Source organism: Lathyrus oleraceus, chromosome 7, assembly GCF_024323335.1.
Source record: "Lathyrus oleraceus cultivar Zhongwan6 chromosome 7, CAAS_Psat_ZW6_1.0, whole genome shotgun sequence".
NCBI lineage: Eukaryota > Viridiplantae > Streptophyta > Magnoliopsida > Fabales > Fabaceae > Lathyrus > Lathyrus oleraceus.
The window spans coordinates 424,912,200-424,984,288 of NC_066585.1; the positions used below are offsets into that span (position 1 = coordinate 424,912,200).

General features: G+C 37.7%; 3 protein-coding genes and 2 long non-coding RNA genes across 5 annotated transcripts; 4 read left to right on the plus strand and 1 right to left on the minus strand.

Moving 5' to 3' along the window:
* The first annotated feature begins 25,168 nt into the window (after nt 1-25,168).
* Nucleotides 25,169-37,551, plus strand: LOC127105484 (uncharacterized). The gene is made up of 9 exons (XM_051042677.1): nt 25,169-25,762; nt 26,255-26,302; nt 26,437-26,496; nt 33,586-33,669; nt 33,803-33,907; nt 34,754-34,867; nt 34,974-35,074; nt 36,932-37,043; nt 37,289-37,551. Exons 1-9 carry the CDS (start codon nt 25,307-25,309, stop codon nt 37,415-37,417), a joined length of 1,209 nt encoding a protein of 402 aa, XP_050898634.1. The 5' UTR covers nt 25,169-25,306; the 3' UTR covers nt 37,418-37,551.
* On the plus strand, nt 26,507-32,235 carry LOC127105485 (uncharacterized). The gene is made up of 2 exons (XR_007795013.1): nt 26,507-27,495; nt 27,553-32,235. It is a non-coding gene; the product is annotated as an uncharacterized LOC127105485 (long non-coding RNA).
* A 2,614-nt stretch (nt 37,552-40,165) lies between the features above and the next one.
* LOC127104174 (uncharacterized) lies at nt 40,166-41,250 on the plus strand. Its single transcript, XM_051041375.1, has 2 exons — nt 40,166-40,942; nt 41,023-41,250. Exons 1-2 carry the CDS (start codon nt 40,166-40,168, stop codon nt 41,248-41,250), a joined length of 1,005 nt encoding a protein of 334 aa, XP_050897332.1.
* A 10,497-nt stretch (nt 41,251-51,747) lies between these two features.
* LOC127105486 (uncharacterized) lies at nt 51,748-53,610 on the minus strand. Its single transcript, XR_007795014.1, has 2 exons — nt 53,246-53,610; nt 51,748-52,496 (listed from the first exon to the last, which is right to left on the minus strand). It is a non-coding gene; the product is annotated as an uncharacterized LOC127105486 (long non-coding RNA).
* A 13,298-nt stretch (nt 53,611-66,908) lies between these two features.
* Nucleotides 66,909-67,667, plus strand: LOC127104175 (extensin-like). Its single transcript, XM_051041376.1, has 2 exons — nt 66,909-67,343; nt 67,461-67,667. Exons 1-2 carry the CDS (start codon nt 66,909-66,911, stop codon nt 67,665-67,667), a joined length of 642 nt encoding a protein of 213 aa, XP_050897333.1.
* The last annotated feature ends 4,422 nt before the right edge of the window (nt 67,668-72,089 follow it).

A 72,089-nucleotide genomic window follows, 5' to 3' on the forward strand; every position in this document is an offset into this window, starting at 1 on the left:
TGTGCAAGTAGGTAGAAACCATAACATAGGGCAATGATGCATGATAACACTAGGCTCGAGTACAGCTCCCTGGTAGTGTGTCTCCCCTGGTTTCTGGCTAGAATTTCTTTCCCTTTTAGGGGAACTACATCGCCCTGATCCTTGTTCCAGACGAGGTATGTAGGCAGGAGACCGTGCGAGGTCTCTCCGGGCACTTTTTTTTCCTTTTTTGTGTGTGTGCTTGACGGTTATAGGCTCGAGTTCCCGACTCCCTATTAACTTGTTTGGTTGTTGTGTGCTTGGAAGCTGATGTAAGTCCATCGAGTGGCATTCGGGTTCCAGTGTGCGTGTGTTTGGTTCGGATGCCGATGTAAGTCCAGTGATTGGCGGTCGGGCTCCACGTTTGCCTTCTTGTGTGTGTTTTGGTTCGGATGCTGATGTAAGTCCAGTGATTGGCATTCAGGCTCCCTGTTTGCCGGGGTTTGTGTTTGCTTGTTTGGCGTGCGTGAGCCGAACTACGGCAGCTCTGATTCTCGTTCCAGACGAGATACGTAGGCATAGGATGCGACGTCCTATCGAGCTCTCTTCCTCTTAACCCTACCTGCGTTCCTTGTGTGTGTGTGTGATGTTTAGCAACCTTTTCTTTCTTTTAGAACGTGGATCCCGTCGAGTACGACGGACGTGAGGGGTGCTAATACCTTCCCCTTGCGTAACCGACTCCCTTACCCTTTCTCTTTGGTCGCGAGACCATGCTTTTTCCAGGTTTCTCTAAGCGTTTCCTTTCCCTATCTTGGGATAAATAACGCGCAGTGGCGGCTCTGTGTTGTTTTTTGTTTCAGCCCGCCGGTTGTTTTTTCGCGGATGCGACAGCTGGCGAAGAATTGTAGAGGGGATTGTGATCCCGCAGAAGTTTAAAGCGCCAGCGTTTGACCGGTATAATGGGAGTTCCTGCCCCGAGACTCACCTGCAAGCTTTCGTCCGTAAGATCTCTGCATACACTATGGACCAAAAGCTGTGGATGTACTTCTTCCAGGACAGCCTGTCCGGAGGCTCACTGGAGTGGTACACCAAGCTCAAGTCCTCAGATATCAAGAACTGGCAAGATCTTGGGGACGCATTCTTTAAACAGTATCAGTTCAATGCTGATATGGCCCTGAGTCGTACCCAACTGCAGGGTATGTCTCAGAAGAATAACGAGGGGTTTAAAGAATATGCCCAGAGATGGAGGGAGCTGGCTGCCAGAGTGCAACCTCCACTTGTTGATAGAGAGATATCGGATCTTTTCATGGGGACCCTGCAGGGGGCTTATGCTGAGAGGATGGTTGGTTGTCCGGTGACCAACTTTTCTGATATTGTGGTGGCTGGTGAAAGGATTGAGAGCTGGTTGAAGCTTGGTAAGATACAGGGTAGCGCCTCTTCTTCAGGATCGAAGAAACCCTTCAGTAATGGTGGTCAGAGGAAGAAGGAAGGAGATACCAGTGCTGTTTACGCACAGAGAGGACCCAGTAGGGATCGTTACTTTCAGCACACTGCTGCAGTAACTATTCCTGCTGAGCAATCGCAACAGCAACAACAACCACCTCAACAGCAGAGACAACCCTTTCAGCAGAGGCCTCAAAGGGCTGGTTATCAGATGAAGGGAAGAGCTATGGACAGGCAGTTTGACAGGCCACCAGTGACATACTCCTTCTTGTTCAAAAAGTTGATGGATTTGGGGCTGGTACAGACCAGAACGCTGGCACCTTTGAGACCTGATCAAAGGCCAGCCAATTATGATGAGAATGCTAAATGCGAATTCCATTCGGGTGCTCCCGGACACAATATAGAGAACTGTAAAGCTTTTAAGCACACGGTTCAAGACCTGGTGGATTCGAAAGCTATCAACTTTGCACCATCTCCCAACGTGAATGTTAACCCCATGCCCGCGCATGGTCAGAGGGGGGTGAATGCTATTTCTGAAGAGAGTAGGGTTGGGTTGTCCACCGTTGATCAGTTGAGGACTCCTCTGGCTGAGGTGAAGAGGCAGTTGATGATAAATGGGGTCTACCCGGGTTGTGGTTATGGTTGTGCTGAATGCACTGTTGCTCCTGAGGGATGCATACTTCTGAGGAGGACTGTCCAGGGTTTGATGGACAATGGGGATATTATGATTGAGAAGGCGGATTCTGGGAAAGAAGAAGTCTCCACCATAACAATATATTTTGATCCGGTGGATTTGTCTAATCTTGCTGAAGCGGCTCCAGTTACTATCACGGTACCTGGGCCGATTCCATATGACAAAGACGATGTCGTGCCGTGGCATTATGGTGGGGAGATATACTGCAATGGGGAGAAGATAGATGACCAGACTGCAAGTGAAACCACTATTTCAAAGGTGGATAATGCCGGTACCAGCGGTTTCACTCGTAGTGGAAGATTGTTTGCCCCGGAAGTGTTGAGGGGAGGAGAATGAGAGAAAGAGAAAAAAGAAAAGGCCGAGGCTTTAGCCAGGGCAAAGGGAAAAGCTGTGGTGGATAATAGTACTCCTGTAGTGACACCGGCGCCGGTTGGGTCGGAAGAAAAACTTGATGATGATGCTGAAGAATTTTTTAGGATCATCAAGAAGTCAGAGTACAAGCTGGTTGATCATCTGCAGCAGACTCCGTCCAAAATATCAATTCTGTCATTGTTGTTAAGCTCTGAGGAGCATAGGGAGGCTCTGTTGAAAATCTTGAAGAAAGCCTATGTTCCTCAAGAGATTACGATAAATCAGTTGGAGACGGTCGTGTCTAATGTGCATGCCAGCCATGGGTTGGGTTTTACAGACATGGACCTGACTGTGGATGGGAGGAATCACAATCGGGCACTACACATTGCTATGGAATGTAAAGGAGCTGTGCTTTCACATGTGCTGGTTGATACCGGCTCCTCTTTGAATGTGTTGCCGAAGAAGGCTCTGGCGAAGCTAAACTGTGATGGGCTGATTTTGACTCTGACTGATTTGATAGTGCGGGCTTTTGATGGGTCAAAGCGGGCCGTGTTTGGAGAGGTTGAGCTGCCAGTGAAGATTGGCCCAGAAGTGTTCAAGTCGACATTCTATGTCATGGATATTCAGCCGGCATACAGTTGCTTGTTGGGTAGGCCATGGATTCATGCTGCTGGGGCAGTGACCTCGACTTTGCACCAGAAGTTGAAGTACATCTGGGAGGGCCAAGTCGTCACTGTGTGCGGAGAGGAGGACATCTTTGTCAGCCACTTGTCCTCGTTCAAATATGTTGAAATGGACGGCGAAATCTGGGAAACGCCAAGTCAAGCGTTTGAAACCGTTAAGGTGGAGAATGCTCTTTTTGCTAGGGAGGAAGAGAAACCGTCCATTGCTTCATACAAGCAGGCCGCTGAGGTGGTAAAGAATGGAGAGGCTCCTGGTTGGGGCAGGATGATGGATATCTCTGCTAAGAAAGACCGCTTCGGAGTGGGGTACCAGCCGGGCCGAGGCTCAGGGCAAGGCAGAGGACGTCGTACGCCAGTCACATTCACAAGTGCCGGAATGCTGGATCCGGATCACATCTGCATGATGGGTGAAGATGCTGATAGCGACTGTGACATGGACCGGTGGATAAAGCCGTGCGCACCAGGGATGGAAATCCAGAACTGGAAGGCTGAAAAGATCATCCGGGTCACTCTGCTGGAAGAGTAATATTTTTCCTGTTTTTCAGTTTATATGCATGAAAGCCATATGTGTTTCCCGACACGTAATGGTTCATTGTAAGGGACACTTCATGTTTAAATTTGCAAATTTGCATCATTAATAAAGGATGTTTTTCAGTAAAAAGCGGTGTTCCCTGTTTTTCATTTATTTTTGCAGTTTAAAAATAAAAACAAATAAAAATGGCAATGTTTTCATGTTTCTTTTTTATTTGTCACACCGGTTCTAAAGCAATGCATGAATCAACATTCATGCAGATGCGATTCTTTTCCGGATCTCATTGATAACAATCCTGTTACACCCTTGTATGACTTCGACAATCCAATCTATCTTGCTGAAGAAGAAGACGAAGAAGATTGTGAACTGCCAGGGGAATTAGCCAGGTTGTTGAAACAAGAGGAGAAGGTGATTCAGCCGCACGAAGAGCCAATTGAGGTTGTGAATCTGGGTACCGACGAGGTCAAGAAAGAGGTGAAAATCGGGGCTGCTTTGGAGGAAAGTGTCAAGAGCAGAATGGTGGCACTGTTGAGAGGGTATGTCGACATCTTTGCCTGGTCTTATCAAGATATGCCAGGGTTGGATACCGATATCGTTGTGCACAAGCTACCGTTGAGAACTGATTGTCCTCCAGTGAAGCAGAAATTGCGCAGAACTCGACCTGATATGGCAATGAAAATTAAAGAGGAAGTGCAGAAGCAGTGGGATGCTGGTTTCCTAGCTGTCACTAATTATCCGCCATGGGTTGCGAACATTGTACCAGTCCCGAAGAAAGATGGGAAAGTGAGAATGTGTGTGAACTACCGAGATCTGAATAGAGCTAGTCCGAAGGATGATTTTCCACTACCTCACATTGACGTGTTGGTAGATAATACAACTCAATTCTCGGTGTTTTCCTTCATGGATGGCTTTTCTGACTATAATCAAATCAAAATGTCGCCAGATGATATGGAGAAAACAACGTTCATTACACCGTGGGGTACCTTTTGTTATAAGGTGATGCCATTCGGTCTCAAGAACGCTGGTGCTACTTATCAGAGGGCCATGGTGACTTTGTTTCATGATATGATTCATCATGAAATTGAATGCTATGTGGATGACATGATAGCAAAGTCCCAGACAGAAGAGGGGCATTTGGTAGATTTGGCCAAGTTGTTCGACCGGTTGAGACTGTTCAGACTGAGGTTGAATCCGAACAAGTGCACGTTCGGAGTGTGGTCCGGTAAATTGCTGGGGTTCATTGTAAGCGAGAAAGGAATTGAGGTTGATCCTGCAAAAGTAAAAGCGATAAGAGAAATGCCTGAACCGAGAACAGAGAAAGAGGTTCGTGGTTTCTTAGGTAGATTGAACTACATTTCACGGTTCATATCTCATCTAACAGCCACGTGCGAACCGATATTCAAGTTGTTGAGAAAAGATCAAACGGTCAGGTGGAATGATGATTGCCAAGTGGCATTTGAAAAAATAAAAGAATATTTGCAGGAGCCTCCGTCTGATGCCTCCTGTGGAGGGAAGACCGTTAATTTTGTACCTGACAGTCCTCGAGGGGTCTATGGGGTGTGTATTGGGGCAGCATGACGAGTCTGGTCGAAAAGAGCATGCCATATACTACCTTAGCAAAAAGTTTACCGACTGTGAAACAAGATATTCACTGCTCGAGAAAACTTGTTGTGCTTTGGTCTGGGCTGCTCGCCGACTAAGGCAGTATATGCTGGTTCATACCACTTTATTGATTTCCAAGATGGATCCAATCAAGTACATTTTTGAAAAGCCAGCATTGACCGGACGGGTTGCGAGGTGGCAAATGATTTTGACGGAATATGATATTCAGTATACCTCTCAGAAGGCGATCAAGGGGAGTGTATTGTCTGATTACCTCGCTCAGCAACCTATTGATGATTATCAACCGATGAAGTTTGAATTCCCTGATGAGGACATCATGTTTCTCAAATCGAAAGATTGCGAGGAACCGATCCCGGAGGAGGGGCCTGACCCTGAATCCGAATGGATTATGATGTTTGATGGGGCCGTTAACGTGAATGGGAGCGGTGTTGGTGCTGTTTTGGTTACGCCGAAAGGATCCCACATTCCTTTTGCTGCCCGGCTAACATTTGAGTGCACCAACAACGTGGCTGAATATGAAGCTTGTATATTGAGGATTGAAGAGGCGATTGATTTGAGGATCAAGAACCTTGTCATATATGGAGATTCAGCTCTGGTGATAAATCAGGTTAACGGGAAATGGTATACGCATCAATCTCATTTGGTTCCGTATCGAGATTATACGAGGAGATTGTTGACGTTTTTCACCAAGGTAAAGATGCATCATGTGCCCAGAGAAGAAAATCCTTTGGCAGATGCTTTGGCTACTCTGGCTGCCTTGATCAAGGTGCAGAGGTGGAATCAGTTCCCCAGTGTTGAAGTAGGTCGTCTGGATAGACCGGCTTATGTGTTTGTTGTTGATACAGCGTCTGATGATGAGAAGCTGTGGTATTATGATATCAAGCGCTATCTTGAGACTCAAGAGTATCCTGAGGGAGCATCGAAGAAGGACCGAAAGACTCTGCGGAGGTTGGCCATGGTGTTCTACTTGAATAAGGATGGGGTTTTGTATAAAAGGAATTTTGATTGGGTCTTGCTCAGATGTGTTGATGATAGAGAAGCAAGCCCATTGATGAAAGAGGTTCATGAAGGATTGTTCGGTACCCATGCCAGTGGGAATGCGATGGTAAAGAAGCTGCTGAGGGCAGGTTATTACTGGATGACAATGGAGGCCCAATGTTTCAATTTCGTGCGGAAGTGTCATAAATGCCAGATTTATGCTGACAAGGTGCATGTGCCTCCGAATCCGTTGAGTTTAATGTCGTCTCCATGGCCGTTTGCTATGTGGGGCATTGATATGATCGGAAAGATTGAGCCTACGGCTTCGAATGGGCACAGATTCATATTAGTGGCTATTGACTACTTCACCAAGTGGGTGGAAGCAGCCTCTTATACGAACGTGACAAAGCAGGTCGTTGCCAGGTTTCTCAAGAGAGACATCATTTGCAGATATGGGGTTCCCGAGAGAATCATTACTGATAATGGTTCTAATTTGAACAATAAGATGATGGCAGAGCTGTGCCGGGAATTCAAGATTGAGCATCACAATTCTTCTCCCTATCGTCCGAAGATGAATGGGGCGGTTGAGGCAGCCAACAAGAATATAAAGAAGATTGTGCAGAAAATGGTGGTAACCTATAAAGACTGGCATGAGATGTTGCCGTTTGCGTTGCATGGGTATCGAACGTCGGTGCGTACATCTACTGGGGCAACTCCTTTCTCATTGGTATATGGAATGGAGGTTGTATTACCTGTTGAAGTTCAGATTCCCTCTTTGAGAGTCTTGATGGACGTGAAATTGCAAGAGGCTGAATGGGTAAAGACCCGGTATGAAGAGTTGAGCCTGATAGAGGAAAAGAGGCTAGCAGCCATCTGTCATGGGCAGTTATACCAGAAAAGGATGAAGCGTGCTTTTGACAAGAAGGTACGACCTCGGGTGTATCACGTGGGTGATATGGTGTTGAAAAGGATCCTTCCTCCTCAAAACGATCGAAGGGGCAAATGGACACCGAATTATGAAGGTCCATTCGTGGTCAAGAAGGTTTTCTCTGGCGGAGCCTTATTGTTAACGACCATGGATGGCGAAGATTTTCCATCCCCTGTGAATGCGGACGCAGTTAAAAAATACTTCGTGTAAAGAGACCCGCTGGACAAAAAGAATAAAATAGTCCAGGAAAAAATGGGCATCCCGGCGAACCAAAAAAACAGAAAGAAAGGTTCGGGCAAAAATTAGGGATAAAAAGAAAAATGTACACCCGGCAAGTCGAAAACCTGAAAAGGCGACTTGGGCAAAAATGGGTATCCCGGTGGACTGAAAACCCGAAAGGGCGGTCCAGGCAAAAGAGGGATTGAAACGAACAACTGCGTCTAGCATGATCGTTTGCGCTTTGGTTAAAGCATCATGGATAATACCCGGTAGGGATCGATCAGAAGCGTCTTATTCAGAAGGCAGAAAGCATGGAGAGTCTGAGGACATATGGGGTATAACCAAGTTGGAATTCGATGAGATTACGGGTTTCACATTGCCATTAGGATAGATTTTTCCTTTTGTGCGCGATTACCTCTTTTCAGGAATTGCTTCCTTTGTATTGCTCATTTGAGCCACACTTTTTTTCAATCAATAAAATGCATATTCAGTCAAATAATTTTGTTTTTGTTTTTCATTACCGCTTTGATTGCAAAAACATCCAGATATTTTTGATAAAGAATCTTGCATTTTAAGACATACAGGTCCCTTCCAATGCATGTTTATAAGATTGAAAGCTTGAAATCTTGTTCGGAAGGTTGGGTGACCCAAGTGTTGAAATCTTGACACGCCTGGGGCACGGTTTTATCTAACGATCTGTTTTGCAGGAACTGTTGGATATTTTCACTCACTTGCAGGTTGTGATGTGGAAGCTGTTGACAAAACAAATCCCCATGGAGTCCAATCAGGGACGAATGAATGTGAAGGGATGACGAAGAGACGTTGAGACGTACGACGATCCTTGAATGATATCAAGAAGACTCTTCAAAATCGGAAGATTGGAAAGTCTGTAGAAATCCCCGCAGGGTCCAATCAGGGACAGGCAAGTGGGAGAATAGTGCAGAGACGTTGAGACGTACGACAACCCTTGGAATTAATCAAGAAGACTCTTCAAAGTCGGAAAATAGAAAAGTCTGTATAATCCCAGGAGTTCGCTCTCCGTCGAGCGCGGAGTGATTGGGAATACAAGATGATGGAGCAGAAAAGGTTCAGACGAGTCTGGGAGTTCTCAAAAGTGGAAAGCTGATGCGAGATTGGGAGGCGGATACCGTGGTTCGATGATTCGACGGGTGTTCTGTACCAACTTTTCTCATTTCCCCAGCTATATCCCCAAGCAGAGTTGTGAGGACCAAATCCCCAGCAGATCTAAGGTTTGTGGATCCCCTAGCTGAGTCAGGATGGTTATCCTCGGCGGGTTTAAAACGGTGTTTCCTCAGCAGCCAGGCCTGAAGGTTGCTATTCCCCGAGTGGAGCGGGTTTCAATGAAATATATCTCCAGCAGTGTTCATCCTACCAGTGGATTGGATGAGTTTCCGTAGCGGACTGATATTTGCATCCCCAGCTGAGTTGATTCTACCTATAGATTGCATGGGTTGTCCCCAGCGGAGTGGCATTTGCTTCCCTAGCAGGGTCAGGATGGTTATCCCCAACAGGTGTCAGACCGATGCTTCCCCAGTCGCCAGGCCTGAAGGTGGCTGTTTCCCGGCAGAGTATCTGTGAGCATTTTCCTAGTGAAGTCGACAGGTATCTGTGAGGGTTCTCCAAGCAGAGTCGGGATTGATATCCCCAGCAAGTCGAAGACTGTTGTGTCCCCACAGAGTGTTGGTGGTTCTTATCCCCAGCAGTTTCCCGAGCGGATTGGGTGCAAAGGAAGTTCTTCCCCATCAAGGGTTACCTTTTCCCAACAACAGTGTTATTCCCCAGCAGGGTGGAGAGCGGAGTATTGACGAGTTCCTCAGCAGAGTGTCTCGTGCTCCTCAGCAGAATCCCTTGAGGGGGATGCCTTTTATGCATTCATCATGTAGAGTAAGCATGGCATATTGCATAATAAATCGCGTAGCATTTCCATAATTATGGAGCATTACGCAGAAAAAGTCATGCATCATTGCAAGCATAGGCTAGTCTCAAGCTGTGGTTATTGTTTGAGAGGTGGTTTCGACAGAAGTTGGAAGATGCTACTCTGATGGGTTTAGCATCATGATGTCAGATCAGCAATATTCCCCAGTAGTGCGATGCTGGAGGAAACTTTTCCGTCAGACAGAGATAGAAATGTTACGCGATCAGCGCGACTCGAGTCGTGGTTATTGTTTGAGAAGTGGTTTTGCCCAAAAGTGAAGAGGTGTTACTCCGAGGAGTTTAGCCTCATGATTTGATCAGCAATATTCCCCAGTAGTGCGATGCTGGAGGAAACTTTTCCGTCAGACAGAGATAGAAATGTTACGCGATCAGCGCGACTCGAGTCGTGGTTACCGCTTGAGATTTGGTTTTGCCGGACAGTGAAGACGATACTCCGAGGAGTTCAGCATTGCGAGTCTGGAGCAACAGTATTTCCCAGTCATCAGTAAATGTTTGGTCGAGCTTTCTTTGGTGTCAGTAAACATCATCATTCGATGTCCTGTCAACATCATTCTTTGGTGTCAGTAAACATCATCATTCGATGTCCAGTAAACGTCGAGTTATTTCCCAGTCATTGTTCGATGTCCTGTCAACATCATTGTTCGATGTCCTGTCAATATCATTGTTTGATGCCTGTAAACATCATCGTTCGATGTCCTGTCAACATCATTGTTTGATGCCTGTAAACATCATCGTTCGATGTCCTGTCAACATCATTGTTTGATGCCTGTAAACATCATCGTTCGATGTCTAGTAAACGTCGAGTTTTCTCCCGGTCATCAGTTAGTGTCTGGTCGAGTTTTCTTTGGTGCCTGTAAACATCATTGTTCGATGTCCAGTAAACGTCGAGTTTTTTCCCAGTCATCAGTCAGTGTCTGGTTGAGAGTGTTACTCTGAGGAGTTCAGCATTACGACGTCAGATCAGCAATGATCCCCAGTAGTGCGATATTGGAGGAAATTTTTCCGTCGAACAGAGATGGAAATAAAATCAGAGGACGTTACGCGACCAGCGCGATTTCGGGGTTCAAATGGAGAAAAGGAAATGTGGAGACATTTTCTGGATTTCGGGGTTCAAATGGAGAAAGGGAAATGTTGAGGCATTTTCTGGAGAGCGGGGTTCATATGGAGATTGGAGTTGGAGATTATATCCAGGATGAGGTCCTCAGGATTATCTTCTGTTCATGTGTCACCTTAGACTTTGGCGGATGCCAATGGAGGTCGTTATAGGTGTCTTCGGATGAAGAGATGCACATATTACCTTCCTTTTGTGAAGGTTTACCCTCTGATATGTCGCCCTCAGAGTGGTATTTTGGTGTTATTTCCGACATTGCCAGCGGAATTATCACAAGAAACTGGAGATTGGGGTTCAAACGGAGAAAGGGAAATGTTGAGGCATTTTCTGGAGAGCGGGGTCCAAATGGAGAAAGGGAAATGTTGCGACATTTTCTGGAGATCGGGGTTCACAATGGCGATCGCAAGTTATCGTCAGGCGACTGGGGTTCAAACCGGAGAATGGGGTTCATTATTTTGGCAAATAGGAGAACGGGGTTCAAATGCAGTGATCGGGGATCATTGGCGCGAAAGAAGATTTCGGGGTTCAAGAAAATGAAAAAAGAGCGATCATCGGAAATTTCGGGGTTCAAGAAAAGAAAAAAGAAGGAAATAATAATCCCCAGTGGATGTGGTGTTCAGGCCATGGCTATCCCTGCGTTACCATTTATTTTGGTATCCAGGTTGACGTTGCTGTTTCGGTGATCAGGCCGACTTTCTCCGTACCAGACGAATTTTTGTTTCGAGATTGTGTTCTTCGCCGATTCTGACAGGCGTTGTTAATTATTTTCCCATCAGAGTGCAAATTGTTCGTCTGTTCTTGGTATTCAATCACTCTTCATCCTGATCATCTGAAAGCCGAGGCTATTCATATCGACAGGTTCATAGTGGATTGAATAGGGGCAGCTGTAACACCTCAAAATTTGCCCTCTTCTCTTGGGACTAGCTTAACATATTTGCATATCATTTTAGGACATTAGGCATTGCATGTTGCATATCATGTGGTCACATTGTGCAAGTTATCCTCCTAAGTCTTGGTCAGAAGATAAGAGGTGGAGATGCAAGCCTAGGGTTTTATTGACTGATCATTAGCCATCTGAGGATTGGGCTATAAATTAGGGTTTTTGATTTCTCAAGGAGATGGAGCTTGGTCTTGGTTGCAATGATACATCATCATCATCATGGTTTTGATATCATCCAGAGATTCCAGAAGATTGATCATATACCTTGAGATTAGGGTTTTGACCACTAGTCAACCCTAATCAGTTGCATTGGGCCAATCAGGGCATAGCAAGGAGATGGGGTCTACAATGGATATGAGGATCATTTCATGATTATATTGAGCTTATGGAGGCTAGGGTTTCACCCTTGAGCCATTTCATCAGAAGATTGGGGCTCAGATTGATCAGTGCATGGCCAAATTCATCTATCAGTTAAAAAGTCAACTATGGTCAACTGTGATTGATTTTATGGATTTGGAGGTAGGAGAGAGTTGGATATACTTCATTCATGTTGAAACAAGTGTCATGTGACATGTCAAAGCTCAAGAATGAAGAAAATAAAGCCAGGACAAAAATTGCCAAAAATAGAAAGTGACTTGTAATGAAAGTTTCCAAAAATGGAAAGTTTTTCATCACAAAATTACATGTCCAAAGAAGCTTCAAATGAAAATTTGTTCAACATGAAAGTTGTAGATCTTGGTCTCACTTTTCCAAAAAGTCCAAGAACTTGAAATTCCCATGTATGGTTGACAAGTTATGGTCCATTCATTTTCCAAAAATGCCTATAATCAGAGTGGCATAACTTTCACGTGGAGTGTCCAAAATGAGTGATCTTTTTATGAGCAAACTCCATTTCACATGTACTTTCATGGTGCATAATCAAAATTCATCAAAATTGGTCAATGCAAAAGGTCAATTTTCAAGTGCACTAATTAAATCCAAGGGCAAAATGGTCCAAGTTGAGAAATATATGGAATTTTGGAATGAGGATTTTTGCAACACATCACAAATGCCAAATAGAAGATGTTTGAGCTGTCATGAGCTGTCATGGTTCAATATTTGGCAAGGGCATTTTGGAACTTGCACTTAAGTTTCACATTATGCTAATCACATGAGTTTTTGCTAATTGGTGATTAAGAGAGTGATTAAGCTGGAGTATAAAAGTCTAATCATAACTGAATTGCAAATCATAATCACAATTCTCAAGATCTCTAACTAACTTTCCCTCCATTTTTCCAAATTCTCTCAAAAAACTTCATCAACATTTTTCAACAATTCTTCACCAATTCTCAACCAAATTGGATAATTCTTTTTGATTCGTGCTCCATGAACCAAGATCTCCATCTGTTTTGCCAAGCCATTGCCAAAAAACTCAAGAATCACAACTGTTCAAAGTAAGGTCAACAATGGCATTTTGAGATTTCTTCCAATTGAAGCATCTTTGAGCTAAGGCACGAGTTGCATTCAACTTCCTCATCATCAATCTCAATCTGTTTTGGAGTTTGGCACGAGGAAACACAAGATTTCGTCACTGCTTCATTCAAGGTACATTTAGTCGCTTCAGTTCTTTAAGAACTTGCTTGCTGCTGCTTGGTTTTTTAAACCAGTTGAGGTAGACTCTCTTGTCTCCATGTAGTCTGGAAGACCTGGCCTGTTACTTGGCCAGGCAACTGTCTGAAGTCCTCCTTAAGAGGCGATGTTTGTGTTTGTTTACTTTTGTGCCAAGCAGGTAAAGACCTCTATGAGGCAATTGGCGGAACCCAAAGGATATGCAATCTATCCCCCGCTATTCTGTTGAGTCGTCCCTCTGCTCACACCACTGTGTTGATGCATTGGGACACAAACCCAAGATCTTGTGCTGTTGCACAATTGAGTCAGAGTCTTGAGCGTAGAAGGGTCCCTCCATTCTGGACCCACGCTCCTTTGTCTGAAGCTCTCCCTGGCCAGGGATAAGAGCTGTGAAGTCTAACCTTCACTCACCGTTCATCTGCTTCACCTTAGCCCCTCAATGGCAAGGATAAGAGCGAATACTACCCCTGTACAGATGACTTGCCTAGGCAGTCAAACCCATTGTTTGAGCCCACTTGACTGGATATAGTGTGTGCTATGTGAATACTTGCTTGAAATGCTTGTTTTGATCTGTTGATGCTTGCATGCTTGTTTTCCTGGATAGGATTAGCTTGCAGTTGTGCAAGTAGGTAGAAACCATAACATAGGGCAATGATGCATGATAACACTAGGCTCGAGTACAGCTCCCTGGTAGTGTGTCTCCCCTTGGTTTCTGGCTAGAATTTCTTTCCCTTTTAGGGGAACTACATCGCCCTGATCCTTGTTCCAGACGAGGTATGTAGGCAGGAGACCGTGCGAGGTCTCTCCGGGCACTTTTTTTTCCTTTTTTGTGTGTGTGCTTGACGGTTATAGGCTCGAGTTCCCGACTCCCTATTAACTTGTTTGGTTGTTGTGTGCTTGGAAGCTGATGTAAGTCCATCGAGTGGCATTCGGGTTCCAGTGTGCGTGTGTTTGGTTCGGATGCCGATGTAAGTCCAGTGATTGGCGGTCGGGCTCCACGTTTGCCTTCTTGTGTGTGTTTTGGTTCGGATGCTGATGTAAGTCCAGTGATTGGCATTCAGGCTCCCTGTTTGCCGGGGTTTGTGTTTGCTTGTTTGGCGTGCGTGAGCCGAACTACGGCAGCTCTGATTCTCGTTCCAGACGAGATACGTAGGCATAGGATGCGACGTCCTATCGAGCTCTCTTCCTCTTAACCCTACCTGCGTTCCTTGTGTGTGTGTGTGATGTTTAGCAACCTTTTCTTTCTTTTAGAACGTGGATCCCGTCGAGTACGACGGACGTGAGGGGTGCTAATACCTTCCCCTTGCGTAACCGACTCCCTTACCCTTTCTCTTTGGTCGCGAGACCATGCTTTTTCCAGGTTTCTCTGAGCGTTTCCTTTCCCTATCTTGGGATAAATAACGCGCAGTGGCGGCTCTGTGTTGTTTTTTGTTTCAGCCCGCCGGTTGTTTTTTCGCGGATGCGACAATGACCTATATTTCCTCTTGGCAGATGCATTTGCAAGTTGAATTTGAACTTACTTAAAACATAAAAGTTGAATAGTACATATTTAATTTGATAATTAAACTTGAATGGCTTTCATTTTATAAAAATTGAGCAAGTTATGGTCTTGGAAAATTGACCTCCTAACTAGGGTTCACACAAAATGACCTATAATCTTTCACCATAAAAAATGACTTTCCAAGCAAAACTAGATCTTGACTTCAACATGAAAGTTGTTTGAAATGTAATTATGAGTAACTTTGATCTTATAAGAAATTTCGTATGACAAAAATTGTAGGAGATAGGGTCTAGGGAACCTCAGTTTTGATCAATTGACTTTCTCTGGTCAACCGCCATGAACCATCTTGCTAGCTTGACATTATCTTGATTTTTGGGACTCATGGAGGATAATATATGCATAAGGTGATATAATATGAAGTATCCCTTGATATATTTGATCAATTGATGAGGAAACTTGCTGAAGAAGTCACACAAGATACCCAGATGAATTAGGGCTTCCAAGGCAAACAAGCTTCAAACTCTTGATGAATTCTTGATCAAAATGATATGTGAAGATCATAGGGACCCATATATGATGTCTAGATTCAATGCGAACCATCTCTTGAGTAATCTCCTTGCATTAAGGGTCTTAAACCCTAGATATGAGCTTGATGGAGCATGGATGAACACACACACTACCTACAAAAGCAACAAACTAGACATTGACATATTTTTTGGTATTTTAGTTAGTAAATAATGAAAAACAAAGTATGATACAATCAAATGTGCTTGGTGATCTCTCCTAATGCAAACCCAATGAGTGAGAGGTAAGGAGGATGCCAAGGTGTGATCCCAAAGCCAATGCATATGATGAGGTAGCTTGAGGGATCTTAGGGTCAAAATTGGGGTCTTATAGTCGCCATCAAAGAGAGACGCCTTCAGTTGCTGAAGAATGAAAACAACCTCAGCATGTAGCTCTGATGGAGAAACGATAGTAAAAGAGGGGAGCGACGCATTAGTCGATAAACGACAGATTTGTTGTAACTTACTAAGGGCCTAAGCGGGGTTCCTTTGCTTGATAATCCTGATTTCTCTCGAAGTTAAAATGTTGGTCGATGCACTTTCGTCAACCACGTTCGGCGGATTGAGAGTTGGTGGAGAAACATGACTTTGAGGAACCTCTGGTGAGGCACTTTGAAACTCAGCTTACCGCTGCAAACTCAAGACAACATCGGCTGAAGGATGCTCGGTCTTATCTCTGACCACAATTTCGACCTCAATCGGAGATCCCACAGGTCCCTGAAAAATAGAAGTATTATACAACACCATGAAAATAAACCCATAGTTAGGGGAGATAAATATCGATGAATACCTGAAGATCTACAGGGGGTGGAGAAGCAGTGGGGGTCCTCTCTGAATCACGAGGAGTAAAAGCCTCCTCGAGGCCACCTTGGATTGTCAGGGTCGAAGCCATTGGAGCCACCTTCGACGGAGTTTTCTTGGCCTGAGCCTTTTTCCGCTGTATATGAATGGGAGGAGTTTTGGGGGTGCTTTCGACGTAGAAAAAATGTGCGAGTGCACACTCCCATCAGAATCCTCATCGTCCACTACAAGCACTTCTTCAGGTACCTGAATATCAAAATGGGTGAAGAGGTAATACTAAGGTAAAAAACTTGTTAGTGAAGTGGATAGGTAATACCTGCGAAGGGGGGGTCGAAGGCGATCGTTGCTTCTTTGAGGGTTTCGCTAGAGTCTGCTCAGCAGAGGGGACGACCCTTTTTCGACCCTGATAGCAGAAACTGTTAGTGTTGTACAACCTCAAGAAAAGAGGAAACTAAGTCAGTGACATGTACCTTTTTTGGGGCTTCGTCGACTTGAGAAGTTTGGATTGTTGGGTCAGGAGCATTAACGGATGGAGGCGGAGGCGGTAGTTCGCCGGCGATGGTGGAAAGAGCGTCGACCATGTTTTAGAGAAATTGGTCATTTGGGAAAGAATGACTCTGGTGGGAATTCCACCATTCGTCAAAGTCAATTGTTGTTATAAAAGATTGTTGAAACCTGAAGACTGGGAGTTTGTAACAGTTAGTGGATTTATAAAAATGGAGACATGCTTTGTGATCATCAGCTGCTAATGATCGACCAGACCATATAATATTGGTGTCATGAGATACCGGAGGTTTCAGAACCATCTGGCTTAAGCCAAACTGACGAGCCACCAGATTCGGTTGGTAGCTCATGAAACCGAACCCCTTCGACCATGGCTCAATCCTATAGGATAACAAGGTAAGGGTCAAGAAAGCTCTCCATATCGCGTTCAATTGGGCTACAGTATATGGAAAGCCACCTGGAAAAGGATCTTTGAACCACTTAGGGCCGAAGGTTCGATCAGCAAATGGCGCCATACCATGAGCAAATTTATCTGCTTCGATGAACATGTTTAAGTATTTCATGAAGAGATGTGTGTTGGGAGTCTCTTGGCAGGTCGTCAAAGCCAACCTGCCTCCTTTGATCGGTCAATCTTCAGTCAGTCTCACAGTACGGTCCGACACGGGGTAACCTAGCTGATACTCAAAAGTAGCATTTAACCAATTTTGCAAAAGCTAGAGTGGACCCGAAAGATTCAAGGATTTAGGAGTGTTGGAGAGAAACTTCAGCTTCAGGGTTGCCAGCCCCAGAGCCTGATATAAGGAGGCTAGTAGCAGTTTTCCCAATGACACATGTCGACCCTCATGAATCTGGATCGCCAAGGCAATATAGCTTTTCGCTATCTGCAAGGAACCAGGATAGAACACGTAGTATGAAATCCATAAAGTAAGGAATTTTATATGCTCCTCGTCGGACACCTCGACAAAATCCTTGTTGTGGTGGTCTTCGATATAGTTCAGAAGGCTGGCTCGACCAAACGAGAAGGTGTTCTCCGTTGAAAGGGTGGGATCAAAGACATCCCCCAAAGGCGAAAGGTCGGTGATTGTCGGCATGTCGAAAAGGGTGGGTGTTAACATCCCACAAGGCAACTAGAATGTGTTGGTCGAGCCTTCCTAGAAGTATAGGGACGCTAGTAACATGCATGGATTTACATGATGAGCGTACCTTGATATCTGAATAAGGTCGTAGATCCCTGCACTCCTCCATTGGTCTTGACGCTTTCGTTGGACTTTATTAATCCACGCCAGGTATTCTTTGTTGCCAGGAGCAGGCGTGGACCTAAAGACCCTGGCTTTCACCTCTATGAATCTAACATCGAGTACGACAGATTTGTTGAAGGCAAGAGGAGCAGCGGGTTTGTATCCAGGAAAAAAGGCTGCAATAACCTTTGGGGAAGATTTCTGGTCTGCGAGAGGCCCATGGAACGCTAACAGTTTCCTATCAACCACTGAAGGAATTAACATCTGGCGATGCCAGTTCTTCATCACTGATTCATCAGAAGATGTGGGTTGAGGAATGTGGTTTATAGCCTCTTTAGCAGTGAGTTTGAAGGCAATGGGATTGTTGCCAATACCATAGGTAGTGATTTATTTGACATGAGAAGAAGAAGCCATTGTGAGATGAAGTAAATGGTTTGAGTTTTGAGATTTTGGGTGACAAGTTACAATGCAGAGGCTGTTTGAAGATATGAGCCAGAAAAATACTTGGGTATGGAAGCAGAAAAGCGTTTGAGGAGGAAGAGAGAACTATTTATAGGCTGGCAAGGTTAACAATCGAGCACTAAGTGACTGAAAAATGGCTGGCTAGGAAGTAGTAAGAAGAAGTTAGTGGGTTCGGTTGGAATCCCACGACCTAGGGATAACTATTAATGATGGTGGAGTGTCTAGGGAATTGTACGGCCGGAAAAAATCATCATCACGTGTTAGGTCATGAGTAGTGATAAGAAGGTTAGCCGAAGTTTGGGGGAATCAAAAGGCAAGTTCCTCGATCGACGAGCTCATGTCAAAACCAGCCTTTTCAGGGGGCAATTTGTTAGCTGACCAATTTCGGCCAAAGAAGAAAATCAGTTCGACTGAGTAACCCGTCGGAGAAACATCGACAGGAAGGTGAACACATCCATGGGTCGACATTTATAGGTTTGGTCGAAGTCGAAGTACTTGAATGGTGAAGGCATTCGTGGGGAATCAAAGAATGTGGGTAGTTATTTACAAACATGGGGGAAGTGAACCGACACGTGTCATCACAAGATGGTTTTATAACCCCCCGACGGTTACTTTTGATTAATATTTAAACAAGTGTTAGAGGATATTCTAGGGGTTACATTTTGAACATTTACAGTAGGAGTAAAACTTGAAGTACCAAAGCATTTACGAGAAAAGAGCCAATCTCCCTACAAAAATGTACTTTGCCTCCATTTTACATTTATAAGTAATTTAATCTTACCAAATTTACCTTTGATTTCTTACTTTACTTTCAATGCATTCCCTTTTGTCTTACTTTTTACCACATCCCTAACTCACCACGAGTTACATTTATGCTTTATAAACCCTTCAAAGACATTGCTTACCAAAACACCATACACTCAAACACTAAGTCTAGGACTTTGTAGTCGGTCTTGCAAGTAACCCTCTCATAGGAAGGCTAAAGATTATTGATGAAACAAAACATATAATAAGGGGAAATGAAGTTTGGAACTTTGTGGAATGATTTTAGGTCAAATTGGTGGGTGAATCAAGTCATGGAAAGTTGAAAAATCATGTATGAACCAACTACCCGCAACAAGGATTAGATGGATGTTTAAATGGTTGATTATGATTCTAATGGATATGAAATGATGTTGAATGAATGGTAGGGTGATTGGATGGCCAAAAATGATCAAGCTCAATGGTCAAGAGATACCTAAGTTAGGGTTTCTTGAGACACAAGTTTCATCAAGAACCATGGTCAGATGAATTAGGGTTTGAGATGTAAGGGTCAAATTGAGATGTTTAAGGGTCATGGGGCATGAAAAAACTTTGGATTTGAGGGGTCCTTAATGGCATGGTCAAGATCCATGGTGAATCATGACTTGTACAAGCCAAAAGAAGGGTCAAGAGCTAGGGTTTGGTCCTTGGGTGACCAGATGGATCTTGAGACTTCTTCAAGGGGGACCCACCATCCAAATTGAACTTGGGGAGTGCGTGAGATATCTTGAGTGATCAGAGGATCTTGGAGCTTTGCAGATGAATCCCATGCCTTGGACTTGTGGATTATTGTGGTTATTAAACACAAATGCATATGAGATGATATGTATAGGATGTATGCTTGGGTTTTAAAGCTTAAGAAGATGATATGAGGTAGGAAAAAGTTGAGGGTATGACACTCCTTCCTAAAGCTCTCCTTAGGGTTTCCTAGTCGCTTCTTTGTTTCTCCCAATTTTCTATGTATTAGCCTTTCTCAAATTCCAACTTTTCTAAATAACCTAATTAGGTTTTGGCAATTCCCTACTTTCCCCTCATCATTTCATTAAAAACTCTAATAAATATTTAATTTAATCAAAATTTCCCCTCATCATTTAATAAAAACTTCTTAATTTTCTATAATTTAATTATTCATAATAACCTCAATAATTCTATTTTATTTCTCTGCTCTCCAATTCTATTAGCTCGATAATTATTAAATTACCAAAATACCCATACACAATGTAAAACATAAAAATTCAATTATAATAAATAAAATACACTAATAATTAAATAAAATACTCGATTAAAAATTAAGGTGTTAAAGGATGCCTAAGAGTGTTCATAACTCTGCAGTTATCTAGATGGAACTTCTTAGAAGCTCTTTTATGTACTTTGTCAGATGCACATAGACTCCATCCTTGCATTGATTGATTTGAATACCAAGGAAGAACTTCAACTCTCCTATCATATTCATCTCAAACTCAGCCTGCATTGTCTTTGAAAATTCTTGGCAAATGAGAGCATTACTTGAACTATATATAATATCATCAACATAGACTTGGACAATTAAGATACCATTATTGAGTGTCTTTTTGAAGAGTGTAGTGTCCACTTTCCCTTTCTAAAACCATTTTCTAAAAGAAAATTACTCAACCTCTCATACTAAGCTCTGGGAGCTTATTTGAGTCCATAAAGTGATTTCTTAAGTTTAAAAATCTACTCTGGATGGATTGAATCCTCAAACCCAGGTGGTTGTTTGACATACACTTCTTCAGAAATGACTCCATTTAAAAATGAACTCTTAATATTCATTTGATATAAAATAATGTCATGATTAATAACATAAGAGAGAAGTAACTTGATTGCCTCTAACTTTGCAATTGATGCAAATGTTTTAGAGAAATTTATACATTCTTCTGACTGTAGCCTTGAGCTACAAGTCTAGACTCATTTCTTTCCACTCCTCCTTCCTCATTAAACTTGCTTATGAATACCCATTTTGTTCCAATAATGTTCTTCTACAAAGGTTTGGGTACCAGATCCTAGACATCATTTCTTTGAAACTGATTTAACTCTTCTTGCATTGCCATAATCCAACCATCATAAAAGTGTTTCATCAACAGAAATGGGTTAAATCATGGAGATTATTCCTAACATTAAATGCTCTTTTCTGAAGGCAGAAGTTGTCTTCATGAGACTATCTATGTTTCCAAGAATGAACTCTTATGGATGAGAAGACTTGTACTTGAAGGTCTTCTTGGATTGTGATGCATCTGAGGAGCCATCGTAAGCTTCTTCAGAATCTTCAACATTTGGATGACCTTCTAAGGCTGAATCAACTTTTGGAGCACCAACTTTTGAAGTTCTGATAGCTTATGAATATACAGCTTCTGATGGATTGTTAGCTTCTGAACTTATAACTTCTGGACCTCTAGCTCCTGAGATGTCTTCATATACACATATTTCTGAAAAACTTTGAACTAGCTCTAACATTTTATGTCATGCTATTTGTCATCAAATTTGATGTGTATTGACTCTTCAACCATATTGGTTTCAGAGTTATACACCATGTATGCCTTTGAACGTTCATAGTATCTTAAAAAGACACCCTTATGAGCTTTGGCATCAAATTTCTTCATATAGACTTTATTGTTTAAGATATAACATGTACATCCAAATTGATGAAAATTAGAGCTTGACTTTCTTCCCTTGAATAACTCATATGAAGTCTTGTCAGAATAGGTCTAATATAGATTATATTCTGAACAAAACATGTTGTGTTTACAACTTCTGTCCACAAGTACTTAGGTAAATTATTTTCATGGATCATGGTTTTGGCCATTTCATGTAAATATTTATTCTCTCTCTCTCTCTCTCTCCACAAATTCATTTTGTTGTGGAGTTCTAGGAGAAGAGAACTCAAGAAGAATGCCATATTCTTCACAAAAAAGTTCAAATGGCTCATTTTCAAATTCACCACCATGATCACTTAATACCTTCAAAAAAATTTATTTCTTTTCAGTTTGTACGTTTATGCAGAAGATTCTAAACACAACCTATGGTTCATCATTGGTTTTAAGAAATTTAACCCAAGTTCATCTGCTATAGTCATCAACAATGAATAATCCATATTTATTCCCATTGATTGATGCAATACTAACAGGACCAAACAAATCAATGTGAATCAATTCTAAGGGTCTGGAGGTAGAGACAATGTTTTTAGTTTTGAAAGAAGTTTTACTAATTTTCCCTACTTGGCATGCTCCACAAAGAGCATATGAGTGATAATTGAGGTATATAAATCCTTTAATAAGTTTTAACTTGCTAAGTTTAGAGATTAATCTCCAGTTATAATGAACTAACCTTCTATGTTAGAGCCACTTCTCATCACTCAATAATAGAAGGCAAAATACCTTCTGATCAAACAATTCAGAAAAATTAATTTTATAAATATACCTTTTGCTCTTACCTTTGAATATTATGGAGTTGTCAGATTCATTTATGACTATGCAGTTGTTCTTATCAAACATGACTTCATGACCACTGTCACAAAATTGACTAATGCTCAGTAGGTTATGTTTAAATCCACCTACAAGCCAAACATTATTTATTGAGATAAAGGAGTTACCAACAATACCCATACCAATGATATTTCCTTTCTGGTTTCCTCCAAATCCCACAGTTCCTCCCTCTTTTAGAGTTAGGGTTTGGAACATATGCTTTTCTTCTGTCATATGTCGTGAGCAGCCATTGTCTAGGTACCACGACTACTACTTTTCTTCTCCCAAAACCAATCCAAATCAATCTATATATTTTTGATCGATTTGTGTATCAAATTCTCTCAAAACCGAACCAAAGCGGTCCACGAACATCTCTACCTAAAAGAACCAACAAAACATATATATATATATATATATATATATATATATATATATATATATATATATATATATAAGGTCAAGAATTCATATATTCAAGCATTAAAAAATTCCAAATAAAAAAATATTATTTTTGTTCAAGATCTAGTAATAGAAAAAGTGTCAAGTTCTTGGAGGGCTCAAATATTCTGGGAAACTCGATTGACCTAAAATCATTCTTCATCTTCTCCTTTAACTTGCACTCCATTATGAACCCCGTGCACATTCACTTTCCTCTTCCCTGAAACAAATGCTCTTGTAAACGGGAAAATAGAAAAGGCAACACCCAAGCAAAATGAAAAAATCCAAAGAGTAAACTAAACAAAAAACTTTTGCAAACATAATGGTTAATGTTTGTAGCATTTCTCAAATTCAACTTCCTATCTCATGTCTCAAAGGAGACCATTTAGCCATTACAATATTAAACAAATAATACCGACTAGGGCTTCGAGATTCCAAACATAACCTTCATGAAAGGATATTATAGCCTAAAGGTACAACACCATTGGTTGTAGCTAATGTTAGAACAAAGCTTGCTTCTCAGTAGTCATCCATTGGAAATCGGGGAATAACTTTTCTAGGAAAAGGCTTCTACGAGTTCACATTCTCTTGTCTCAAAGATGTGCACGTAGTAAAATCCACAAGTTCTTCGAACTTAAATTCAGGTGTTCTCAAACTCTTCCCTGACTTATGAACTTTGTTACCTCCATTGTCAACCAAACCTCCTCTCAGGTCTGGGTCAGGATCCATGACCCCTCACAAGAATAGTAGAGACCTAAAATTAGTTTCACAATATACGCTAAGCAAATTAGATTTTGATAGATCAATTGGGAATTTTGTTAGAGTTTTGGTGGATATTGACCTACACAAAGACTTAACTTACAAAATCCGTGTTGAAAATGGTTGGTTTTGCTTTCTTTGTTGAAATAGAATATGAAAAGCTTGTAGAATTCTGCTATGTTGGTTTTTGTAGAAGAAGAAATATGATTACTGATGAAGGCAATAAGACTAAAAACATGGTAGATGGACAAAAATCCTATGTCCATATTAAGCACAAAAACAAGGAACAAACACCTCAAAACATCATGCAGGAACCTCCAACTGTGGAACCTTGTTTTGCAAGTTACTAATCAATGAAGTTCCATTAAAGAATGCTTTTGATGATGACAACTAATCCTTGATAATAACAACTAAAGTCAAACATAAAACGGTTCAACATGCAACCATATCAATAGAGTTTGATAAATTGGATTCTCGGATGGTGACACCTAAAAGGAATTTAACTCAAGCCTTGTCTCAAAGTAAAGATCAACCAAATCAAGTCTTGAAGTATGTGAAAGTCTGTCTAAATGCGTCTGAGTGATTATATATATTTTATAAAAATATATATTTTTAGTGACAAATACTTGTCCCGTGTATGATAATTATCATAACTTATAATTATTTAAATATTATTAAAGATGTTAAAAAACACAAAATTAAGCTAATTAATTAATGATAGATATTTGTCTTTTATATGAATTGTATGATCACACAAATTCTTTAGTAATATTTTTTATTTCTCTTACACTCATTTTTTTGTAAAAGTAACATAACAAAATTAAAGTGTGAAAAACTATATAATTAATGAATTATAAAATTATTTAATTATAATTGTTCTCCACTTATTTCCAATGATATTACAAAATAATATTAATTTCAACTAATTAATTAATAACACATATTTGTCATGAGTTAATATTTATATGCTCCCTAGTTATTTCATTTCCAAAAGAATAATATGAAAAATTTATAATTAGTTTATTTTATAAAAATTATGAGTTGTATAGTTTAAACATTCTCATTTTCATTTTAAAAATATAAAAATTCAACTAATTGATTTGTGACAAAATACTTATCATGTGTATAAATTGTACCTTCTAAAATATATTTAAGGGAATTATTACTAAAATAAAACAACATCATAAGAATTCAAAATAGTTATAGTTATTATAGCATATTTGTTCTCATTTTTATGTTGATAATATTAAAAAATATTAATTTTAATTCAGTATTAATTTTGACTTAATTAAAGAATATATAATTTAATTAATTAATAACCAACATTTATAGAACATTTATTAGATAATTAAAAATAAATACAAATTAAAAGAATAATTTTTTGTATTTATCGTAAAACATATCTGTCTGATTTTTATAACTAAATAAGAAAAAAAATATTTTTAATTAATTAATAAGAAATACTTTTTATTATAACTAAATTAAATTATTTTACTGTGTGAGTGAGAAAAAAAATCTATAAACACCTTTAGGGAACATGGGAATGTTAGACAAACAAATTAAATAGATAGAATTGTACTTTGTTGGTAATTGATTTTCTCAAATCTAAAGAAAGAAGATTACTTTAGATTAGAATTCTAAAAAAAATACACTATTATAGAATAACTCCCATTCGTACACACTTTAGTTTTATCACTTTGAGTGAGAAAGAAACCATATTCAGTTTTCGTTTGCTTATGACTCACCTGGTCACTCGTACTCAACTCGCTCGACTCGTTCCTTTCATTCATCGTCCCAAATCATCACTCAGAACAACCACCTCCCTTCCCCAAACCGTCACCTTACCCCAATTCTCAACCACAACCGATCTCAATCTCCGCCGAAAACACTCGCCGGCAATGGATGCACAACCACCGGAATCCCACACTCCCGCTGTTGAGGGAGAAGAATTCGTCCACATCCACGATCTGAAAATGGAGAGCTTGTCTGATAGCATGGTTCGAATTGATCATTCCTCTGATGCCGTCGATGCAGCTTCGGCTGCCCCTGAAGAAGCCTCGGTGGATGTAGATCGCACCCCGGTTGCGCTTCCGGAGGAACTCTCGAGAAATGTGATCGTGTTGACGTGTGAGTCCTCCGCTGAGGGCGGTGTTTGCGATGTTTACTTGGTCGGTACCGCTCATGTCTCGGAGGTAATTTGGTGTTTTAGTTTTGGTGCGACTTTTTTTTTTTGTTTTTTTGTTTTAGTTGCATTGTGCATTTTCACTGTATATTCATAACAAAGAATTAGGGGTTTTTCTTTTCTTTTTTTCATCAGGCATTTTGTTTCTATTCATTCATTTCAATTTTGATTGGTATGGTGTTTTTATTAGTTCATTTCAATTTGAATTGCCCTTTGTTTTGTAAAATGCATGACTCTAAAATGCGGTGTTAGCTGCTGTTAAGTTGCAAACTATGAAACACACACCGGAAAGACGACACCGGCATTGACACGGTTTCGGACACCTTACACATACACACATTTCTTTTTGAGGTGCCGGTGCTAGAGGTTTGACCTTGATATTGCAGCAAAATGTAGACATAAGTTGGTGGTCGCGGTTGTGGTCTCAATTGAATTCGTCACAGTTGAATTGGGGTGGACTGAATGAGTTAAAGCTTAACATTTATATTGAACTATGTTGCAGGAATCAAGCAGAGAAGTTCAAGCTATTGTCAGTTTACTGAAACCAGAGGTGTTGTTTTCCCTTTGAACTCCATTATTAAACTATAGGCTGAGCTGCCTGATTTTTGTTTCATGCTGTTTCCCTTTCTTTTCTTTGTACATTTTTAATGATGAAACCATATGGTTGATCTATGTTTTCTGCAGGCTGTCTTCCTCGAATTGTGCTCGAGTCGCGTGTCAATTCTTACCCTTCAAAATCTTAAGGTCTCTACTTTTTAACTTGGTGTTTTACCATGAGCAAGGTTGGCAATGCACCGTATGATACACTCTTTCTAATGTGAATTTTTGTGGGTCCTGCAAAAAAAAAATTGGGACTTTCTATGTGTGGGTTTGGTTGTGGGGTGACCAAATTGATTTTTGTTAAAACTAGCTTGAATGACAAGTGATTTATGATATCACCCAAATATGACAAGCAAATTTTTGCTTTTTGAATCATTTTTGTTTCACGAAAGTGAATACCAACTAGTAATATATTCGGGGCGCATAAATTTTCTAGTAATAGAGAATATTTGGAAAAAACATGTCAAATAGTTTATAGCTAGAATGTTAGGTACTTGGTTTAGTTTATAGCTAGAATGTTAGGTACTTGGTTTGGGCCTAAGCCGAACAAATGTGTTATATTTGTTGATGTGGCTAGTTGGTTAGAGGGGAGTGATTGTTATATAAAAGATAGGGATAGCAAGAGAGAAGGATTGAGAATTATTCAGTTAGGAACCATATTGGTTTGGGCAGAGAGAGAATTGTCTCTTCTACGAGGAGTTTAGCTATGGGGTAGTTTGGAACTCTTTTCCTTCTACAATTTTATTTTCTTCGTCAATCAAATACATTTACATTTACCATTGTTTTTCCTCCTGGTTACTTAATTTCTGATTTTGAATTTCGGATTCCCATCATTGGTCTGAACTACCGGATAACTTCTAGATAATTGCTGGAAACTTCTGGAGTCTGCCAGATAACTTCTAGATAATTGTCAGAAGTCGCCGAAAACTACCGGATAGCTACACGGAGAGCCAGCGATGGATGACCTATGGACTATGAAGAGGGAATTACCAGATTTTATGGGGACAAATCCTGATGGGTGGATCTCCATGGCTGAAAAGTTCTTTGAGAAGAACAAAATTCATTATGAGGATAAGTTGCAATCCGCGTTCATGAGCATGGAAGATGAAGGAGCGATGCTATGATTTTATTATTGGGGTGAAGGTGACATGAGCATGGAAGATGAAGGAGCGATGCTATGGTTTTATTATTGGGGTGAAGGTGACAGAAACATACAATGAGCCAAAGTTAGAGGAGTTGAACTTCAGTGTTGACAGAAACATACAATGGGCCAAAGTTAGAGGAGATGAACTTCAGTGTTGAACGAGGAGCAAAATGTTATACAAAAGTAGAATTTGACTCCAAAGAGATTGTTGATCCAGTGATAGAAACGGATTACCAAAAACGAGGAACAAAAGCAATGTTTAACGGAAGAATGAATGAGATGCAAAGAAGAAAGGAGCAGGTGTTTGTTTTTCAGCCACCTCTGTCGCCGGAGCCACCAGACGCTGACCTTTATGTGGTGGCAAATGAGATTCAAATAATCCAAGCGGTTGTCGTCAAACTCCGACCCCCACCGGAACCGCCAAACGTGGATTCACATACACAGATCTCTTCAAGTTTTGATCTGCAAGGAAGGAATGAGAATGCACTTATTCTCAAACCACCGCCTGAGCCAACAGACGCCACTCTCTTTGTGGTGGTCCTGGAAATCAAGTACATCGACTATGTGACAAATAGAGAGAATCGAATTGCTCAGATTCCGGTTGCTCCCTCACCACCTATAAAACCGCCGGGCACGGGTGTATGTGTTGTGGTAATAGATCGGAACTCGCATGTGTCCACATCAGAAAGCAAGTTCTGGGAGGTCCGACCATGATCCCACCACCACCAGAACCACCATACATACACAGGTTCAGGAGGTGTGAATCCTCCACAGTCTCAGACAACCAACTTCTTTGCGGCAAGGAAGAATTCCGTACCAGTTGAGCACGTGCATGCCGATCAGGTAAGTCTCGTGGTTGTTGTTTCTGTTTGGAACCTTCTGGAAGATGAAGGGGCAGAATGGAGCAACCAACTATTACCCACTTTCCAAATTTCTAGACAATCAATTAATGACCCAGCTGTCCCTCACTTATCACAAAAGGAGTCCTCTCACCCTATAGAGATGATCCTAAAATGTGAGATGCAAGTTAAGCCTTATTATATAATAAGTGCAATATGTGGGCTTCAGTTTAATTGGTTTACCCCTTCCCACATATTGTCTACATCATATGATGAGAGCATCAAAGTTTGGTCAGAGTTCTACCTCAACTAACGTGGCAGTGGTTTTTTCATGCATGTCCCAAGCACTTTTATTTTCTAATCCATTTATTCCATACCCTTGGTTCCATGGCCCAACTAAATACTTCCTTCAAAATGGAACATTTATGTACCACAATAAAAACACCAAAAGGAACATTTATGTACCACATTTAAAACACCAAACTTCAGCGCTACTAAACAAAAGAAGCCAGATCAAAACTATTGGATGATGAGTTTGCATCCAAACAAGTTTGTGTGTGTAGTTGTTAACACAGAAAAAATGGTTCTGTTATGCGTTCCTTATTAGAAACTCAAAGGGTCAAGTTTATAGACTTAGCAGTACAACTGACTACCTAAAAAATAGGAAACTACCTCACACACTAACAGCATATCTTAAGTGTGTGCAAGACTTAGCAATACAACTTACTACCTAGAAAATAGGAAACTACCTCACACACTAACAGCATATCCTAAGTGTGAGAGAAAGTAGGAATTGAAAGCAACAAACAATTAATTAAAAACAAACAATAGAAATAATTCTAAAAATCAAATTGACTTATTCAACAATTCCTCCCTTAAACTGTATGCTCCTTGCAACAGTTTATCTCAGACTCATCAAGCATTCCTAGAGCACTCAACATATGTTGGAATTCTTCAACTTTAAGTGGCTTTGTCATGATGTGTGCTAACTGATCTCTTGTATTGCAATAATTCAGCTCAATAACACCATCATTACATAAATTTCTCAAAAAATGAAATCGAACATCAATATGTTTACTTCTTCCATGCAAAACTGGATTTTTGGATAATTTAATTGTTGAGACATTATCACAAAACACCACAGTAGCTCCTTCTTGACAATGACTTAGATGTTCCAAAATTCTTCTCAACTAAACACATTGACAAACACATAACGCGGCTGCTATAAACTCTGCTTCTGTTGTGGATAAGCTAACAACCGACTGCTTCTTCGACACCCAAGAAATAACACCTCCTCCCAGCAAGAAAGCATAGCCCGAAGTGCTCTTCCTGTCATCAAGGTCTCCTGCATAATCACTGTCGGTATAAGCAATTAATTCTTCATTTCCTCCAGCCTTATAGAAAATTCCCAGATTTTCTTCTTGATTGGATCATAAAGTTTGTAGGCCTTAGACTCCTCACTTACACCAAACAACACACATTTGATACTTTTATCATCAAGTTTGCTCCTTTTCTGATCAGGTACATGAACGTATCCAATGCTGCCAAAGATTCTAAAATATGAAACAGACGGCTTAATTCCGCTCCATGCTTCCTCTGGTGTGACGTTCTTGACAGCAAGAGTCGGGCTTCTGTTTAAAATATGAATCACCCATTTTACAGCTTCTGGCCAAAAAGATCTTGGAACTCCCTTTTCCACCAAAACACTGCGAACCATATTTATAATCGTTTGATTTTTTCTCTCAGCCACACCATTTTGTTGTGGCGTGTATGAAGCAGTGAGTTGCCTTTCAATACCATGTTTACTGCAAAATTCAGCAAACTCTTTAGAAAGATACTCTCCCCCTCTATCGGTACGTAATATTTGAATGGGAGCGCCAACTTGTTTTTCAACTAATGCTTTAAACTCTTTAAATGCACCAAAAGTTTCACTTTTCTCCGTAAGAAAATATACCCATACTTTCCTACTTAAATCATCAATGAAAGTGAGTATGTACCTTTTATTTCCATTGGATGTAGGATTGATAGGACCACAAATATCTGAGTGAATTAACTGCAACAACTGAGATGCCCGCCAATTACTTTGTCGTGGAAAAGGGTCTCGTTGATGATTCCCTTTGAGGCAATGTTCACAAAGTTGAGATGTTGGTTTAAAGGAGGGCAACCCTTTCACCATGTCATGCTCCATTAAAGTTTTCAGTCCACTGTAGCTCAAGTGACCATAACGAGAGTGCCATACTTGAGCTGGTGGCACAGAACTAACCTGAAAGCAGGATTGGGAGACTCCGGATTTTACATGAATAGCAAACATACGATTAGTAGTCATGTAGGTTTCAAAAATAAGGCCATTTTCTTTAAACACTCTACATTTGTTTTGCTTCATTTCAACTGTTAACCCTCTTTCCAGAAGTTGCCCCACACTAAATAAATTATTTTTCAGCTCAGGCACATAAAATACATCATTTAGAAAATGCACAACTCCGTTTATCAAAAGTTTAACCATACCTTTTCCACAGACCTTTAGAGCATAATTATTCCCTAATTTCACTTCATCTGAAAAACTTTCATCAATGAAGGAGAACCAATCCTTTCTTCCTGTCATGTGGTTGCTGCAGCCTGAATCGATGAACCACATGTCTTGTGTGTTTGATTTTCCCTCTGATGAAAGTTGTGCCATGAGTAACACTGCTTCCTCATTGGTCTCAACATAATTTGCAATGCTGTCCTGTGGTTTCTTTGGGCATTCATATTGAAAATGTCCAAACTCATGACAGTAATAACATTCCACTGCTGCCTTGTCTACTCGTTGTCTGCCTCCTCTGCCTCTTCCTCGAGCAAATCCACTCCGAAAGTCACCTCTTCCACGGCCACGGTATTTGTCTCATCTCGAGTTACTTTCAACACTTGCTCTTCATGTGAATTGTGCCCATTCATTCGTTGTTCGTGTACCAACAAACTACTTTGGAGTTCATCTACAGTCATGGAATCCAAAACATGAGATTCTTCGATAGCACACACTACATAATCATACCTGGAGGTCATTGAGCGAAGAATCTTTTCGACAACAGTAAGATCCGACATTTGTTCACCGTACATTCGCATCTTATTTGCAATAGTGAGAGTTCGAGCAAAATAGTCATTAACTGATTCTCCATTCTTCATCTGCAAAATCTCCCACTCACGTCGTAGGGCTTGAAGCTGTGCTCGCTTCCCTCTAGCAGTGCCTTGGTATTTCTGTTTTAAGGAATCCTAGATCTCTTTTGATGTCTCCTTCTTTAAAATTGTTTCAAGCACAGATCGATCGATTGCTTGAAAGAGGTAATTCTTTACCTTCAAATCTTTTAGCTTAAGCTCGTTCACCGTTTTTTTCTCGTTCTCCGTTAATACAGTACCATCAGCATGTTGAGGAATCCCTGGATCTATAAGATTCCAATACTCCTTTGACCTTAAAAAATTCTCCATGAGCATTACCCAATGATCATAATGCTCACTCAATTTTGGAATTGCAGGTTGCACGAAGTTGCCATCCGTGGTTGTAGCCATGATTGAAGTCTGCTGCTTCTCTTTACTTGCTATACACCTAGCTCTGATGTCAGATGTTAACACAGAAAAAATGGTTCTGTTCTGCGTTCCTTATTAGAAACTCAAAGGGCCAAGTTTATAGACTTAGCAGTACAACTGACTACCTAAAAAATAGGAAACTATCTCACACACTAACAACATATCTTAAGTGTGTGCAAGACTTAGCAATACAACTTACTACCTAGAAAATAGGAAACTACCTCACACACTAACAACATATCCTAAGTGTGAGAGAAAATAGGAATTGAAAGCAACAAACAATTAATTAAAAACAAACAATAGAAATAATTCTAAAAACCAAATTGACTTATTCAACAAGTATGTAAAAATTCAGAAGTCTTCCCATTGGTTTACAGAATTTTGTCATGTATGAGACCTATTTAAAATAAATCTGTAGAGAAAACTGATAAAACTGATGGTTTGGCACTGGGGCCATTAGAGTCGGCAACTAAGTCACTCAAGAAGGCGGTGAATGTAATATATGATGTCTGTTTTAATCTTTTCACCAGAAAAATCCCTCAAGAGTTTCTATGTGTGGAGATACATGCTCAAACAGGAAAACCATGGAAGGTGGTGTGATTTTAGTTGTTGAAGTGAGTCCAAGTAGTGTGACAAGCCAAGGGGATCACCAGGTCATGAGAAGATAATGTCATTGCATTACTCAATGTTGATCAGGCAATGGGACCCAGGAGAACTCAATTTTCCCATGGCTGCTACAACTTGTGACTACTGCTGGAGTGGTTTACCCTTTTTATATGGGTTGCTCAACTTTGTATTTGACAGATGCAAGTGTTTGTGCCGAGGAAAGATTTGGCAGCAAGGGATGGATATCTCAGCCTTGGGGTCAAGGCTGTTTTTCAAGGGGCGGGGTATTGTTACGTACTTGGTTTGGGCCTAAGCCCACCAAATGTGTCAAATAGAGGAATGAGTTATATTTGTTGATGTGGCTAGTTGGTTTGAGGGGAATGATAGTTATATAAAGGATAGGGATAGCAAGAGAGAAGGCTTGAGAATTATTCCGTTAGGAACCGTATTGGTTTGGGCAGAGAGAGAATTGTTTCTTCTCTGAGAAGCTTATCTCTTGGGTAGTTTGGAATACTTTTCCTTCTACAATTTTATTTTCTTTGATAATCAAATATTTTCCATTGTTATTCCCCCTGCTTACTTAATTTCTGATTTTGAATTTCTGATTCCCATCATTATCTTTGTTCTTATTATTTTATCACTTTCTATGGAAAGTATTTTACTGTAAGAGAATATCAACGTGCTTCAGTTCTGCATTAGATGAGTGCAGGGTTAGTTTTTTTTTTTTGAAATGGCAGGGTTACTTAAATGGTCAAGTATCTGATTTCCTAATATTTACATTGCTTACTGGTGTTGTGCTGACTAAAGGATGAACATCATCATTTTATTTTACATTTTCATTGTTTAATAAGATATATTTGCTTATTTAACTTGATGTTTTAAACCTTTAAGCTTGCTTTTTATGTGTATTTTATTTTTCCTTGTGTATAAAGGAGGCAAAAAAAAACATCCTTTTCTTCAGTAAGAAAATGATAATTGGCATGGTTTTAGTGGTCTATAAAATATTGTTTAACTATATCATTATCAAGTTTCTTTATTTTCATCATTATTCTGGTTGTCATTTAGTTGTCTATTTTCATCTAGGTACCTACTATGAGAGAAATGATTGAAAATTTGAAGAAAAAACAGAACATGTTCGGAGTACTCTATGGCTGGTTCCTAGCCAAGGCATGTTTCTATGTTTGACAACCATATTTAGCATCCTGATTACCTTTTCAACTAATATTCTTTCATTCCTTTTTTTTCAAGAATGCTTTATTTCTGATGTACTGGGCTTTTTCTGCCCTTCAATTTCTGACAGGTTGCCAGTAAGCTTGAGGTATTTCCTGGCTCTGAGTTTCGTGTCGCATATGAAGAAGCAATCAAGTATGGTGGCAGGGTGATACTCGGTGACCGCCCTGTACAGGTTGGATAATATTTTTAAAGAAAAGTCACTGATATTGCATATATGTAATGTACTATCCATTCTTAGCATGTTTTTAACTCTTGATATTTTATTAAATCATTAATTAGTAATGCTAGTATAATAGTAGCATACAAGGAGTGCAACATCACTTTTTTTTTTCTCTTGCTCTGCTGTAAAAATTCTCAATATCTCCTTTGTGCTATTTCTGTATTACTAGTATACACTTTACATTAAATAATAAGTGGCGAAATGCATTATGCTCACACCATTTTGGGATTTGTAGAGAGTAGATCCATTGTGTATGTTGTCTCATCACTGCTGTAAGCAAAAAATGGCTGTTATAGCGACTAGAACTCATGACCGACATATCACATCGCCTGCCGTTTTGTTAGTTTGTATACTTGCATAAAGGCCTACTCTGTAACAATTCAACCCAACAACATAATTCTATGTCTTTTTCCTCAACTTCTGAATGTCTGCTTTCTTGAAAGTATTCAATTATTTTACTATTAATTCTTTCTATGGCTGTTGGAGAAATATTGGTATGTACTATAGTAGTGCATAGTGAATGAAAGGTAAAATTTGAAAACAAAATACTTGTGTTTTTAATAGAAGTTAAAAGTAATATATCTTCTAAAAAAATGTTGTTATAAATAAGCTACATCATAATTCATAATACTGCATATGTTTTTTCACAAAACTTCTCTAGATGCACCCTAATTTGTTTATTTACTTTTTCAGTATCTGCAGTTTTATCAAAGTGTTTTCAACTTGGTTTGATTGTATGATTATGTTTTAGAAGTTTCCCGTTGCTGTGTTAATGGGTTTTGGTTTGGATTGAGACAGATTACATTAAAGAGAACATGGAGTAAGATGCCACTTTGGTACAAGACAAAATTGGTGTACTCTTTACTTTTCCAGGCAGTTTTTTTACCCAGCTCCGATGATCTTAATAAAATGGTATATTTCACGATTTTCATGCACCGGTAGTGATAAGTTTTGAATTATACGTGTTAATGCAAACTTCTTGTCTATATCCTAACATGGCTTTGCTTTGGTTCTTCAGCTAAAGGAAATGGATGACAGTGACATGCTAACTCTTGTTATTCAAGAAATGAGTAAGGAGTTTCCAACTTTAATGGAGACCCTTGTCCACGAACGAGATCAGTAAGCTCTATTGCACTTAATTCAATTTAAAGATTCATTTATTGTGTCTGTCACCTGTTGCCCGCTTTACTCTTAAATGAGGGGTTCTTGGAGAGCATCCTAGACATGGTTTTGGTAATGGAATTTTCTGCATATTCTAACCAAACCTGGAGGTCGGAATTCAAATATCTTGGAAGCTTGGACTTTTTACCAAGTGCCTGATTTGTTTCAGAGCTTAGGATATGGAAATACTTTTGAATTGACCATACTGTTAAGTTTTTTTTTTTGGGATGATATCATCCAGTAACGCCCTTTAATAGTGCACTAGCATTCTGGAGTCCAGATGAAACAGTTTCTTCATTGATGAAATAACAGTATATCAGTGAAAAAACATATGATGGTGGATAGCAGGATAGCGGAGCGGCCAACCCTAAAAATGGGATGGCGGATAGCAGGATAACCACTATTTGACTATTTTTTGGACTAATCTGAATAATAACTATAAAACATAGGAAGTCATGAACTTGTTATTACTTGAAAAAAACAGAGGACAATGAGAAGATAAGAACAGATGAAAAGAAGAACTTATTATTACTTAAGAAAAACAGAGTCCATTAAATCTAAACACAAAAGAAGATGGTGAGAGAAGAAGAAGAACAGATGATGATGAGAAAAGAAGAAAAACAGAAGATAGTGAGAACAGAGGAATGAATAACCAACCTGAAAAGAGAGAGCTTTGCAGTCGGCGGCACTAGGAAGGGAGGATTCAAATATGGCAGTGGTGGAAGCGAACTAGCGAAGAGTGAGAACGATGAGAACGTAGAGCCCAAACTAGAGAAGAGTGAGAACGATGAGGATTATGAGTTTAGGGCTACAGTCAAGGTTGTTAGAATTGAGTTTTGACATTGATTTGTTTAGCCTAGGTAAAATCAAAACGAAAAATCGAAACGTAAAATCCCAGAGTTTACCTCATATTAAAATAATAGAGTATTAAATTTATATGCACGAAATATACATATACTTATATAACATTATAAATGCATCAATAATTTAAATTCTTAACTTAATTATAAAACAACAATATACTAAAGTAACATCCAAAAAACATGAATTTTATAAGTTTCTCAAGTTCAAAAAATCAAGTGTTTTCATCTTCATCTTCAACTTAATCGAAAGTTCATTCTTTATACAACGTCATCTTCATTGGTGTCTTCATCTTCCACTTGATCAAATTTATCTCGAGTTGATAAAGGTTCTTTGAATTCATGGGGCAAAATATAAAATGGGCTTTTTAGAATTTGACAAAAAAAAGGTAAAATCGGGTAGAAGAGTAAAATCCAACGATTTTACACAATTGAACCAATTTCAGAGTAATTTAAATTGCTTTAAATCGTCCCAAGATACGATTTTACATAAAAATGTTTTTACCAGCGATTTAACATGAATTGCTGACCTAGAAATGTGAGATCTATAGAGTATAGGTTTTAAATCGGAATTTTAACAACCTTGGCTACAGTACACTGTAAAATAACACAAAAAGGCCTCCAATGTTATTTTTTAAGGGTAAATAGGGTATTTCAGCGTTAGAATGGATAGTGGGTTTTAACCCACTCTGAGCCGGGAAGTGCTCCCCGCTCCTACAAACTCGCCTATCACGACTGAGATCTCAAACGGAGACGCTATCTGCTTTCTCATAGCAGGTGGCCTCCACGCTGTGCCGCTATTTCCCGGGATTGATAACTGAGTTCAACTGACCTCCATTGTATCTAGACTTGAGGGTGACTGCATTATTTCAATTGACCTCTGCTTTATCTAGAAGCTGTATACGTATTTATGTTGTGTCTTATATAATGTATGATTGTTATTGCATCTATCCAGGTACATGTCCTCCACATTATTAAAAGTGGCAAACGAGAGCAGATCAGTTGTTGCTGTTGTTGGAAAGGGGCATCTTCAAGGAATAAAGAAGAATTGGAAGCAACCTGTCGTGGTATGTGAACATTCAGTTATTTCTCTATATAATCTTAATAAATGCTAGAGCTTATTCTCTGTGCAAGTCAATGTAGATACACTGGAGTTTCAAATTATTTTTAGCACAAAGCATTCTTTGGATACTCCTATATTACCCATTCTAACACAGACACATTGTGATTTCTGTCTCTTCAAAGTTGTAGTACCATTCTTGTATTAGTCATTGACAGATGTTCTGACCCCAATTTTCCTTGCTGTTATCAGATGAAGGATCTCCTGACAGTTCCATCTCCCAAACCGGCTATCTCTGCAATGAGAGTCTTAACATCTGTCGGTGTTGGCGTGGCTGGGGTTGCTATAATATCGGGCATCTATCTTTCATGCAAGAAATGAGTTTTAGGTAGAGACATTGTCATATTGTCATAGACAGGAACGTTTGGTATATGAATTGAAATATATACATGTTGAGTCAAGTTATACCATCATCAACAAAGTTGGTTCAAAGTCATATAATTCGTTTTATTTTATTATTTTGCATTAAGCATTGCCATCCCCTTCCTCTAAACCCATTCAAATTATACACAATCACACTAGTAGCGTTTACGTATTAAAATAGGATAGAACAAAAATATCTGGTTAATGTTGCATATATAAATAACAGGCTAGAGTAAGACGAGGTGGCAATAGTGATGTATTTTAACTCTACCTAAAACAATAGAACTGGAATCAAATAGAACATTGTGAGAACAAAATTGTCACTAAGTCATTAAAAAATGTAAATACTTGTTAATTCTGGACATTGTGAGAACTTGGAAACGGTTTTTATACCGCAACACATTTGAAAGGGTTGGTCTGTATGGTGATAATCAAAACACATGCTTATAAAGCATATATAATGGACAACACAGGTTCGAGTAACACAATTTTATTTTATCAATCTTTATCATCATTCATATCGCATATTATTAACATAGAGTGACAACGTACCATATCTTAAAGACTCTACTTATTCAAGTACTCATAAGATGCAATTCCGAAACAACATATTTATCACATATCTTCAACATATATGATACATCACATATTAATATATAGTGACAATGTGCAAATGACACAGATACTCTACTTATTCGAGTACACATAAGTACTATTAATTACTCCGTGAGTTTTATTGTTTTATTTGAACGATGAACATTTAAAAAAAATATTAGATGTGTTGGTTTTAATAATAAAATTAATATTATTTATTAAATTATTCTTATTAATTGTAATTAATATACTAGTTGAATAAAATAAAAGTTACTAATAAATATGAGTATATTAGTGGGAAAATAATAAATATTTTATTGATATTATTAATGGAAAATTATTTTGAAACAGGGAAAAAATTCAAATGAAATAATTTTATGAGATGTTAATAATCACTCATTAATTATTAAATAAAATTTAACAACTTGGTAACTTAACATGATTATTTGTTAATTAATATTAACTACCTAATTACCTGGTTGACTTAGTACTTATGAATTAAATAATTATTCCTTTTAACTATATTACTTTCAATATCTTAGTTAAGGATTATCTCTACTAATTAAAACTATTTATACTAACTATTCAACTCATATTAACCCATTGTAACTAACTTAACTAATTTTCAAATCTGCCTTACCCATAATTGATTTCCAAATAGTCATTAATTGTTTTTTAGTCTAATATTAGCCACTAACATCTTTGAACATAAATTGATTTTAGCCTAATAATTTATTTACCTTCTGCTAAATCCAACTTAGTTAAGTGCTTTTATCCTCTAATTAAGTTCATGCTTCAACTAAATCCACTAACCATCCTGAATCTGATTTATAGAGTTCTTCTAATACATTAGTTGGTTTCTTAAAATCAATACTCAATTTTTTTAATATATTCCTAATTTTACTATATTAAGCCATTTTTATTAATCATTTTCTTACTTGCTCATTATTTAACTTTTATATATATTTTTTATTTTTATTTTTTAAAATAACCGTTTTTTTCAAGAATAATATGAAAATAACCACGATTTAAAAGTATTTATCAATATAAAAAAATAAACTGAGACACCATTTGTTATGGTGCATTGATCAAATTGTACTCAGTCGCTACTAAGAGTGACATATGCATGTTAATTCACCATGTGCAGTGGCGCATGCATATTCCTTTATTTTTTTTACATGCATACGCCAATTGTAGTTACGCATGTTCCTTCATTTTACATGCACGCGCCAATTGCAATAACACATGTTCTTATATTTTACATGCATGCGCCAATTGAAGTGATGCATGCTCCCACATTTTACATGCATGCGTCAATTGAAGTGACACATACTCTTACATTTTACATATATGCGCAAATTGGAGTGACATATGCTCTCACATTTTACATGAAATATGGTTAGTTTGATAAATAAATTAAAAATGTGATTATTTTGGTATATAATTTAAAAAATGAGTTATTTCAAAAATATTTTTTTTTGACAGAAAACATCTCATTTATGCAATTAAATTAGAAGTAGAAGAACAAGATAATAAATACACGCAATACAAAATGAATATATTAATTTCAGCATTGTTAAACAAACCATGAACACACTTTACCATAATTTTGGAGTCTGATTGTAACTACCACATCCTGCCAATTTTGATCACTAATCCACTTTAAGACCACCTCACAATATAATCAAGATCGAGTGCTGGATCGTAAGATCTTACGTGCCAAATTTACCTTTTAGTGCTACGATCTTGAAAATATCTTTTTCGTATATCTTAGTAGTCAAGATTGAGTTTTCCATAGTAAGATCGTAAAAGATATAGTGTTGGGCGCCTGGGCCTATTTTTCTGGGCTTTTTACCTGGTCGGTTTTTTTAAGTGACCCGATTTTTAAATTAAATTCTCACTCTTTAAGTCTTAACCCTAAAACACCAAAAGACAAAACGACGGCCTCTTTACTCTTACTCCTCCTTTAACGATCTCTCTCTGTAACTTTCCACCTTCATCATAGCCATTCTTCTCCTTCATCATCTTCGTTCTTCTCCCTCTGTGTTCACCTTCTTCCTACCACCGTTCTTCTCCCTCTGTGTTCACCTTCCTACCACCGTTCTTCAACATATGGCTTCAAATAAACAGAATGTTTCATCAACAGTTGAAAGTGGTGCTTCTGCTCCCACTCCTCCTGCAAAAAATTCTTGTGAAATGAAAACTGATCCAACATGGAAGTATTGTGTTTTACTTGACCCAATTTCTAGAAGAGTCAAGTGTAAATTCTGTGAGGGTGAAGTTATAGGAGGTGTTTATCATTTGCAGCATCATTTGGCCGGAACCAGAAACAATGTTAAGCCATATTTAGCTGTTCCAGATGACGTCAAGAGTAAAATATTGGATAAGATTTACAAATTACAAACGAAGTTGCTGCAAAAATCACAAGAAATTAGCATTGAAGGTGGTAGTGTTGTTGCCAATGATGATCTTGAAGTTGTTGGTTGTTCAAGTGGAAAAAGGAAAAGTCAGATGGAAATAACACCTAAGGATATGTTCAAAAGAGGAATCACCAGTACACTAAAACAGACCACAATCAACGGTAACTATAAGCAGAATTTGAGGGATGAGGCATGTAAGGATATTGCTTTTTTTTTTTACAATAATTCTATTCCATTTAATGTTGCAAGGTCTGAAGAATTTCAAAAAATGTTTGAATCTGCTATAAAACACGGTATAGGATTTAAGCCACCATCCTATCATGAGATTAGAGTGAAGTATTTAGATTATTATTATGGTCAGATTAGCAAAGATTTAGAGGGGCATAGGGCTGTTTGGAGGAAGTTAGGATGCACCATAATGAGAGTTGGTTGGACCGATAGGAGGAGAAGGACTATACTGAATTTTCTGGTGAATAGTCCCAAAGGAACTATTTTTTGAAGTCTTTTGATGCATCTGATATAACTAAGACAACAAATAAATTTTTTAAGATGATAAATGATATTGTTGAAGAGGTTGGAGAAGAAAATGTTATACAAGTTGTTACCGACAATGCTGCAAATTACAAAGTAGCAGGGGAATTGTTGATGGAAAAGAGAAACACGTTGTATTGGACACCATGTGTTGCCCATTGCATTGACTTGATGTTGAGATATTTTGAGAAGAAAATATCTCTCCACAAAGATACAATTTCTAGGGATAAAAAGATCACAACTTAAATTTATGCAAGAACAAGTCTTATTTCTTTGTTGCATAAGTTTACTAATAATGCTGATTTGATTCGACCCGCAATGACTTGTTTTTCCACTTCTTATTTGACATTGGAGTGTTTGAATGACCATCGAGGTGAACTAATTAATATGTTCAATTCAAAAGAGTGGAAGACTAGCAAAATTGCAAAGAGTAAAGATAGAATCATTGTGGAAAAGATTGTGTTGGATAAGTTATTTTGGAATAATGTTTTGAATTGTGTGAGGGGTGCTTTCCCATTTATTAGAGTAAAGCGTATGGTGGACTCCGATGAGAAGCCAGCCATGGGATTTATTTATGAAGAAATGGATCGGGTGAAAGAGAAGATTCGATCAAGCTTTAATGGGATTGCTAAGTGTCATACCCTAAATTTTACCCTGAGTTTTCACTCGCATCAGCATAACATAAATCGATCCATTTTGTCGTGTATTTCATCAATTTAAAGCATTCATCAGGGTTCAGGTAAAAAAGTCAAGAATTTTGACATTTTATCCAACTTTGATAGTACTCATTCAGTTGTCTGTTGATTAAGAAGTCAAAAGACTTAATTTCTCAATCTTGTTGCTTCGCTTATTTTTTTGTTGCATCGTGTTTCAGAGGTTCAGAAAGTGATAATCAAGGGTATTGTCGTTGTCTGAATCTTTGTAGGGTTTTGTTTGAGAATCAACAACAAATTGTACAAGAGCGATTCAGTTGCATCTGATTGTCTGTTCACGATTATTCAGTAAATAATTCAGTTCATTTACATGAAATTTGCATTTTTATACTTGTCACAACATGCATTTTGTTTTGCATAATGTTTAAAATATCAGCCAGATAATTTTTTCAGATCTACAGACAAACCGATTGAATCATTTCCCAAATATACGTCGAATTAGTGGCCGAAAATTGAGCTTTCAGACGTCAGTTTTATTGATCTATGGTTCACGTAGTTCAACCTGGCATGCTCATTTTATTTTATTCGACTACCTTTCAGTCGCATTTTTTATGCCCGCCTGAGCCTTTTTAATCGATCAATTTTTATTTTAAAATTTGATCAAAACCTGTATGTTTTCGAGAAGTTTATTTTGCGCTGATCATTTTTATGCTGTCACTTTATTTTTTTTTGGATATTTTTTTATGTCCAATTTTTATTCCTTTTTTATCCTATTATTCTTTATCTTTCGCCAAAATAATATGAGGAATTATTTAGAATTATCTATGTTGTCAATTTTATTTTATTCATATTTGTATTTTATTTATTTATTATTTAAATAGTAAGAACAAAATTATTTAATTTTTTTACCAGCGACCCAGTAAATCATTTATTTTTATTTTAAAGTCATTTTTTAAAATAAAAAAAAAACTCCTTTAGCCATTGGTGGAGTACCACTTGGTTTTATTTTCATTTTTTTTTCTTTTTTCTTTTTTTTTTCTTTTTCTTCTCTCTCAACTTCTTTTCCTTTCTTTCTTTTATTTTTTCTCTCTCCTCTCTTTCCTTCTTTTCTCTCTCCGCGTTTACTTCTTTTTCTCTCTCCTCTCTTTCCTTCTTTTCTCTCTCCACGTTTTCTTCTTTTTCCTCTCACTCTCAGTATTCTCTTTTTTTTCCTTTCTCTCTTTCCTCTTTTCTTCACATCTTACACTTACACAAAAAAATATCTAACATAAAATATATTAAATTTCTTTCATCAAAAACTCACTCTTTCTCTACTATTCATAAACCGCCCAACCCATAATATCTCTTTCAAATCTCATTATCATCACCACAAAAAAGGAAGTTTTGATCAAAAAAAAAATAATAATATTTTTCCACTTCTTCAACCACCAAGCAACAACAAAACTGAGAAAAAATATTTTCACTTTTCAATCTCTCAAACACAACTCAACTCTATCTTCAACATAACACACAAAAACTTCATTCATATTATTTACTAAATATCATCATCATCACAAACCAACTCCAAATTTCTCCGCCATCGTTTTCAACCGACACCAAATCACCACCGCATCGGAACACCTTTTTGTTGGAGAAAACTACACAACAACGAACCGTCACTCTTCAGGTTGCAAACCGCCAGATCCTTTGACTAACGGTAAGTGAGAGAGGGGAACAATGTAGTTTTGTTGTTTTTAATTTTGATGTTGATTTTTTTTTTTTTGAAACATTGGAGGAGGAGAGTTTCCTTTTTTTATATAAATTCTTTTTTTCAAAAGAAAGAAAACAAGATATATGTTGTTATTGCTAGACTGGTGCGGACAAGAAGAGGAAATTGTTTAAACTTTTTATTTTTTATTTTTCTTTCTTTGCTGTTATCCTCTTACCGTCATTGTCCCCTTTTTCTTTTCATTTTTCTTAAATTATTATTTGTTCTTGTCTTTTTATATTTATTTTTATTATTGATTAATATTGTTATTGATTAATATTATTATTGATTGAATATTATCTATTTATTATTATCATTACTATTAGTATATATTAATATATATATTATCATGACTATTATTACTAATATTATTATTATTATTATTATTATTATTCATTAGTATATTATTATTATTTCATTTAATTATTATTGTCAAAATTATTAATTTGTCATTATTGTTGTTATTATTATAATAATAGTTTTTTTTATTATTATTTATTGTTAACTATTTTTGTTGATTATTTTATTTATTATTTATTATTATTGTTGTTATTATTTAAAATGCTTGATAGTACGAGATGAAAGCTCAACCTACACCATTATTATTCTGTACACTTTTATGGTTTTTTTTAATCTTTCTAAAACAACAACTTTGTGTTGTTAACTTATAGCAGCTTCTGTAATTGGACAAACTAACCATTAGTTGATTTTGATGAAATAAGGCTACCAAATAGCATTGCTCTAGTATTATTGTTTATTATCAATTATTATTATTATTATTATTATTATTATTATTATTATTATTATTTTATTTTTATTATTTATCATTATTTTTATTAATTATTTATTGATTAAATTGTTATAAAAAAATTCGATTTATTTGTCCCGTCGGTTTTTCATAAATGCGTAGCAATTTTGAAGTTAAAAATTCAATTTAATTGCAGGAATTTGCTTATACGCATAAAGTCTTATTGACCAGTCTCAGATATGGTGATTCCTACATGAATCGCCTTACAAATGTTCAATACAGTGCTAAATTTTTTGGTTTAACTTTTGATTTTATTTCGAATCCCTTGGCTTTCTCTTGGGCCTTCTTACAACGAGATTCTTTTATTTTTTTCAATTGTCTTTCAAAACTTATATCATTTAATTATCGTATCGTATCCCCATTCGATAAACTGTATCCCCATTCCCGAAAATTTGTAATAAATTTACCGCTTTTATTTACTTTATTGTATTAGCTGATTGTTAATTCAAAGATTAAAATCAATCATTTTTAGAAAAGAACAAAAACAAATACTCGATCCAACGTCGAACAATTTTCAAAAAAACTAGAACCATTTTCATATCCACTTCTCCGTCATTTTTAAAACTTTCAAATCATTTTATTCTATTTCGATTCAAACGCAAAGAATAAAAACCTCGATCCAACATCGAGTGCCTTTTCCCTAGTCAAATTCAAAATACCTAATTATATTTAAACATTATTTCAAAAAAGATGAAAAGGGAGATGGTCTCGAGTCTTCGATTCCTCTCCTCAATTACTTGGATACGAGTAGCCTTACTCGGCGATTCGAGTAATCGTCATCCAAACTCTTTTCATAATCAAACCTTAAATTAAACTCATTTTCGTAAAAAACTGGTACGAAAAAGGAGGTGGTCTGGAGCCTTCCATTCCCTTCCTCGAGTACTTGGATACGAGTAGCCTTACTCGGTCATTCGAGTATTTGTCGTCCGTCCAAAATACATTAAGCTTATTTAAATCCTTTTGCAATTAAGGATGAAAATGGAGATGGTCTAGAGCCTTCTATTTCTCTTCTCGAGTACTTGGATACAAGTAGCCTTACTCGGCCATTCGAGTAATCATCATCCAAATAAAACACTCAAACCAATCAAACTTGTTTTCCGCCCTTCCGCGACCATGAAAACATTTTCAGAAAAGAGTATGCAACATCCATTTGGATGCGAAACAAACAAAGACTTCAGCCTCCAAGAACGAGCAACAAGTAAAGGTTTAATCGCTCAAATGTAATCCAAGCATCACTCTCTTTAAAAGCAATCCACCCAGTAGTTCTCTTTGGGCAGAACTACGTTTGCCTTGAGTTCTTCATAGCACCTGGAGATACGTAGGAGCAGGATTGCGAAATCTTGTCAGGCACATTAATATTAAAAAACCTAAGTCTTTCCTTTCTTTCTTTCTTTTTCTCGCCCGATAAGTAGAAGATAATAATTAACATTAGCTAAACACTCTATCATAAATTTAACTAAGTGGTTCCCGTTGAGTACAACGGACGTGAGGGGTGCTAATACCTTCCCCTTGCGTAACCGACTCCCGAACCCGAATTTGGTTGTGACGACCATTTCCTTTTTATTGTTTATTCGTGGGTTTTATCGATATTTTCCCTTTCCTTCATTGGAATAAATAAAGTTCGGTGGCGACTCTGTTCGAACATCTTTTCCGTGAGCGTGCGAGCGTCTCACGAAGGATCGCGTTTTTTCGAGATGCGACACTAAGAGGTAATTATCTTCCACCTTAATTTTTGTTTTATAATTATACATCTAGTAGTTTGAGTAATAACTCAATTATTCTCTCTTTTTTTAGCTACAATCCCCTTTGGAAGATAATTGATGAAAGGTGGGATAAGCAACTTCATAGGCCATTACATGTTGCAGGCCTTTATTTGAACCCCATCTTGTGTTATGCTTCGGGATTCACTATTGATAATGAAGTTACAAATGGCTTGTATGAATGTTTGGCTAGAATGGTGGAAGATCCAGAACAAAGAGGCATGATTGATCTTCAACTTGAGGATTTCAAAGGGAAAGTTGGATCTTTTGGTAGTGAGTTTTCTACATTTGCACTTCAAACTAAAACACCAACACAATGTGGGATTCTTATGGAGGCGGTCATCCTGAATTGCAATGGTTTGCTTTGAGAGTTCTTAGCTTGACATGTAGCTCATCAGGATGTGAAAGGAACTGAAGTACTTTTGAAAGGGTAAGTTTTCAAATTTATTGAACAATTGTATTCTAAATATCTATTGTGTTTTAATCATTTGTGTTATAATCATCTAGGTTCACACTAAGAAGCAGAATCACTTAAAACAAAACACGATGAATAGTTTTTGTGATGACTAACTCAAAATTGGGAAAAAAGAAGAAAAATAGAAAGAATGCTAACTATGAGGTTGATGAAATTGATTCTGAAAATGAAGGGGAAGAATGGATTGAGAATGTGGAGGATAATGAAGATGATAAAGATATTACCCTTGTTGTTGGAGAAGATGCTAGTGGTATTGGTAATGATTTAGATGTTCCTTCCATTATTGAAGATGATGCCTTTGAATTGGAAGAGAATGAGGAGGAGGAGGATCCATATGACTATCATGATATGAGAATACATAATATTTTAGATGATTAGACTTGTTTGTTAGATTTATGTCTTGTTTGTTATATTTATGTTTTTTGAGCTACTTATTTTGAACCTGGTCTTTTGAACTTATTGAATTATAAAATTATGGTTATGAGTTGTTAATTAAATTGGTTACGTGTTATGATTTGTAGGTTATTTTGTTCATGTATTATAAATTTTCATATTTTTTCCACGTGAAATTACCATTTTACCCTTCGGTAAGATCTTAAGTGTCGTGCTACAATCCTAATTTTACGATCTTTAATAGGCCGCCCGATCCTATTTAAGATCCCGTGCCTGACTACCTTGCCATCTCAGTCCCAAGGCGACAACCACCAGAGGTGTTAAACTGATCTTCTCTCTATCTTTGTCTTTTCATATGATTTTAAAAAAACTAAAACATATAAGTAATATAAGTAATGTTTGTAAGTTAGATATATAAAAACTATTATTTTAAATATTTTGAAATTTGAAAATTTTGGTGGTCAAAACTATAAGTATCGTCAAAACAACAGATTTATTAGATTAATTTTTACACTTCTTTGTTAACCTTTTTAAAAAATTACTATTAACTTTTTAATATTAATTTATTGAATTAGTTTTGGATTGTCCAAAGATCCAAAAAGATAAGGCCAATTACAAGGCCCAACCTAAAGCACCATCACGAAAAAGAACAACAAATAAGTAGAACCTCGCTAAAAGGGTATGACACCTGATTCGAGTTGCAAATCCACTATCTATTAGAACAAGATTTTGATTCTGCAATATATCTCTAAGTTTTGATGATAACAAAGAATGAAACAATCTGGTACCCTAATAATTTTCTTTAGTGTGCAGGATTCTAAGTTAAAATGAGTCTGAGGAAACGAATATCTGGCATCTGATCCAGTCCAAGAAACACTGACGTAACACAAAGAGAAACCATATCTGACTCTGAACAAGAACACATATGAGGAGCAATCACCTGAAGAATCTGATGCCGAAATTCAAGCTTTGATATCTTAAGACTGTAAGAGATATCTAAAGACTCTACAAGAGATATTTGAAGAATGCAAAAGATATCTGAAGACTCTGCAAGAGATATCTGAATACTGCAAGAGATATCTAAAGGTTCTGCAAGAGAAATCTGAAGACCGCAAAAGATATCTTAACTCTAACTCTGAAGACTCTGATCATGCTCACTCTGATACATGCTCAACACACCATCATATATCACATGATCAGAAACTTACACTGGAAGTATTCAAATTATAGTACAATTCCTTTTAAGGAAACAATGGATTATGCTCCAAGACTGCTATGGAAAGGATAACAAATTTACTACCCTTAACTCCCACAGCTGGCACAAAATCTGTAGACGAGAGAGGGTTAAGAGATTGTTAAACTCTTAGACGATTTTTTATTATCTGTTGAGATTAGTGGATTAAGTCCTTATTGAAGGCGAAATCACCTTGGCCGGGTGGATTGGAGTAACTTTGAATTTCAAGCGAACCAGGATAAATTCCTTGTGTTGTTAGCATTTATTTTGTGTGTGTGGTGTTGCAAAAGTTTTTAATTCCTGAGAAAAACAATTCATACCCCCCTTTCTTGTTTTTCTCTACCTTCACTATCAACCGTCATATCTGATCGAACGACTTTCCATGATGCACGCGGGATCAAACAGACACAATTTTAACTTGTCTACCATATATAAGCCATACACCATAATATATATGATCCCATTCTCACTCTTACAAATCACAACTCTCTAACCTCACTGATATAGGCATTGGAGTATTAACCTTGCATGTCCACCCTGCTTCACTACATTGGAGATTCGTGTTACTGTACCTGAAGGATTCACTCCCTCCACATTACTGATCTCTCATTCTGTGACCGGAACAATGACGCCATTTTGAGAATCAAATTTCGGTTCTCGTAAACTTCTGCACTGAATTCATTAAATTTCGAAAGTCATACCTCTCTAATGACGATCCTACTCGTTAGGAATGGCGACCTCTGATTCTACAACTAGAATCACCCCAACCTTGAACTCAAATCCGTCAACAAACATAATTGTTTTTTCAATTATTGGAGGATCATCCAACTCAAAAGATCATAGCTAAAAATTTATGAGAAGGAACGCCTCACGATCAATGATGATAAAAGGGGAGCCGAAGAGCGAAAGACCGGTCCTAGGGGTTCATGACAGTGAAAAAAATGGATGAAGTCCCCAATAAAGCACTTCTCTAATTATAACATATATTAAATAGAAACGGAACATCAAAAATGAAAAATAAACCATTTATTTTGTATCAACATAAGAACTTAATAAAATAATTCAAACATCTCAAGAAAACACATCATATAACAAAGAAACCCGTGTCAATGTTACAAATCAGAGTTCAACAAGATTAAATAACGCGGGAAAACAATACATAAATGAAGAGGCCTCAACGCCATCCTCAAGCTCAAATAACAACTACTCCTCTATCTGATTATATGTACTCCAAGAGAGTAAAGAATACCACAAACAAGCAAACATGAGTTAGAATACGCTCAAATATATTAACGGTGTAAAAGATAGCAAGGGTAACATCATACATAATAATCATCAATGTATGAATTATTCACAACAATGCCAATTTACTCATATCTCAATCGAGCACAATCAAAGAATCACTAATTCATGAATATAATTCACATAACAATAATAATAACTCGATCGTAAAACAGATATGTATGCAATGCATCAACTCCTTGACTTTATATGCATGTGGTACCAATTTAGACATCAGAGATATGTTATTGATTTAGTCCACTCACCAATGGTCCCCATTCTGACCATAAATGTCAATGATCATCCCTTTTGAATTAGGAGTTGTTACTGATCCCCATTTTGAACAACGACTTGCCATTAGTGCCCCATTCTGAACCAACGACACAACACTAAACTGAAGCCCGTATACTATGATGCATGACAATACAACAACATGCCAATGTAATAAACATTCACCGGTTCCCCTTCGAACCACATGCTCACCAATAAGGTCACCATTTCAACATAAATAATCACACTTTATAACTGCGACTCACCAATGCATAATCATATAAGTATTCAATAACATATACTCATACATCCACAAAGTACTCACACAATACATAAAGGATATCAATTGTATTTGTAACACCTGAGGGCAAAGAGGGCGGATAGTGGTTACATGTAACACCCGAGGGCGAGCGAGTGGTTGTCGGTGCGTGAGGCATGACTATGAGACACTTCTAGCAGCTTCTAGGAAAAAAATGAATTCACATCGGAATGAGAGGGATTCTGAGTCTATGCAGGTATGGAACTGCATGGTTGAAGGAAGACTTATAAGGATTAATTGGTATTACCTATACCAATAAGATGCATTTTCTTTTCGGTAGCCTAACAAATAAGAACTCCATAGTTAAACGTGTTTAACTTAGAGTAGTATTTGGGTGGGTGACCTTCTGCGAAGTTTCATGGAAAGCATGTGAGTGAGGACAAAGCATATTGAAAAGACCCGTGTTGGTTTAAGGGGTCAGTCGATAATCCTAAAAGTAGTATGGGACATTACAAACAGTATTAGAGCAGACCTCTCACAGTACAATGTGGTTCGGGGACAAACCAAGCGGAAACTGGTGGGCATGTAACACCCGAGGCCGAAGAGGGCGGAAAGTTGTTACATGTAACACCCAAGGGCAAGGGAGTGGTTGTCGGTGCACGAGGCATGACAATGAGATACTCCTAATAGCTTCTAGGGAAAAACTGAATTCACATCGGAATGAGAGGGATCCCGAGGCTGTGCAGGTATGTGACTGCACGGTTGAAGAAAGACTTATAAGGATTAATTAGTACTACCTATATCAACGAGATGCATCTTCTTTTCGATATCCTAACAGATAAGAACTTCATAGTTAAGCGTGCTTGACTTGGAGTTGTATTTGGATGAGTGACCTTTTGAGAAGATTCCCGAAAAGAGTGTGAGTGAGGACAAAACATGCTGAAAAGAACCGTGTGGGTTTATGGGGCCAATCGGTAATCCCGAAAATAGTCTAGGGCGTTAAAGTATTCACCAACTCATCAAACACAACAAAACAACACCGAACCGTCGCTAAAATCGGAAACAACTTAAAAAATAGAGTCGGCATAAAACCTTTTCTTGTTGTTTGGTACCTTGAGGCATTGGCATGGAGATGGCATCATGTGATTCACTTATGCATAAAACCCTAAATCTTGTTGTTTGGTACCTTCATTCATGAAGATTGCATCATGGTGTTCACCTATGCATAAAGCCATAGTTCTTGACCTTGGGTGTCTATGGATCATGTGGTTTGCATTAGGGTATTGGAAACCCTAGTTTCTTAGTTCATGCCATTGGTGGACCATCTGGTTTGGAAGCCTTACTTATTGGTTTGAGGTCCTTGATTGTATCATTTGCATCTTGATCTTGGCTTAACTATGGAACCCTAGTTCATGGAATGTGGTATCTGGTCAGTTTGGTTTGCATCTTGAAACCCTAAATCAGGGATACTTGGTACTTATGGCCATGTCAGTTTAACTTGTGATTAACTGAAACCCTAATTCCTGGTTTTGGCACCCAAAGGTTACGTGGATTGTATCTCGACTTTGGAGTTTAATCAGGGATTGCAAGTATGGATGGACAACCATGGAAGTTGAATTTTGACTGGACACTCTTTTTATGGGGCTTTGGTCATTGCAATAGTCCATTTTTTGGTGTGGATCCAAGTCATGCATTATGTTTCATTCAAGATTGATTCATAATGAAGACTCATGATTCATTTCACTTCAAGGGCTCATTGTTATTATCCAACATACAAATTCAAGATCCATATTCAAATTCAAGATCAAGATTCATTCATTTTGCTTGAAGGAAACATATTTGGGAAAGTCATAAAAGTCATGGTTCATTCAAGAGGAAATCGATTTATATTCACTTCAATAAACCTTTCCACATTACAAATCATTGAATGTGAATTTTAAGTACCCAATGCAACTTCATACAATTACGTTAAGAAAACCATATTCTATAACCTATAGTTGGCTTTGGTCAACTATTGACTTTTTGGTCAACCAGTTGACCAAAGTCAATCACCTATTCCTAAGTCCTAATCCCCATTATCTCTTCTTGCCCAAACCACCTCATCTTGATCTTCAAGCCCTTATCCATTTGACTCATGCCTTCATATCACACCTTGATCAAATCTCAATGCCAAGCCAAACAAGTCATGCAAATCATACATGACACACCATTAGATTCACTTACACAAATGATCACCAAGCATAATTGCCATGAACATTTTTCAATTCACATCACCTTTTTAAACATAAAAGCAATACAAGGAAATTCAATTGTTTTTCATCAATACAATTAACCTTTTCTGAAACATGAATAAACCTAATTCTAACAATTAACCAATTACCAGTTATTATTAATCCCACTTCAACTAACTAATGCATAAACAATTGCCAAAGTGTTTTCTAACATGTTGTTAAAAATAACTAATAGGTTAATCAATCCATTAACAGTGGCTTAGAGTGATCTTCATAACTAACAGAAAATGCATCATGTAGCACAAACGCGAACTCAAAACAGTACCATTCAAACCTTCAAAAGATTAGCAACCCTTCAATCCAAACAGTTCCCTACACAGTCTAATATTCAAAAACATAATTATAACAATTTCAAGCATTTCAGATGAAAAAGCATAACAGAAAACTTGAAACAATTCAGTCTGCATCATCTTTTAACAGAACATGAGTGTGACTTCACTACAACTAACATAGGCTTGGCATAACAGAACTTTAGCATCTCCTATACAACTGAATTTCCTAACTTCAACTAACATAACCATTCCTAACTAACAAAAAGTCATTTCATAAAACACGAAGGTGAATTTTCATTTCATTTGAATTTGAGTTTCAACCAACTCTTGAATTTCTAACCAACTAATGAATTACCATTGAATTTAAATCTAAATTTCAGTTGAATTTCTAACAGAATTGAATCCTATAAATGCATAACACATGCTTCAAATGAGAGAGTTGAGTCCACAATATTTCATTGAACATATTTTCCATTCAACAATTTTTTCAGAATCCACTTTCTTTCATTCAATGTTCAATCATTCATAAAAGAAGGTTCAGAACGAAGAAGCAATTGGCATCAATCACAAAAATGCAAGGGAATGAAACATCAATCATTCACAACAATTCACTCTCAGAATCTCTCAAATTTTCACGACCTCAATTCTCTCAACCTCGCTCTCAATTTCACGCAACAATAACGCACTACTGCATAAGCTCAACCGCACGATTCTATCTCTCTCACGAAGAAACTCAAGCTCACAGAGGAAGAAGAAGAGAAAGAAAATCAAAATAGAGGAAGGAGAAAGAATTCATACCTATTTGTAATCGGAGTTTCGATTCGGTAAGTTCTTCAATTCGTCTTCGATACCGTTTTTTCTTCTGTATGTTGCGCGTAGGATAACGAAGGGATGACGATGCGCAATCCACGAATCCGTGATGTTGGTGATACTCCAAAGCGCGAAAATGATGCTGAAGCGAAGAGGCCAACCACGTTGTGGATCCGAGCTTTTTTAAATAAGCGTTTTTGGCTTGGAGCTGATGGTTCGCGTTTGCAGTCTTTCTCTGCATGAGCGTTTCGTTGCCTTTCAGCTTATGCGTGTTCTTCCATGTATGCATATGGAGTTTGGATGTTTGGCCCTAGGGCCCAAACGAACCGTCTACCGCCCTTCTGTCCATTACCGCCCTCAGTGGGCCTGCACCTCCCTATTGTTCTTTTAATTATTTATTTTCATTTTATTTTCTCATGACTAATTAGGTGATAATTGGAGAAATCATGTATAATTAGAGTTAATGGTTAATTAGGTTTTTAGAACTAGATTTAGAATTAGGATTAATTAGGATAATTAGGTTGATCATGTTAAGAATTAGGACATTAGACTTTTACAATTAGATTTAGAATTAGAATATTAGAATATTAGGTTAATTAAGTGATAATTAGAATTTAGGTTGATTTAGAAGTATTAGAGTTTAATTAGAAATAATTGGAATTTTAGAATTAGACTTCTAGAATTGATTAAAGTAATTAGGTTTTAGAACTTAATTAGGATTTTAGATTTAGATTAGAATTTTAGATAATTAGATATTGAGAATTCTAATTAGATTAGGATAATTAGATTTTAAAATTGTTAGAATATAATTAGATAATTAGGATTGTTTAGTTTCAACTAGATTCTGATTCATAATTGTGCAATTAACCTTAGTACTTAGGATTTTAAATTTTGAAATGCATGTTCCCTTGGCTTAGAGTTTGTATAGATGCAATTGGACTGATCCAGTCATTAGGTTTATTGTGTATATAATTCAACTGATATTTTCCCATTGGTTGTGTTAATCAAAGTTCACTTTGATAAACCAAATCATTTGCATTATGCTTAAATTTCCAAGTCTATTCAAGTGATCAAAAGATCCTTAATCACTTGATAGGGAAAGTCCTTTGTGTTCAGGCTGTATTGGATCTCAGGAGCTCAAGACCTCAAGGTTCAAATCCAAGATCAAGAATTCAAAGTTTACACCAATCAAGCATAGCTGACAAAATGGACTACTTCTCAAGCACAACAAAGGTATAAACACTTGTCAATCATAATTCAGATTATGTGACACGAGCCTTAAGAAATAGAAAAAAAATGAGAGTGGATAATTCCATTAACCCATTCTGAATATCTTTGGGTACATGACGAATGACCTAGTTGCTCATCGTATTCACCTCTATTCATAAACTTTAGCACAATTTGAATCAAATGATTGTCAAGTCTTCTTCCATAACAAAAAATATTGTATCATCAAGATCAACACTCAGGATCTTCTATCAGCAACTTGTCAATTCTGATTCAAGTTGTATGCCATGAGCCTTAAGTAACGAAGAATGATGAGAGTGGAGCATTCCTATCTTTGTCTAGAATATCTTTGGGTACGGGACAAATGACCTAGTTGCTCAAAGTATCCGCCTTCGTTCATAGACTTTAGTGCAATTTGAATCATATAATTGACAAGTCTTCTTCAAGCAAGCATCAATCATTCAACACTTCAACAGTGAAGCGCTATTACTCTTCTCTTGGATTCAGTGCCAGACTCTCCTCCTTGATGTTCATACATATTTTGGTATCATTATCTTAGGGTCACACACCCATTTCCTAATCAATTGCCTCGTCCATTACCTATACAGTTACATACTTTCGCACCCTTTATTCATTTTCCTATGAGGTACAAACCTTGGCATTCTTGCCCTACAGAGTTACAGACTGTGGCAAACTCTTTTTTGCCCTTGGAGTTACAAACTCTAGTAACCTTTGAAATTGCCTATACAGTTACAGACTTTGGCAAAACCCTATTTCTTTCTGCCCATGGAGTTACAGACTCTGGCTTCCCCATTTAGTTCCTACACAATTACAGACTTTGGCATCACTTCTCTTTGCCCATGGAGTTACAGACTCTGGCAACCCTTTGATTTTGCTTATAAGGTACATACCTTGGCATTCTTTCCCTACAGAATAACAGACTATGGCAAGCTCTCTCTTGCCCATGGAGTACATACTCTGGCAATCTTTGACATTACTTACATAGTTATAGACTTTGGCATCATTTCTTTTTGCCCTTATAAAGTTACATACTCTGGCATTCAATTCCTTTACCCTTATTGAGTTACAGACTCTAGTGATCTATTTCTGCCTTGTATAGTTACAGACTATGGCATATCTTTATGCTCTTTCCCTATGGAGTTACCAATTTTGGCTATCTCTCATTCTGCCTTATGAGGTTGCAAACCCTGGCAAATATCTTTTCCTACCTTGTAGAGTCTCAAACTCTGGTAGCATCCTTGGTTCTTCCCATGTCTTCATAAATACCTTGTGGTTGATTACCATCATTTATTAATGCCACACTCTTGCTTGTTAAGAAATTTGCTCTACCTCTGAGCAATCCAATCAATACTTTTCTTTATTTTTGTGGTTCCACGAACTACGGAGCTCTGACTTTATCATTACACAATGAGAATAAATAGGCACGAGGGTTCAAATCCTCCGCGAGCATATTTATTTATTCTTCCCATTCTCCAATCATTCATCTATCATAATTCATTATTTTCAATACCTTCATTCATACCTACAACCTTCATTCACTTCATATGATATAACCTCGCTCTTTGAGCCAAATACACTATTCCTTTGAGCTCCATCTTGTGTCTGCTTTTAGACGAAGAGATGTTTGCGTTGATGCCAAGCACTTAATTTCCTTTGTTTTTGGCCATACCATATATAATGGTTACATGCTTCAGGCTCCCCACATATTGGTTAATGTCAGTTTTACTCTTGGGTTCAGATTTCACCCCTTTTTGGAGTCAAACCATATTATCTTTGGTTCAAACCATATTTGTTATCACACTTCTTTCACCTCCTACCATTAGTTTTATGAACTACGAAGCTCTTAATTCTCTATTGCACTATAAGGATACGTAGGCATGAGGGTCTTAATCCTCTCCAAGCACTCTATCTATTCCATTCTTTCCTTTATTCTTTCGTGAGTAGTCTTTAGATATTACACTCAATCGAGCATAAAACAATCAAAACGGTTCATGTTGAGTACAACGGATGTTAGGGGTGCTAATACCTTCCCATTACATAACCGACTTCCTTACCCATTTTCTCTTTCCTTCGGGTTTTATCGATGTTTTCCCTTTCCTTTGGGAATAAATAAAGTCCAATGGCGGCTTTGTTGTATGTTCTAACATACAATGTGTTCAGGTATATTTTCGCTAGATTCAACAGCTATAAATCATTTAAGCACATAAAAATTAATAAAATTAATAAATTTAAAAATTAGGGTGTTACAACTCTCCCCCACTTAGAGAATTTTATCCCTAAAAAATTACCTGGAATAAACAACTCAGGATACGATTCTCGCATCAGATTTTCCAGCTCCCATTTCACGCTCCCTCCAGCAGGTCCTCCCCACACTACCTTCACCGAAGTGATCTGTTTAACTCTTAAGTGTTTTACTTTGTGATCCTAAATCTGCAAGGATGATGCCTCAACAGTCAAGTTATCTCTCACTTGCACATCATCCGATTGGATCACATGAGATGGATCAGGAATATACTTCCAAAGATGCGACACAAGAAAGACATCATGAAGATTCAAAAGAGATGGTGGTAAGGAAACTCTGTAGGCCACCTCTTCTAGTCTCTGCAAAATGGGGCATGAGCTTTCGAGACTTTAGCATACGACCAACACCAGTCATCAGAGTGACTCTTAAGAACACATGATCTCCCTCTTGAACTCAAGTGCCTTTCTTTGCTTATCATGATAACTCTTCTGCATACTCTGTGAAGTATTCATCTTTTCCTGAATCATCTTGATCTTTTTTGTAGTTTGTTGAACGACCTCAGGTCCAAGCATAACATTTTCACCCGATTCATGCAAACACAAAGGAGTTCCACACCTCCTTCCATACAAAGCCTCATAAGGTGCCATTCCAATACTATAATGGTAACCGTTGTTATATGTGAACTCGATCAATAACAAGTAACTATCCCAATTACCTCTTTGTTCCAACACATAAGCTCTTAACAAATCTTTGAAAGATTGAATAGTCATGTCTATCTGACCGCCCATCTACGGATGGTAGGCATAACTCAACCACTACTTAGCTCCCAAGACTTCCTTCAAACCCTCCCAAAACCTCTATGTGAACCTCAGATCTCTATCTGAAACAATACTTGAAGGAATTCCATGCAACTTCACAATCTCACTGATGTAAACCTCTGTCAACTTCTGCAATGGGTAATTGATCTTTATCAGAATAAAATGATAAGACTTAGTCAATATATCCACCACAACCAAAATTGAATCACCTCCCTTTAATGTCTTAGGAAAACCCACCATAAAATTCATAGAGATGTTATCCCACTTCCATTCAGGAATACTCAAAGTTTACATCAATCCAAATGGTTTCTGATGCTCGATCTTTGACTTCTGACAAGTTAAACAAGAATATACAAAATAAACTACATCATTTTTCATACATGGCCATCAAACCATCTTCTTAAGATCTTGATACATCTTTGTAGCACCGAGATGAATACTAAAACCATTTCTGTGACCTTCCTCAAGAATTCTCTTCTTAAGCCCTAGCAAGTTTGGCACATAAACTCTATCTCGGAATCTCATAACCCCATCCTTGTTAACTTTGAAATCCACTTATTTACCTTAATTGATTAACACCAACCGTGAAGGAGAAGAGCGATCCAAAACGCAGCGGAATTTAAAATTTCTCCTTTAATGATTCTTACGAATGGGCATGATCAGTGATAGAATCGTTACCTCTTGTGGTGATTGTAACCTTTGATGCATATCTACGGAGCGATCACGAACGTTGAACGATGACAATGCCTCTACTCAGTCCACACGAACGGATTCCTTCAATCTCAGTGCTAGCTGCTACGAATGAAGGTTTTGAGTGAGAGAGAGAGAGAAACGAAATTGCAACTTTACAAATGCTTCTACACAAGGGTTCTATTTATAGAACCACTTGTGTGGGCTGCAAGCTAAAAAGCCCACTCAAGTGTATGTGGCCCATATCTTATAATATGCCAAAATCACTTAAGCGCGTGGTACCTTACCATATTTCGTATTCTACTTAAGTACACCGTACCTTATGATGTTCTACAATTCACTTAAGGGAACCGTACATTATAGTATTCCTTAGTTACTCTATCTCTCATCAATCCGTCCTTTTGTATGTGACCCTGTAGGTTTTCGCGGCATTGGCAATTATATTAAATCGCGTATTTAACATAATAAACAGTGAGAGGTATCTAGCAACACATCACTGCTACCCAAGACACGAAAATGTCATGTGATATGACAAACCCTTTTGTGATAATACTTATGTGTACAATTACCCTTTTGCCCTTATGTCTATATTGAACACAAGACATAGACCGTGTCATCCTTGTCCAGTTCAATATTGGGCCCATAGACATTTATCCTGTTATGTAGGATGGGCAAATTCCATCTAGATCACTCATGTCCCTTAGCATGCTTCGTGGAGTACCCATCAACTGTCTTTATGGTCATCCAGTTACGGACAATGTTTGATCAGCAATAAGGCACTCGACTCTACATCTAGGGTCCATAGTGGTTTCAGGTCGAAGGGTGGTATACACCATTATCACCATGAGAATAACTTATGACACTTTGCATAACATTCTATATAGTATTCTCATAGCGGGTCAATCCAATATAAATATTACTCTTAATATTCATACCTATGTTTAAGACTTGATAACTCCTTATCCATGATCCATGAGATGTGATCATCAGTCTATATACATAATAGTCTTAATGCTTTAATGTTATCCCACTTCACAATAAAGCTCGAGTATTGATACTTTAAGAATAGTGTCCTTATGTTTAATGTGATCTCATGATTAAGTCACACTTGATACATTAAACGGACTATCTATTCTAGGGACTTTATTAGACAAACATAATAAAGAAAAAGATTTTTATAATTAATAAATAATTCGATACAAGTACCAAAAGTATTGGCCTCTAGGGCTTACACCAACAAACCGATCAATCAATCCCAAGTCCAATTTCCGGACCTCTCTAATCTCTTTTAGAACACTGGAAGTCAGCTTTAGCATGCCCAACATTACACTCTGCAGTGTCATATCACACACAAAGTTAAGATCTCAGAATGACTCAATCAAGTGTATCTCTTTAAACATCATTGTCGACATATGCAATGACTTTCTACTCAAAGCATCTACTACCGTAGAAATTATGTTATGCAGATATCAGATGTTAAATGCCACGCCACGACACTAATATCAGAACTTCACACAACAATAATAGTAAGCAGATAACAGATGTCATATACGATGTCACAACACCAGGATTAGGACATGTCACACCAGAAATAATTACACAGAGAACAGATGTCGTATACGATGTCATGATACCAGGTTCAGGACATGTCACACCATAAATAATTAGAGTGTAAAAAGCAGGAGGTAAATAACACATGTTAATTGTTAACCCAGTTCGGTGCAACGTCACCTACATATGGGGGCATCCAAGCCAGGGGGAAAATCCACTATAATGATATTAGTTTGAAGTTCTAAACAACCTCTAGTTTTACAAACTTCTCACCTAATCACTACCCTTGGAATTTCTATCTAAGGCTCTTCTAGATATGAGACCCCTCTCACTTCCCTTAAATCACACATCAATGATAACAACTGAAAGCAATCAAAGAACATAAGACACACTTCCAATGAAACAAGATACACTCCTGCTTAAAAGCTCATGAGTGATTCACAATTACACCTCAATAAACTCAGTCCAATTCAAGTGTTAAGGACATACTAGAATGGATCACAAGAAACAAAAACAATTAAAAGCCTAATTTTCCAATGCTCAAGTGTAGATCTCTCTTTTGTCAATTAGGTTTAGTAATGTCATATTTAAATAACCTTTGGTAAGCATGGGATTAAGCATAAAAATCAGCATATCCAAATCAAATCAAATTAAATCTGATAAAATGTTTCCTTAAAATGTCTCAACATCCCTTTTTATGAGACAAGTGCACAACTGGAAACGAAACAGGAGGTTCTAAAATAAACCTTCTTAGACAGTCAGATATGATAGATGAATATTCAGAGAATCTTCAAATACCTCATAATAAAATAAGTCTTCCAAGAAGTAAAACAAAACCTGCAAAGATGTCTGATCAACATGTCATGACATCTTGTTGCGATACATGTTTTAACAAAATTGTTGCCAATCATAAAAGCACATACCTAACAATCTCCCCTTTGGCATATTTCTTCTAAAACAACCTTTGAATCATATAGCTGGAGAAAAGATAAAACAATAACAATAATCACAAGCACAAAACCAAACAACCAAACACTTGGTATAACACCAAGACATATCAGAGGCACATACAACAGAAATAAGTAGTAGAAACCCAACCTCACAGAAAAAGATAGAGAGAAATAAACTCTCACACTCCAAGCCTCCTTTAGAAACAAAATGTCAAGACATTTTGTTTGACATCACAACAAACACACAATATCCTAAGCACAAACGAAATTCTATGAAATAAAATGTCAGGACATTCTGTCTGATATCATAGCAAGTACACAACAGCTTAAGCACAAACAAAATTCTCTAAAACAAAATGTCAAGACATTCTTCCTGAATGTCATGATCAACAACACAAAAATAACTCCCCTTGTCACACAGGAAACGTAATCCCCATAAAAGAAACAACCTTCACATAGAGAATAAAAAAATCAAGAGCACAACTAGCACAACTCTACATTATCTACTCCCCCATTTTAGTTAGAATATGACAAACTAATAAAACATTCATCAATGGCAACAAACCGATAGAGTAAAGCAGTAGCAAAACATGTGAATTAGATGTACAAACCATGGCACACATAGGTACAATATTCAGGGAAAAGGCCCACAAGAAACATACAAAACCAAACATAAAAACAAACAGCTCAGATGTCAACAGAAGCATCTGATTCATTCCTTGATGGCTTCATATTTGACTCAATGTCTTCCATATTTTATGAAGCATCAGTCTGCTGAGATAATATTCCAACATCTTCATCGACATCAGTCCCTTTTATAATAATTGAAACATCAACCACACCATTAATGGGTTCCATCATGCCCTTGGTTATGGAGTTAAATACCCTATAAGCTCTACTGTTTGTAGAGTAACCAAGAGATATCCCTTTAAGATTCAGATGTCCAAGCTTCTGGTGCCACAACTTGACTTCATCTTCCTTGGACATTAGGCATGTGGAATAGCAAGTAGTTTCATGTTGAATAACCTTAAGTTTCCACTCCTTTCTAGTTTTAATCATTACATGATTATCCCTAGAATATGTTGGATGTTTTGGATAACCATACAACTTATAGCAGAAAGGCTTTATATTTCTATATTTACCATAATAATGACATTTCCAAGGCAAAAACTTGACTTTAGTTTGAGTTTCCTGATGTCTGGAAGGATGTTGTATTATTTGGTCGGACATCATAGGATCATACTTCCTTTCTAGAGGAATAAGTTTTGTCACATGGGTTTTTCCTTATTTATTTTGATATTGGCAATTAAAACCCATACCTTTTAAGTTTCCAGTGCCTTTTCCAACTTTAAGAATTTCATCTAGCATATCAGACCCATTGTTCAACACTCTTATGGATTTGGTCATGTTTTCAAGTTTAGATGACAATAAAATTACCTTATTTTCAAGATCAGTGACAGTAGATAAAAGTTTCTCTTTTTCAGCCTGTAGTTGAGCTATGATTCTCTTTTGCTCTTCTCCTGTCTTACTAACCTTTTCACTTTTGACACAAAGATCTTTGTAGGAAGTAGCCAATTCTTCATAAGAGACATCCCCATCACAAGAATCTTCATCAGATTCATATCTACCAGTGAAAGGTGTAACATGCTTATCAGTTTCATCATCAGTTTCACCTTCAGAATCATGAGACAAAGAAACATACGATCCCTTCTTTTGTTTCTTGAGATACATGGGACATTCTGATCTAATATGACCAAAACCCTCACATTCATGACACTAAATACCCTTTCCTTGATTGGGGTTTTCTTATTTTCTTGCTTTTCTCTGAGAATCATTGTTCTTGCTGATGTCGAATGACATGTTCTTGACATCAGGTATTGACTTCCTATTTGTAAGAACATGACTATGTATCTACAATTCTCTCTAAGGTTTTGATGATAACAAAGGATGAAACAAATTGGTACCCTAACATAATTTATCTAAGTGGGCAGGACTCTAATCCAAAATGGGTCAGATAGACAAATATCTGACATACACGCAAGTCCAGAATGACCACTTAGAAGTTATTCAAGCAGAGGCTCTGACTCTGAACCAAAGGAAGTGCACAAAGTTCTACGTAGAAAGAAGTTTCAGATGCTCTGAATCTGAACAACGCACTCTAAAGGTCTAATTCTTTTTGACTATGAAGTAATCACTATCAGAAAGACATCAAGAACCTCTGAAGTCAATCAGCCTTTAGCACTATATGAAGATACACACGCTGAACAGAAAGTCTGATCTCTACACACTCTGACTCAATGCCGATCACTAAGACTTAGCTGTGAAGTCTTCCGCTTTTGGCAAGAATCTATTTTTGGAAGAAAGTTAACGCGCCCCAAATTGCTATGGAAGAACAAGAGATTAATTACATTAAACATCCATCATTGCCAATATTTTTCCATCCAACGGTCTCTTCATCAAATCCCCATATATAGGATGGATCATCTTCATAACAATCAACGAAGCACACGAGAATATTGCAACCAAATCACAAATCTATTATTCATTCTCTTGTCACACGAGTTGTTGCTCTAAGTGTGGAATATTTTTCTGTTCTTATATTGTGTAACTTCTGCTTACTTAGAAGCACTAAGCACATAACTGTATTTTTCATTACTTGCTGAATATTCCTCAAGTGACTTGTGAAGTCTGTAAACTTGAGAGAGGCTAAGAGATATTTATCTACTTAGATGCTATGTGTTGTAATCTTTCAAGATTAGTGGATTAAGTCCTTGTTAAAGGCGAAATCACCTTGGTCGGGTGGACTGGAGTAACTTTGAATTTCAAGCGAGCCAGGATAAACTTATGTGTTGATAGCATTATTTTTCGCATGTGTTTCATTTGCAAAAGTTGTTATTATATGTGAAGACAATTCAAACCATCCCTTTCTTGTTTTTCTCTACCTTCAATTGGCATCAGAGCTTCGTCTCTATTATTGATTTTTAATCAAACACTTAACAGTGTAGAGAGATCCAGCGTGAGAAAAATACTATGGCCAACACCAATGAAAGAGACAGTTACAATGTCAAACCTCCAGTTTTTGATGGAGAAAAGTTTGACTACTAGAAAGACAAAATCAGAAGTTTCTTTCTGGGTTATGATGCTGATCTATGGGATATAGTTACTATTGGCTATATACCTCCTGTATCTGATGCCGGTATTGCTATTGCCAGAAATAAGATGACTAATGACCATAAGCGTGACTCCAAAAATCATTACAAATCCAAAACAATATTGTTGAATGCCATTTTCTACAATGAATATGAAAAGATCACCAACAGGGAAACTGCTAAAGAAATACTTTACTCCCTAAGGATGACCTACGAAGGCAACTCACAAGTCAAAGAGACAAAGGCTCTAGCTCTAATTCCGAAGTATGAAGCCTTCAAGATGGAGGACGATGAAGCTATAGAGGTAATGTTTTATAGATTTCAAACTTTAATTGCAGGACTCAAGGTTCTGGACAAAGGCTACACAACTGCAGATCATGTCAAAAAGATTGTCAGAAGTCTGCCAAAGAAGTGGAGATCCATTGTCACTACATTAAAACTATCAAAGGATTTGAACAACATAAGCCTGGAAGAACTCTTCAGCTCCCTCAGAAGTCACGAGATAGAACTTGAGGAAGATGAGCCCCAAAAGAAGAACAAGTCTGTAGCCCTGAAATCCAGATCCAAGAGACGCAAACCAGAAAGGAACAAAGCCCTCCAAGATGAAGAAGAAGATAATGATGACTCTAAAAAGGAAGATTCTGACGATGAGGAAGAGTTATCCATTCTGACCAGAAGAGTAAAACAAATCTGGAGAAAAAGGAATAAAAACTTCAGAAGACCAAGACCCAAGGGAGATCGCTCAGAATCAACTTCCAGAAGCAAAACAAATAAAGAGGTAACATGCTATAAATGTAAAGAAACATGTCATTACATAAACGAATGTCCAAAGCTCAAGAAAGAAAGCTCCAGAAGAGAAGGATTCAAGAAAAATTCCTTCAAAACTAAGAAGGGATTCATGGCCACCTGGGGCGACTCTGAATCTGATGCCTCAGAATCAGACTCTGAAGAAGAACAAGAAAATATGGCATTCATGGCTACCATATCTAGAAACTCATTAGAGAGAGAATCTGATCCTAAAGAGGTATTTTCTGATATTTCTCGCTCTGACCTTGAATCTTGCCTATCTGAATCTCTAAACTCATATCAGAAACTTAAACATAAATTTAAAGCATTAAAAAGGGTCCTTGAAGGAACCATTGAAGAATGTGATAAGCTTGAGATAACAGTTTTCAAATTAAAGGATGACATTCTGATTTTGAAAAGAGAAAAAGAATATGCAAATAAACAATGTTTAAAACTTGAAGAAGCATTATCTCAAGCCCCACAAACTTCTAACACAATTATATATGAATATGAAAAGGATTTCCAAAAGTTTCTGAAAAATGGGATAGAAAGAAGCAGAATGGCCTTTATGATTTATGGAGTTAGTCAGAATAAGAAAAAAGGAATAGGATATGATTCTAATGAAGACAAACACATATCTTCTGTAGATGACAAACCTAAAACCCCATTTTCTTATCACTACACACATGCACAAACACAAAATTTTACCAATGCTAGAAAGCCCAAAGTTTTAAGAAACACTAGGAGAACTAATCACAAAGGACCCAAAAGATTATGGGTACCAAAGGATAAGATAGTTTATGTTGCAGATATCCTATGCAGTAGAGTTAAGACACCAATCATGGTACCTGGACTCTGGATGCTCGTGACATATGACGGGAAGAAAGCATATATTCCAAAGTGTGGAACTTAAAGATGCGGGCTTTGTAGGTTTCAGAGGAAATCAGAAAAGAAGAATCAGAGGCTCCGAAACTATTGGTAATGGATCTCTTCCCTCTATATCTGATGTTCTCTATGTCGAAGGATTAATGCATAACCTGTTATCAATAAGTCAATTAAGTGATAACAATTATGATATAATCTTCAATCAAAAAAACATGTAAAGCAATTAATCAGAATAATGGAACAATTCTATTCACCGGTAAGAGGAAAAACAACATTTACAAAATTAATCTTTCAGATCTAAAAGATCAAAATGTAAAATGTTTAATGTCTGTAAATGAAGAGCAATGGGTATGGCATAGACGCCTGAGCCACATTAGCATGAGAAGGATTTCTCAGCTAAATAAACTCGAGTTAGTCAAAGGTCTACCTAAACTGAAGTTTTCTTCAGATGCTCTGTGTGAGGCATGTCAGAAAGGAAAATCTTCAAAAACATCTTTTAAAAAGAAAAATGTTATTTCTACCTCTAAGCCTCTGGAACTTCTTCACATTAACCTGTTTGGACCTGTTAAGACAACTTCAGTCAATGGAAAGAAGTATGGACTGGTCATTATTGATGACTTTAGTCGCTGGACATGGGTAAAATTTCTAAAGCACAAGAGTGAGTCACACTCTGTATTCATTAGATTCTGTTCTAAGGTGCAAAATAAATTTGACTATAAAATCATCAGAGTCAGAAGTGATCGTGGTGGCGAATTCGAAAATAAGTTCTTTGAGGAACTTTTTGATACGAATGGAATATCCCATGATTTCTCCTGTCCTAGAACTCCACAACAAAATGGGGTTGTAGAAAGGAAGAATAGGACACTCCACGAAATGGCCAAAACCATGACTAACGAAACAAATGTGGCTAAGCACTTTTGGGCTGAAGTAGTAAATACAACGTGCTATATCCAGAATATAATCTCTATAAGACCTATTCTCCGTGGACTGGTTGCCTGAGCATCCACCCAATTTTATGAAGCGACAAAGGGAGCCCTCTGAGAAGTCGAAGAAGGCTAAGAAAACAAAGCTGGGGGAACCTTCTATCTCAAGACCTCCTATCCCTCTGATCTCCTCCTCCGAATCTCCAAGTAGGTATCTGCCTCCTAAATCTCCATCTCTTCATTTAAGGCAGCTTGCTTCCTCCCTTCCTCAAACCTCACCCATCTACACACATTATGAACCTTCACCCTCCACTACCAAACCCTCTAAAACACCTACCTCTTACCCACCATCACCCCTCTTCAAAAATTCAACCTCACCACCATAACCTTGCCCATCTCTGAAGCTGAAATGTTCAATGAACCAATATCACCTCCCTCTTCAACACCTGCATCCCCACCTTACTACACCATCTCCTCTGACTCAGAGCCCTCTGACTCAGAGCCCTCTGACCCCCAATCTCCCACTTTGGCTCAACTTCAGGCTCATGCCCTTTCCACACACCACAAATCTGAACCAGAAGCCAACATTTCATCACCATCTAAACAACCACCAACACCTCCATCTGAACCTCCCATCGAAACACCCTCTGAAAACCCTATCATCCATAAATCTGAACCTCCCGCTGAAACCACCCCCACACCACCAGCACCTACATCTCCTATCCCTGAACCAGAACCTAACTTCCCCACCCTAGAAGAACCAATAACCTTATTTGTTGAGTCTTTAGTGGAGAAGATCAGATCATTATCTGAGAACTCTGGTATCAGTGACGATCCCTCTGCAGTGAGGATTCACTGGAATAGAGTGATCATATGGATGACCTCTGAGGCTTTCAGGCTGAAAGGCCTCTCTGAACAAGTCTAAAACGACTTCATTAGAGAAACTGGAGAGAGGCTGCAGGTACGTCTGGTTAGAGAGGTAGAAGAGAAGGCCCGTCTGGAAGAAGAGCAAAGGGCTAGAGAAGCTGCAGAGAAGGCTGTTGCTGCTGCTGAAGAAGCAGCCCACATAGTTGCAGAAGAAGCTGCAAAGGCTAGTAATGATGCTCTAACTCAGGGGGAGCAATCTCATTCTGATTTTGCTCCTTTTGTCCTGAAGACTCTGGAATAGCTACAAAAGGAGCAACAAATATTGAGAGCAAGACCGGACTAACAGGACTCCGTCAACAACAACATTCAGAACCTGCTGACCCAGCTGCTCCAAAGGATGCCTCCGCCTCCGAACCCTTAGGCACTTAGGCTTTGCTTGTTGTTTTCCTTACTTATGTGCTATGTATTTTTTGTTTTTCTCCCTGTTCTGAATAACTGCTTATCTGTAATTCTTTTTCTCATATATGAATCTTATTTTGACTACTCTCTTTTGTGCTAAGTCTTTTTGAGTCTGACAAAAAGGGGGAGAATAAAAACAGCTCTGATGAAATAATATCTAAGCCCCTTGCTGCACTGCGCATATTTAAAAACTCTTATGATAATTCTAAGATATGCAGGAAATAAGGTAAAAACCAGCTGAAATGCAAGGATGATCTGGTAAGAACATCTGAAATTTTCTTTATCTATCTCAAGGGGAGTCGTCACTCATCTGACTCTGAGATAATTTTTTAAATACTTGTTAAAGTATCACTGTTTCATCATCTCTCTGAAGTTTTTTTTATCATCATCAAAAAAGGGGAGATTGTAAGAATAAGACTCTGTATCTACAATTCTCTCTAAGGTTTTGATGATAACAAATGATGAAACAAATTGGTACCCTAACATAATTTATCTAAGTATGCAAGACTCTAATCTAAAGTGGTTCAGATAGACATATATCTGGCATACACACAAGTCCAGAATGACCACTTAGAAGTTATTCAAGCAGAGGCTCTAACTCTGAACCAAAGGAAGTGCACAAAGTTCTACGCATAAAGAAGTTTCAAATGCTCTGAATCTGAACAGCGCACTCTAAAGGTCTAATGCTTTTTGACTATGAAGTAAACACTATGAGAAAGACATCAAGAACCTCTGAAGTCAATCAACCTTTAGCACTATCTGAAGATACACATGCTGAACAGAAACTCTGATCTCTACACACTCTGACTCAGAACCGATCACTAAGACTTAGCTGTGAAGTCTTCCGCTTTTGGAAAGAATCTATTTTTGGAAGAAAGTTAATGCGCCCCAAACTACTATGGAAAGAACAAGAGATTAATTACATTAAACGTCCATCATTGCTAAGATTTTTTCATCCAACGACCTCTTCATCAAATCCCTATATATAGGATGGATCATCTTCATAACAATCAACGAAGCACACGAGAATACTGCAACCAAATCACAAATCTATTATTCATTCTCTTGTCACACGAGTTGTTTCTCTAAGTGTGGAATATTTTTCTGTTCTCATATTGTGTAATTTCTGCTTACTTAGAAGCACTAAGCACATAACTGTATTTTTCATTACTTGCTGAATATTCCTCAAGTGACTTGTGAAGTCTGTAAACTTGAGAGGGCTAAGAAATCTTTATCTACTTAGATGCTCTGTGTTGTAATCTTTCAAGATTAGTGTATTAGGTCCTTGTTAAAGGCGAAATCACCTTGGCCAGGTGGACTGGAGTAGCTTTGAATTTCAAGCGAACCAAGATAAACTTCTGTGTTTATAGCATTATTTTTCGCGTGTGTTTTATTTGCAAAAGTTGTTATTATCTGTGCAAACAATTCAAACCCCCCCTTTCTTGTTTTTCTCTACCTTTACTATCCATTTTCTTCAACACCTTATTGAATTGCCTCCCAAGAAGCACAATTGCCTTATAAATTCCTTCATCAGTCTCCAAGTCACATTGATCCTCTTCTTCCTCAGTGTTGGATACAAAAGTTATGCTCTTGTTCTTCTTTTCAGATTTGTCACTAATACCCAATTCAAAAGTTTGGAGTGACCCAACAAGTTCATCTACTCTTATGTTGCTAATGTCTTGGGCTTCTTCAATGGTTGTGACCTTCGTGTAAAATTTCTTAGGTAAGGACCTAAGAATATTTCTAACCCGTTTTTCTTCTGACATCTTCTCTCTGAAGGCACTAGATGAATTTGCTATTTCAAGAATATTCATGTGAAAATTATGAATACTCTCATCATCTTTCATCTTTAGATTCTCAAATCTGGTAGTGAGAAGCAGAAGTTTATACATCTTCCCATTAAACGTGCCTTCATGGGTGGTTCTGATAATCACCCACGCATCTTTTGCCATATTACAGGTGTTTATTAACATGAATATGTTTTTGTCAACTCCATTGAATAAAGCATTCAAAGCTTTGGAGTTTCCAAGAGCCAACTCATCTTCTTCGTTAGACCAATACTCTTTGGGCTTCAAGTCAGTAGTAGCCTTCCCATCTTTGTCCTTCACAATAGGATGTTCCCAACCCTTGATGACAACTTTCCAAGTCTTTCTATCCATAGATTTTAGGAATGCCACCATACGTTCCTTCTAATAGTCATAGTTGGTGCCATCTAAGATGGATGGTCTGTTAACAAATCCTCCTTCCATGATACCAAAAACTATCTCTCTGGAACTCACCCAAAATAGAATAGGGTGGCTACTCTGAGGCCGATTAAAATTCTGGTACACAGATATCAGATGTCGTATGCGATGTCACGATACTAATATCAGGAATTCACACAATAATAATAGTAAGCAGATAACAGATGTCGTATACGATGTCACAACACTAGGATCATGACATGTCACACCAGAAACAATTACACAGATAACATATTTCGTATATGACGTCACGACACCAGGTTCAGGACATATCACACCAGAAGCAATTAAAGTGTAAAAAGCAGGAAGTAAATAACACAGGTCAATTGTTAACCCAGTTGGGTGCAACGTCACCTACATCTGGGGGCATGCAAGCTAGAAAAGAAATCCACTATAAAAATATTAGTTTGAAGTTCTAAATAACCTCTGGTTTTACAAAATTCTCACCTAATCACTACCCTTGGAATTTCTATATAAGACTCTCCTAGATATGAGACCCCTTTCACTTCCCTTCAATCACACAACAATGATAACAACTGAAAACAATCAAAGAACATATGACACACTTCCAATGAAACAAAATACACTCTTTAAATAACCTTTGGTAAGCTTGGGCTTAGGCATAAAAATTAGCACATCCAAATCAAATCAAATCAAATTAAATATGATCAAATGTTTCCTTAAAATGTCTCAACATCCCTTTTTATGAAACAAGTGCACAGCTAGAAACGAAACAAGAGTCCCTAAAATAAACCTTCTTGGACACTCATATATGTTAGCTGAATACTCAGAGAATCTTCAGATATCTCATAATAAAATAAGCCTTCCTAGAAGTAAAACAAAACCTACAAAGATGTCTGATCAATATATCACGACATCTCGGTCAACATCTTATTGTGATACATGTTTTAACAAAATTGTTGCCAATCTTAAAAGCACAGATCTAACAATCTCCCCCTTTGGCAAATTTTGGCTAAAACAACCTTTGCATCATATAGCTGGAGAAAAGATAAAATAACAGCAATAACCATAAGCATAAAACCAAACAACCAAACACTTGGTATAACACCAAGACATATCAGAGGCATGCACATTAGAATAAGTAGTAGAAACCAGCCTCATAGAAAATACATAGAGAGAAATAAACTCTCACACTCCAAGCATCCTTCAGAAAAAAAATCTTAACACATTCTGTCTGACATCACAATAAGCACAAACAAAATTATCCATAAAAACCTCAAATCTTGAACCATACAGATAATGCTTCCAAACTTTAAGCACAAAGACCGTTGCTGCTAACTCTAAATCATGAGTATAATTCTTGTCATGAATCTTCAGTTGTCTTAAAGCATATGTTATAACCTGCTGGTTCTCCATAAGCATGCTACGTAATCCCATATTAGAAGAGTCAGAATACAAACCAAAAGATTCCTTCGCATTTGGCAAGATTAAAATTGGCGTCATCGTCAGCCTCTTCTTCAATTCTTGGAAACTCTCTTCACACAAAGCATCCCACATATATGCTTTCCCTTTCTAAGTCAACAGAGTCAAAGGCAAAGCTAACTACGAAAAACCTTATATAGTAACCAGCCAAACCAAGAAAACTTTAAATCTCTGTAACTGACTTATGAGTCTCCCAATACAACACTGCGTCTACCTTAGACGGATCAACCTCTATACCACCACTTGAAATCACATGACCAAGGAAACTCACTTCTCGCAACCATAATTCACACTTGGACAACTTAGTGTATAACTTCTTCTCTTGTAAAGTTTGCAACACAACTCCCAGATGTCCTGCATGCTATTCATTTGATTCATAATGCACCAAGACATCATCTATAAAAACCACAACAAACTGATCCAGGTAACAGTGAATGATCATATTCATATACTCCATGAGCACACCTGGCCTATTAGACACACCAAATGGAATCATTGAGTACTCATAATGATCATATCAAGTTCTAAATGCAACCTTTGGAATATCTTATGACTTTACTCGAATCTGATGATAACCC

Coding starts and splice junctions, on each gene's coding strand:
- LOC127105484 (XM_051042677.1), top strand. CDS start 25,307: ATGACTCACCTGGTCACTCGTACTCAACTCGCTCGACTCGTTCCTTTC. Junction 25,763..26,254: donor GTACCGCTCATGTCTCGGAG/GTAATTTGGTGT, acceptor ACTATGTTGCAG/GAATCAAGCAGAGAAGTTCA. Junction 33,908..34,753: donor TCGGTGACCGCCCTGTACAG/GTTGGATAATAT, acceptor GGATTGAGACAG/ATTACATTAAAGAGAACATG.
- LOC127104174 (XM_051041375.1), top strand. CDS start 40,166: ATGGCTTCAAATAAACAGAATGTTTCATCAACAGTTGAAAGTGGTGCT. Junction 40,943..41,022: donor GGACTATACTGAATTTTCTG/GTGAATAGTCCC, acceptor AAATTTTTTAAG/ATGATAAATGATATTGTTGA.
- LOC127104175 (XM_051041376.1), top strand. CDS start 66,909: ATGTTCAATGAACCAATATCACCTCCCTCTTCAACACCTGCATCCCCA. Junction 67,344..67,460: donor TCAGTGACGATCCCTCTGCA/GTGAGGATTCAC, acceptor GAGAGGCTGCAG/GTACGTCTGGTTAGAGAGGT.